Source organism: Notamacropus eugenii, chromosome 5 (genome assembly GCF_028372415.1).
Source record: "Notamacropus eugenii isolate mMacEug1 chromosome 5, mMacEug1.pri_v2, whole genome shotgun sequence".
NCBI classification, from domain to species: Eukaryota; Metazoa; Chordata; class Mammalia; order Diprotodontia; family Macropodidae; genus Notamacropus; species Notamacropus eugenii.
In genome coordinates, this window is record NC_092876.1 from 29,691,794 (window position 1) to 29,763,882 (window position 72,089).

Sequence of the window (72,089 nt, forward strand, 5' to 3'; positions counted from 1 at the left end):
GCCTTCTATCCTCCACTGTCTCTCCAAGTGTGTCCAGGCTCATGTCATTGTTCCCATGATACTCCCATCTCATCCTCTCCTGTCCCCCTTTCCTTTTGCCTTCAATCTTTCCCAATATCAGAGTCTTTTCAATGAGTCTGGTCTTCTCATTACGTAGCCAAAGTATTCCAGCTTCTTTTTCAGTATTTGACCTTCCAGTGAACAATCTGAATGCATTTATTTAAGTATTGACTGCTTTGATCTCCTTGCTGTCCAAGGGACTCTCAAAAGTCTTCTCCAGCCCTATAATTGGAAAGCATTAATTCTGTGGTGTCAGCTTTCCTTATGGTCCAACTTTCACAGCTATACCTTGGTACTGGAAAAACCATAGCTTTGTCTGTACGGACCTTTGATAAACTTAGGAAATACTGTGAGTGACTGTACATGTTAAACAGTAAGTCCAATTTAGAGGAACAGAGGCCAGAGAAGTGCCTAGCAGCTGTGTGGAGGGATTGTGGGGAGGGAGAGAATGAATGGAGGAAGACCACTGAGGAGGTCAGTGCAGTAATCCTAGAAAAACTGGAGACCTGGAGGGAGGAGAATTATTGTGTGAACAGAGAGAAGGGCACAGACACAGTGTTGTGGAGATCGACTGGATAAGCCTTGACAACTGTTGGACTATAGAAAATGAGGAAGGATGATTCAGAGATTTCCAGCCTGAACCTTTGACAAAAATAGAGAAGTCAGTAGCTCTTCCCTGCAATGCAATGGTCTAAGGTAATTCCAAGGGACTCATGATGGAAAATGCTGTCCAAATCCAGAGGAAGAACTGTGGAGTTGGAATGCAGATTGAAGCATACCATTTTCTCTCCTTTTTTGTTTCTTTTGTTTTTATCTCATGGAAATATTGTGGATCACAGGTATCCCAAGGTGTTGGGGTGCAACAGAATGATGAGGAATAGACACCTAGATCCCAGGGTTTGTCCTGAAAAGAATTCACTCAGACCTTCTCCAGGACAAAGGCCTTCATTTGGGTGATGCACCCAGTGAGCCTACTCCACCTGGGAATCAGAACAATTAGCCAGGTTAGGTGTCTGGTCTAAACACAGCTTGAGAGGATAGGGGGAAGGGGAGCAGGAGAAGGGTAGTAGGGGCAAGTATGGTTTCGGAATGCCTGGAATATCAGGTAATTGGAAGATGTCTTTATTATACAGAGAAGCAAGGGGAACAGGGGAGGAGAGGGGAAGAGCTGTTCTGGAATATCACGTTGTGGTGGAGGGGAGTTGCTTTGTGAAAACGCACAGCTAGGTCCATATGGCCAGGCATCAATGGCTATGGCTGATCACATCCTGCACCCTGCCTGCCCCCTCTGCCTCTATCTACCTCATCAGTTCTTCCTTTGGTTATGATTATTCTTTAGAACATGACTAATATGGAAATACGTTTAACATGATTGTACATGTACAGCCCATATCAAGTTGCATGCTGTGTTGGGAAGAGGGTGGGAAGAGGAAGGGAGAAAACAATTTGGAACTCAAAATCTTGTTACTTCTCTGTCCTAACCCCTCTCCCAGCTCTGACATTTCCTGTTCTAATGCCCACCACCCAGGTCTGACATTCCCTCTTCTTTAAATAAAAATTATTATTTAAAATATTTTTCATATAACAATATTTTAAAATTAATCTGTTCATTCTTCTGCACTCCCCCCATAATTAAGCAAATTTTAAAAAACCACAAACCCTTGATATATAGCTGCATAGTCCCACAAAACAAAACTCCCTCATTGTCACCCTAAACTATGTATCTCTCTGCCTTTCCTCTTCATTTTCCCCCAGCCTGCACTTTCATTACCTGGCTCTAAGAACCTCTTCAACTCCAGTCCTGTGATTCCCACCTTATAAGACCCTCCCCTCCTCCATCTCGGCCCCACCCCTCCCCTCCATCCCACTTCTCCCTAGGATTGAAAGATTCCACTTGTGCTGGATACCTAGACCAGCCAGATTTCATTCTTCCCCAGTCTCCCTTCAGGACTTTCTCCATCTCCCCACACTGGTACCTTCAGCTGTTTTACTTTCCCACACCCTTTCAGTTTTTTTTTAAAAACTTGTGTTTCTCCATTGGAATATAAACACCATGAAGGCAGGGGCTGTCTTTCTCTATGCTGGTACTTGCTTAGCACATAGTAAGCACTTAATAAATGCTTGTTGACTGACTGCTTTGGCAGTCTACCTCTCACCTCCCATATGGTAGTGGACCATGCTTTTATAATCATACATTTCTTGAACCTGGAGAGAAAGCTGGCTTTTAGAGACAGGAAGACACTGGTTCCATTCCTCCCTTTGGCACATGTTGGTTCTGTGACCCTGAGCATGTCTCTTAACTCTAGGTAGCTCTGCAAGTGGCAGAGATGTTCTCCATTGCTATACAGGGGCTGTTGAAGTCCCAGATCCAATTCCTATTGATCATTGTTGTCAATTCTCACTCTTCATAACTCCATTTGAGGTTTCCTTGGTGAAGATATTGGTTTGCCATTTCCTCCTGCAGCTCATTTACAGATGAGGAAACTGAGGCAAACAAGGTGAAGTGACTTGCCCAGGGTCACACAGCTAGAAAGTGTCTGAGGCCAGATTTGAACTCTTATTCCACTTCATATGTGAATTCATTGTAACAGTAAGCACCCAAACATACACGGGGGGCTGCTATCACAGGTTTTTAGATCTGCATTCATAAAAGGAAAACAACTTTTAAGGGGTTAACAATCACTTCAATCAAGCACATGTATCATTCCTTTAACCAAGTACATATATCATTCAGTTAGTTCAGGGAGTCAGCACCCTGAATTTCAAAGAAAGTACAGAGAAATCAAAGAATCAACAGATATGGCTTCCTCTGCCTGAAGTCAATAGACAATTGGACCTCAACTGTCTGACCATAGTTACCAGAGAGGGAAGCACAACATCTGGGTTCTCAAAGCGGGGGGCTCTTTAGTGACTTTCCAGAGTCCTCATCTGGCCAAACAAACACTTCCAGTCAGTAAGCCCCAAAGTAATCAACAGATGTGGCTTCCTCTGCCTAAACATAATTTCACAGATAGGTACAGCTGTCTGACCATCACTCCCAGAGAGGGAAGCATGACATCTGGGTTCTCAAAGCCTGGGAGGCTCATTAGTGGCTTCCCAGAGTCCTCATCTGGCCTTCAAACCTTCTTGCAAAAACTAACCCCCAAAGTAAAACCTCAACTCAGAGTATTTATACTTTTATTAGAGCCAGAGGGCATCACAACCCTTTGACCTACTGCCTCAACAGAAAAACAAAAGGTCCTTGGGACCCCCCCCTACAAAACAACTCCCCCTAAACAAGCTTCCTACAGTGGGCAGGCCTATCAAAGGGTAGGAAGGATATTTAATCACATTAAAATGACTAATAATACAAATATATACCTTGTTCCCAGTTAAAGAAGCTTGTGTTTCTGTACTTTACACCTTGGAAAGACTCGTGATTGATAAAGGCAAGATTCAATCACAGGCACTTGATTTTACTGAAACAAAAACAGCAAAAGATTCTATTTTACTTGCCCTTGTAGGCATTCATTTTTTTTAGGGCACATTTTGTAGCCCCTTCCTCACATAGGAGGACATCAGTGCTATCCTTAGCTGCTCAGATACCAGGAGGCTGACAAATCCCACTGCTGCTTCCAGTGAGAAGAGATCCTATGGACTGGGCAACCTGCATGCAGGGTTGTGACCACACTTCCCACTGTACCTGCACCTGCTGCTTCCCCACTTGCCTGTCACCACAGGACTTTGAGATAAGTAAAATGGCAGAATGGTATGGGTAATGTCTTAAGATTCATGGGTAAATTGGATTTAAGTGAGGTGGAGTTGCAAAAAATAGTTGGCCTCATTGTCTCCTCCAAAGTCATCTCAGTCCAGTGGCTGGTCAGAGTCAAGAAGACTGGTGATGGCTCAAAATGCAGTGGATGGTCTTCAGTGTCTAACCAAGCTCTAAGTGCTCCACAGGCACCTGCTTCAGCTGCCTTCAGGGTCGTTGAAACAAACTGTTTTCATCTGCCCTTTCCACCAGAGGAAGTTTTCACATGCTTGCTGTAGACACCCCACTAGCTTGATGGGCTTGAGAACCCTTGGTTTCCCTCAACCTAGTTTAGCCCATCTGGATAAGATACTAGACACTGAGGTACTTTCTTGTACTAAACGGCCAAGCATTGAAACTCTGCTTCAGAGAGCACAGTTCCGATGGGCTGGCCACATTGTTTGAATGCAAAATGTATGCTTACCAAGAAGACTATTTTATGGAGAATTCACACAGGGCAAGCGTTCACATGGTGGTGAAAAGAAGCGATACAAAGATCTCAAGATCTCTCCTAAGAACTTAGGAGTTGACTATGAGATGTGGGAGACACTGGTGCAGGACTGTGCAGCATGACATGCCCACATGAGAGAAGGTATTATGCTCTATGAGCAAAGAAGAATTGAAGTGGATCAGAAGACACATGAGATGCACAAATTTAGAGAATCCATTCCAAATGTTCACAGAGCATTTTGAACTCATATTGATCTGATCATCTACAGTCAGACACATAACACCTTGTCCCCAACATAGTGATGTCACTTTGGTCTCTTCAAGAAAGAAGGTCAACTAACTAACCAACCATTGAATTCTAGTCAATTCATCAAGCACTTATTGAGCTCCTACTACAGGAAAACCAGGAGGCAGAGATGAGGAAGAACAGAATTCCAGACATAGGACACAATCAATAAAAATGCCTGGAGTCAGGAGATGGAGTGTCTCCTACATGAGGCATTTGCTACGACTGGGTCACTGGATTAGAGAGAGATCTTATGGTTCTTTTGGTGAAAACTAATGGCCAACACTCTTTCTTGGGGAGTAGTGACTGTCAGTCAGTAAGCATTTATTAAGCACTTACTGTGTGCCAGACATTGTGCTAAGAGCTGAGGATACAAAAAAGACAAAAGACAGGGTAAATGAAAGGGAGTAAGGTATGTGAAGCCCTCTCCAAACCATTCTGACCTCCCATCACCTGAGAAAGATCCCAAATCTGGATTGGCCAAGCAGAAGAAAGACATTTTTGCCCACTCTGAGCTTAACCTACCATAATGCTTTGCATGCTCTGGCATAACAGACATGCTTTGTTTTGCTCTCTGAGTGAACCCAAAATGCCCCCTTTCAGTGTCAGCAATAATAAGGTCAGATGAAGCTAGTCAAGAGCATTCTTCTGTTTATGACTATCAAGGATAAAGCATCTTGAACTGGATACTATCTTGAATAATGGGACTATTTCTTATCTTGGTATTTTATGGACATATGTTATGAAAAAAATTTATGTGTATGTATGTACACACACATATGTATATATAGTCATGTTAATGATAAAAGAAACAGAGACACCTGTGATCTATAATTTCAATGGACATTTTGACATTCTATCTTATTGTATTCGCAATCTATCCAGTTAAGAAATTCCTTTCTCATATTATGGTTAACACATATAGACACTATAATTTTGGCTGACCTAGGCATCCTGAGGCAGGAAGGGAAGAAGAGGTGAAAGGGAATTACTCTGAAGATGTAAGATCCCCTTTGTCTGTGTGTTCCTAGACTTATTTGCACAATGAGCCCCCATGTGTATTTCTACATGCATGTTCTGCAAGCTTTGAGAGAAATAAACATGCACATACACTCTAACTTTGTTTCTTTTTCTTAGAACAAATTCAGTAATGGTTGACAGTTGTGATGCCATTTACCAGGATAAGCCAGCAGTACAACTGGATCCTTCCAATGGACAGCACGGGGACAGGGCTGGCACAGGACTTATTCTCTTGAAAATTTTCTCGCTGGATAGAAGTAGTAAGTCTCTTCTCCAGTCCTGCTCCAAATGGACTCCACTTGTTCGTTGCAGTCCACGTTTTTCTCTCTAAGCTAATTCTGGGGGCAAAGGCCATGTGTGTAGGTCTTCTTTGCAATTCAGGTATGCTCTGTATTTACATCTAGCTTTCCCTGGACATTGCTGGTTTGCTTAAAGGACAGAGTGAGAATAAGGCAGAAGTTTCTTCCCTGGAGGGTCGATTAGCCACTTCAGCTTCAGCACTCTTTCCCATTCACAGTATAATCCCCTTCCCTCTCCCCTTTCCTTTAAAATCTCCAGTCTTGACCCAGATTCAGATCCTTGGATATACCTTCATTGGGACCTGCCCTTTTAAATCCCAAACCTCAGGGACATGCTGAGGAAAGCCTGTAAGGTCCCATTACACTGTCAGGTCTTTGACCCTTGCAAACTCCCCAACACCCCTTTCTTAGAGTAATAATAGTGTATTTGTGATGAGGATTTCTAATGAACCACTCCCGATCACTCTATAATTAGATTTGGTTTGTATTTGTTGTGTCAGTTTGCCTGTCTCTGTGTTTCTCTGTGTCTGCATCATGTGTGCTATGAGTCTGTTACCTTGTAAAATTAAAAATGTAGCCAGAGGAAACTTCTAAGGGTTGCAACAAGAAAAAACAAACCAACCTGTAAGACTCTTTTCCTTGTGGTTTCTGGTCTGGCCAACCTGGAGCTATGGTGATACGGTAGACACAGCTAAAAACATCTTAGCAGGTTCTGGAGGTTTTGAGATTAACCCTTACAAAGTGTGGAAAGTGATCATTTTAAGATGGCAAAAGAAAACTCCTGAGACTTTTGGAGTAATTCTAGGAGTTTACTGCCTGTTAAAACATCACCTCACAACTCCAATTACTCAGCACTTCCAACTCCTTCCTCAGAGTTAAGAATGTATCTTAGTATGGGAATTGTAAACAGCCCCATGAGTTCTTGTGCATCCCTCTCATGCCAGATCAGATTAAGAAAAGAGAATGCTGGAGAATTGTAAGGAAAACTTAAATCACCCTTCCCCACCTGGTGAAAGGAGGGGTATCAGCCACAGTGAGGACTCCACTGGCAGTGGCCCTAATGGCCCTGTGCCCCTGGGCACCCTGCAGCATGCCCCTGTAGGCAAAGCCTGAAGTATCATGCAGGTTTAGTACATCCTGACCACCCTGCTCAGCCTCAGCAATGTCTGCAGATGTGGAGAGGGGAAAAGGGAGACAGGTCAGGCCCACTGAGAGCATTCTTCGAGCCCTTGCCACCAAGAATTATCACTACTGGGAAGGCCTTGGCATCAGCCACCTCATCCTCTAGTCAGTGTCCTCTGCTACACCCCCAGCACCCAGCAGCTGACTGAGAGAATCCAGGAGCCCCTGGAAGTGCTAGTGTGGCACTGTGAGGTGAGAAGTCAGCCAGCCTCTGCTTTTGGTAAGCCCATACTTCTCTGTTCCTGTTGCAGCAATGTTTCAGTTATGTAATTTATGGAAAGCTATTTTATATCTCTTCACCCTGTTTTCTGATTTCTAAAAGGAAAAATAATGATGGTTGTTGTTATGGGCTCAAAATGACATAATGATTGTGAAGTACTTAACACAATGACTGGCATATGCTAGACAGAACATTATTATGATCTCTCTAATGTAATGTAATTGTTCCATACCTGTTAACTCTGAAGAAGTTTTAAAATACCAAAAAAATGATAACACCAGTAAACTCTATATGTAATAATCTGGAAATGCAATTGATGTCATCTGAAGTTTACAGTTTGTGCTATTACTGTATCTCTAAATTGTATTGTATTTCTAAAATTCTCTTAGATTGTAAAATTGGAGAGACCATTGTGAGGTAGAAATGGCATTAAAGAAATTTTTTATCTGGATTTCATTGCATATGAGTTACGTCTTTTAAAAGGATGTGAATTTTTCTTGATAATTTGAAACTGTTAATATTTAATGGGGTATGTTTGGTTACAAACAGGTAATGATTATAATAGCAAAAATGATATTTACTATGATAGCAGATTTTCATTTGAAAATCTTGACTGTTATGAAATATATAAGGTGGGTTAGAATTGTAGTTTCAACATATTAATAATGAAATCAATGATTTTCTATGAAAAGTGATTCAGAAATGCATTCATCTAAATTGACAGTAGATTGTTTCAAATATTAAATACATAATATTTAGGTTATTGTTACATTTATAAGTTGTGTCATTTGACAAACAATTGTAACAGCTATGTTGTTGAAAAAACAATTTCTCTTATGATCTAGATGTTAGATTAAGAATTGTGCTTGCTGCCTCCCTCCCCACCAAAACAGAGAAGAATAAATTTCCAAGTTTGTCTCTGTCTTACTTTCTTGGTGAAGGGGTATTTTCTTACATCATTGGTTATGAAGAAGATCAAAATATACATCCAGTAGAAGACCAAAGCTTCTGGATCCAAAGCTTCTAAGAAAAATATGAATTGATTTCAGGCCATGGAAAAGCTCAAAAAGGATTCTGAAAATCAAGTAAGAGAAATAGAGAAAAATTGGAAAGAGAAATGAGAATGATGCAAGAAGATCATGAAAAATGAGTCAACAACTTGCTAAAGGAAACCTCTCCAAAATGCTGAAGAAAATAACACCTTTAAAATTAGACTAACCCAAATGGCAAAAGAGCCAACGAAGAGAAGAATGCCCTAAAAAGCAGAATGGGTCAAATGGAAAAAGAAGTCCAAAAGCTCACTGAAGGAAATAATGCTTTAAAAATTAGAATGGAGCAAATGGAAACTAATGACTTTATGAGAAATCAAGAAATTATAAAACAAAATCAAAAGAATGAAAAAGTAGCAGACAATATGAAGTATCTCACTGGCAAAACAACTGACCTGGAAAATGAATCCAGGAGAGATCACTTAAAAATTATTGGACTACCTGAAAGCCATGATTAAAAAAAAAAGACCCTAGATATTATCTTTCAAGGAATTATCAAGGAAAACTGCATTGATATTCTAGAAGCAGAGGGTAAAATAAAAATGGAAAGAATCCACCAATCACCACCTGAAAGAGATCCCAAAAGGAAAACTTCTAGCAATATTGTAGCCAAATTGCAGAGTTCCCAGGTCAAGGAGAAAATATTACAAGCAGCTAGAAAGAAAAATTTAAGTATTGTGGAAATATAACCAGGTTAACACAGGATTTAGCAGTTTCTACACTAAGGATCAGAGGGCTTGAAATATGATAGTGCAGAGGTCAAAGAAGATAGGATTAAAACCAAGAATCACCTACTCAGCAAAGCTGAGTTTAATACTTCAGGGAAAAAAATGGAATTTCAATTAAAAAGTGAACTTCCAAGCATTCTTATTGAAAAGACCAAAGCTGAGTAGAAAATTTGACTTTTAAATACAAGAATCAAGAGAAGCATGAAAAGATAAACAGGAAAGAGAACCCATAAGGGACATGTTAAAGTTTAACTATTTACATTCCTACCTGAAAAGATGATATTTGAAACCCATGAAACTTTTCTCAGTATTAGGATAGTTGGAGGGAATATATATGTATAAATCTATGTGTATGTGTGTGTATATATTTGTGTGTGTGTATATATATATATATATTATGTATATATATATATATATATATATATATATATATATATATATATAGAGAGAGAGAGAGAGAGAGAGAGAGAGAGAGAGAGAGAGAGGACACAGAATGAACTGAATATCAAGGGATGATATCTAAAAAAGAAACTTAAGGGTTGAGAGGAATATACTAGGAGAAAGAGAAAGGGAGAGGTAGAATGTAGTTAATTATCTCACATAAAAGAGGCAAGAAAAAGCTTTTATGATGGAGGGGAAGAAGGGGAAGATGAGTGGAAATAAGTGAGCCTTCCTTTCATTGCATTTGGCTTCAGGAGTGAATAACACATGCACTCAATTGAGTATGGAAGTTCATATTAACCTATCGGGGATAAGAGAGGGTAGATAATAGAAAGGATGGCAGATTGGGGGAAGGGGTAATCAGAAGCAAACACTTTTGCAGAGGGTCAAAGGAAAGAATTGAATAAATGGAGGGCAGGGCAGGACAGAGGGAAATATAGCTAGTGTTTCACAAAATGACTGTTATGGAGGTCTTTTGCATGACCACACATGTATAACCTATATTGAATTGCTTGCCTTCTCAATGAGGTTGGGTAGGGAGGGGGGAAGGGAGAGAATGTGGAACTCAGAGCTTTAAAAATGAATGTTAAAGGTTGTTTTTACATGCAACTAGGAAATAAGATATAGAGGCAATGACGTATAAAAATCTATCTTACTGTACAGGGAAATAGAAGGGAAGGAGATAAGGGGAGGGTAGATTGAAGGAAAGGGCAACAGAATACATCCTGTCCTGGGGTGGAGGTAGGGGGATAGATGGGGAGAAAATTTGAAATTCAAAATTTTGTAGAGGTGAATATTGAAAACTGAAAATAAATAAATTAATAAAAAAGAAAAAAAGAAGTGTTGTATAAAAATCTCTTCTGGGATTTTTAGAAGGTCTACTAAATTTTCATTTGCAAAATAATTTATAGCTAAATTACTATAATGAGTTGATTAGCAGAAGAGATCTTGTTTTGATCTGAATTTGTAGTCATTCTACGGCCGAAGCAAGAGTTAAATTAGTGTTTGAGTTTATCATGTATATAAGATTAAATTCCTGAAGTGTCTCATTTTTCCAAAGTGAGTATGATTAGAGAAAAATAAACCAGCTTGTGAAACAAGGATGTAAATCTATCAAGTTGTGAGGGTAAAGTTAGGAACCTTTCATTCTATTTAAGTAATGGAATTCCAGTACAGATAGTTACGTCAGTGAAGAGCAGTAACTTATAAGCTCTTTTGCTTTGTCTGGATGGGAAATCTAATATTTCTTTTTAATCTGGAATTAGAACATGTGCAGAAATTTATGTGAACTGTTGAAGGCCCACATTAAGATGTTCCTATTATTTAAAGAGATCCTGAGAGCAGTAGGATTTTCTTGTAACAAATCTCTTATTGTTACCAATGTGAGACTATACTCGATACTTATTATCTAGGATATGTGATCCATGAGACCTGAATTCCTCTGAAACTCTAATTATTGGAATTGGCTATACAAGACTTTTGGGGATTGTAATTTGCTATTTTTCTTGAGCTTTGATTACACAGACAATTGTCTGAATTAGATGAAACCAATAGTAGAACGGCACGTGCTGCAGGGTGAGAACTGCTAAAGGTGGATGTCTGTATGCGGGAAGGGTTTTGAGGACAGCCTTGGACACGGCCTAGGTAAGATTTTCCTGACTCTATTTTCCAATTGTGTTATTTCCTTTCTGAAAAGGAAAATGTCCCATCCAATGAACCCTGAGCCCAGCTTTTAACATCTAGTGACTTACATGACTGGCTGTCAGATATGACTCATGCCTGGAATCAAACAGAGCTAAGAAAGCTTTTCCCTTCTGTTATGATATATGGCATTGTGATAACTATGTCCCTCTTTTCCTTTTTATAGCAAATTTCTATAATCAATATGTTTTGTAAGTACTATACTAAATCTATTAAATAATAGAAGGATACTAGTATATCTCTGAATTACCATAATAGATTGTAAGTTTGAATATCATACAATTTTAACACCAATTAATAATATAGGCATAACCTTCTATAACAGTAAGTACTTCCAACATACACAGGGGGGCCTGCTACCACAGGTTCTGAGATCTACATTCATAAAATGAAAGTATACTTTTAAGTGGTTAACAATCACTTTAATCAAGTACATGTATCATTCTTTTAACCAAGCACATATATCATTCACCTAGTTCAGAGGAGTCAGTCAAAGAAAATACAGAGAAATCAAAGATCAACAGACATGGCTTCCTCTGCTTGAATTCAGCAGACAGGTCCAACTGTCTGATCACAGTTACCAGAGAAGGAAGCACCGACATCTGGGTTTTCAAAGTCGGGGGCTCCTTAGAGGATTCCCAGAGTCCTCCTCTGGCACGCAAATCTTCTTACAAAAACTAAGCCCCAAAGTAAAACCTTATCCTGAGTGTATTTATACACTTTTGGCTCTCACTTTTGAGAGCCAAAGGGTGTAACTCTGTGACCCAGTGCTTCAATAGAAAAAGCAAAAGGTACTTGGGACCCTCCTACAAAACAGCTCCCCTAATCAAGCTTCCCACAATGAACAGGCACATCAATGAATGGGAAAGATCTTCTTTAATCACATTATGCAATCAGAGGCACTTTTAGTAAAACAAAAACAGTAAAATATCCTAATTTGATTGCCATCACACCTCCTCCTAAGGAAAAAATGGTTAGACAAAGTAATAAGAAAAAGATGTAATGTGATAGATGTCTACATAGGATAGTAAATATTGAGAAAAGCAGCAGACTTAGACTATTTTCTCTAAGAATTATAAGCAGATATATATGATTACTTTCCAGAAAGTATCATGGAAATTCAAGTTTTAAGCATGCTTTGGTAATAAGATCTCAAAGTTGGATTCTTAAACATACACTGTATGGATAGTGGTAGAGAAAGTCATTTCCCCTTTATCAAAATATCTGATGGGTAATTTTAAATGGCAGACGAGTTCGTTCATTTTATGGTTGGATCCTCAAATTTTTAAAAGATTTTTATAGTAGGAACAGGATTTAGGTAAGGGTAGAAACAGCAAATGATATAAAAACTGAAATTCTCTGTAGTTTCAAAATTGGAGAACCAAATTTAAGAGAGCGTAGTACTTTATAAGAAGTTGAAATTATATAGGAACTTCTAGATATGAACCAGAGAAGCAGAACTCCCTTTTAGAATGGTGCTGAGAATAAACCCTTTTGTCCAGGAAACAATATCTAGGGACCAGATAACTATATGAGATGTCTGGGACTCAAAAGGTGCTACTTAAGGACACTGAGAATGAATTAGTGACACACAAGGAGACTTAATGCGTACTTTCCCCCCAAAGCCCTACTCTTTCAAGGTATCTGCTAAGGAGGAGTTGGTCTCAGGCAGAACATTGAGGAAGCTGATACTGAAGCTGGCCCAGTCTCCCAGAGTCATGCCCAGAGTCTTCTTGATCTCAGAGTTGAGGCTGTAAACCAGGGCCCTTCCACTCAGGTTCTCCTTGCGAATCTTCTCTATGTACTGCTTCATGTTGGTATCAGAGATGCCCAGTGCTCTGGCATTCTGCTCCAGCTATGGGAGAAAGAGAATGTTCAAGAATTAGGGAGTGACCTGTTCTCTGGCCCTAAATAGAAGCTCAATTCTTCTCAATCCTAGTTCTGCAAAGGAGAGAAATGAAGGTGACTGCTATCCTTTGTGCTCAAAGAGGACCAAAATGACATCACTAGGTCAGAGTCTGAGTGACTGATCAGGCCAATCAGAGCTTGGAAGGCTCTACCATAGGTTGGGCACAAATAGTCCACATGAACATTTGCAGTGGAGATGGCTCTAAATCTGTGCAGCACACATTTTTGCAATTCTGCTTTGCTCAGGCACTACAGTGCCTTCTTTGGCAAGGGAAGGAAGAGGGAGGAGAGAAGAGCTGGGAAGGGAAAGGAAGAGTGTGATGAAGGGAGGAGACAGAGCAGACCCCCACCTCCCACCTCCCTGCTCCTTACCACCTGGCACACGTCTTCTGTGGACATCTTCAGCAGGGACAGTGGGAGGAACCGCTGACACCTGGCAGCTTGCTTCAGTGTCCTGCTGCCCCGGATCAGCTCCATGTGTCGCTTCAGGGACCCATCCAGGTTGGTTGTGATGTCCCAATAGTTGAGGGCCTTCTGCACAGTGAATCTGAACTCCTCATCTAGGAAATGGAGCATTTTCAAGAAGATCTCAGGGTCCCCATCCAATTCCATTAATTTTGTTACTTCTTCCTTGATACTGTCCAATTCAGCCACAGCCTTGACAAATGCCTTTCCCAGGCTGTCCTCCAGCTTGATGGACTCATGGGCTTCAGGAACATAAGGTCTGTTGGTATTGTACTTCATAAAATTCCTTTGGATCCCCACTGTGGGCTGCTGCTTGGTGCCACTGGGCTGTGGGTCATTCTGTCCCTTGCTATGCTCATGTATCTCCCTCCACTGCTGGTCATCTTGAGCACACTGGAGCATCCAGCTCACCCGACAAGGCCACTCATTGGCCAAGAGGACCCAGGCAATCACTTCCCTGTGGACCTCTCTGTTCTGGTCCCACTTCTCATCATTTGGCTCCCAATTTGTCTTCTGCAGCTGTTGTTTCTGTCCTTCCTTTATGGGCCATACTTTTTCTTCCATGGACAGTATCTGCTTTTGTGCTAATCTTGGTTTATCATCAAATTTCTGTTCTCTGAGGTTCAGGGTGATCCAGCTTGTGTAAACCACTCGTTTCATGTGAGCTTGGTTATTTGGGAGAAACTTAGCAATCTTCTCTTCTTTAAGATGGGTTATGATGGTCTGGAATTGGTCAGTGACACTGGTCTCCAGATCCCTGTTGCCCTTTCTCCCATCTTCAAAGTCTCCATTGTGGTTTCTAAGTGACCACCTCCTCTTCTTTTTCTGATCATTCTGTTTGTTTGTCTTTGTTGAATGTTCAATCTCATCTAAGAGATTCTTCTTGGCTTCCTTGTTCATGTGGGGCACAGAAAAGGGAAGAGTGATGAATTGATTCAGGTACTGGTAGCCACTCCCAGTAAGGCTGCCCACCCTCCTGGACCTCTCCACACTCTCAGCAACAACCTTGGAGTCAGCAGCCAAGATGGAGATAAATGGGGCTTCAGGGTCTGAGTGGAGGATGCGGAGGGCTTCCAGGGCCCCCATCACCTTCTCAGGGGAGCAGGCATCCAGATGGCTGATCTGAAGCACCACCTTGATCTGCTGTTTGTTGTATGCCCCCAAGACACAGAGGAACTTGGTGAGGACCTCGATCTTCTCCTTCACAGAATGCATGAAGCCAAGCTGGTTAGACACCTTGCTACTGTTCATGAGTTTGTTGATGCTTTCCTTAGAGTTCTGGAAAAATGCATATATCCCACGAACAAAATTCCACAGAGTCATCACACTTATTATAGCCCCAGGAATCAAGAGTCCCTCTATGCTGTCAGAGGTGTCCAAATCAAAAATATAGGAACACAAGCCAATACCAATGAGAATCATCACCAAGAAAGTAAAAAAAATTCGTGTAAGCCAACGTTTCATTAGCTTTCTTCCAGCATCTGAGGAATCCTGGACAGAGATCCCAAAAAGCTTGTAAAAAATCAGTGGCAGCCAATACTTTTCCTCAATGCAGTCACAGAGGGTGGTGACCAGGCCAGCCCAGAGGAAGTCACTGCCAGCAAACTCCCAGGCCTGGAAGGGGACAAAGATGTAGTGGGTGTTGGTCTCATCTGTTGGGATTTCAGGCACATACATGGCAATTTTCCATAGAAGGAGGATCTGATGATAAAACTGAATCGAACACTGGGAGTTGGGATTCTCTTCACTTCTCTCTGCTTCAACAAGCATATGATCTGTTGGGAGAAGAATTTAATTAGTCAGTAGGTATTAAATGCCTACTGTGTATCAGGTGCTATGGTAGAAGCTGGGGATATGGGGGGGGAAAACCAAACTAATACCTATCCTCCAAGAAGCTTACATTCTATTTGGGGAACAACAGGCATATGGTAAATAAATCCCAGTTATATCAAAAGTATATACACAATAAATTGGATATACCAGCAATTAGGGAAAAGAAGAAAGGCCCTGAGTAGAAGGAAGGTGTTGAGCAGAGCTTCGAAGTAGTTGGGATGATGATGAGGAGCCCTACTCCATTTGCTGAGACCCCTCTATTCAATTAATGATCAAATAAGAGTATTCAGATTGGGCAAGATGTTAGAGTAAAGGCAAGGACTCCTCTGACCTCTTCCAAATCCCTGACAAAAAACTTTAAAATAATGCTTTAAAATGAATTCTGGAGCAGTAGAAACAACAAAAGGATGGAATGAAACATTTTCCAGCACAAGGAAACTTAAAAGGTCAGCAGGAAAAGTCTATTTCATTGGGGTTAGGATGAAGTGACATCTAGCATGGGCATTGAGGGTGATCAAATCCACAGCAGCTTTGGGAGCTCTCAGTCCACACATGGTAACGGAGTCGGACAAGTGATGAGAAGGAAATTACAAGGCACCCTTTATTGGCACTGGATACAGGACTTGGTTGCATTGCCCATATGTAGCTCCAAGTTTCAATCCCATGACAAGAAGAAGTATTTACGCACTACAGTGTGCAGACATAGGAGAGTGGGGACCCTGGTCACAGTTCCAGAAACAAGTCAAGTATGGTGGAGACACAATCAACATAACACAATATTTAACAACTTTTAAATGAAGGGATCAGAAGGCTTGGAATATGATATTCCAGATATCAAGGCAACTAGGATTAAAACCAAGAGTCACCTACTCCACAAAATTGAGTGTAATGAATAGAGGGGAAAATTGACATTCAATGACATAGAGGAATTTAATGCATTCTTGAGAAGCCAGAGCTAAATAGAAAATTTGGCTTTCAGATATAAGACTCAAGAGAAGCATGAAAAGGTAAGTATAAAAGAGAAATCATGAGGGACTTATTAAATTTGAACTGTTCACATCCCTACATGGAAAGATGATATTTGTAACTCATGAGATATTTCTCATTATTAGGGTAGTTGGAGGGAATACATATAGACAGAGGGCACAGGGTGAGTTGAATATGGAGGGATGACATCTAAAAAATAAAATTAAGGGAGAGAGGAATGTACTGGAAGAAGAAGAAAGGGAGAGGTGAAATGAGGTACATAATCTCACAGAAAAGAGGCAAGAAAAAGCTTTTACACTGGAGAGGAAGAGGGGGAAGGTGAGAGGGAATGAGTGAACGTTACTCATGGGGATTTGAGTTCCAGATTCTTTCTGTCCCTCTAGCCTCTCCCGAGTCCATTGAGAAAACAAGTAATATGATACTAATTGTACATGTGAAGTTATGCAAAACCTATTTCCCTATTAGCTATGTTTCAAAAGCAAAACAAAACTAGAGCAAGAAGCATAAAGAAAGTGGAAAAAGTCTTCTCCAGTCTGCACTTGGGATATCATTTTTCATCACAATTGTTATTAAGTTGCTTTCAGTCATGTCTGGCTCTTCATGATCTCATTTGAAGTTTTCTTGGCAAAGATACTAGAGTGGTTTGCCATTTTCTTCTCTAGCTTATTTTACAGATGAGGAAATTGAGGCAAACAAGGTGAAGTGACTTCTAAGTGTCACAGAACTAGTAAGTGTCTGAGCCCAGATTTGAACTCAGGTCCTCCTGCTGCCCATTTTCATCATGCATCTTTTGGAATTGTTTCAGATCATCATCTTAATCAGAGTATCTAAGTCTTTCACCACTAACTGGCATTACAACACAGCCATTACTCTATACATTGTCCTCCTGGTTCTGTTCTGTTCTGATTCTGTTCTGTTCTGGTTTCACTTTGCATGAGTTCATGTAAGTCTTCCTAGATTTTTCTGAAACTAACTTCCTCATCATTTGTTATAGCACAATAAAATACCATGAAAATCACATAGCACAACTTGTTCAGTTATTCCCCAATTGTTGGGCATCCTCTCAATTTCCATTTCTTTACCATACAAAAAAGAGATGTCATAAATATTTTTGTACAAATAGGTCCTTTTTTCCTTGTCTTTGATCTCTTTGAGTTATAGACCTAGTAGTGATATTACTAGGTCAAAGGGCATACACAATTTTCCAACCCTTTGGGCACTGTTCCAAATTGTTTCCAGAGTAATTGGACTAGATCTCAGTTCCACCAACAGTACATCAATAGTGCACTGATATTTTTCTACATCCCAGGAGGGATTATTCTTTATGGATATTTAGAATAGGGCCAAATAGAGTAGAGTGAATAAGCTTGCAAGGGGTTGGAACAACTCAGGAACTGGAGACAGAAATGAGTCTGATGTGGGAGGGCTGAAGGGCTGGAGGCATAGTTGAAGAGAAGGACCTGCCTGTGGCAGGGAAGGCAGAGGACATGGTTCATCACCCAAGAGAGGTGCAGGCTCATATACCTACTTTTAATTCTCTCCATGAAGCGACTCAGATGATGCCTACATGGCCCATAAAGGCCCACAGTCACAGGTGTCTTCACATGATGCAGAATCTTCCCCAGTGTCTCACAGTACAGGTCCTCAGGCAATTGTTCTGGGGAAACAGGATTCAGGAAGAAACAGAAGCTTTTGACTCTCATTTCTACCACTGACTTGTGTGATTTTGAGAATGCTAAAGACCCAGGGGATCCCTTAGTTAAATAATTGAGATTCTCCTGTGAGAGGGTAATTTAAAGAAATATATTGGCCCTCTTGTGAATCCAAATTGCTTATCAAACCTTTTAAAATATTTTTATCACCACCAATATTCATCTTACTGTCACACATAATATTACAAGGTGTCACAAGATCATATCTGAGAACTGCAAACTCAATCTGTCTCTCTTCTTGGACTGAACCTTGGTTTTCCTTTAATAATCCCCTGACATGCAACCTCATTGACTCGCTTTGAGGCAGATCCCACTCAGGGGCTTGGCTGCAGCTGCTCCATTGTGTTTTCATTCCAATGCTGGATTCCAAATTCACAAATTCACATTCTACTCATCCAAACCCCACAGGGATCCCTTTACCCAATCCCAATATGCTTCCTGTGTAACATCTTTTCATGTTGTGCAAAGGCTTCCAAATTTTCTGGGGACTTTTCACACCTAGGTTATAACTTGGACTGAATGACTGATTCAAAAGAGGTGTCTAGGAATTTTTCACACCTCATTCCTTCATTTGATTGTCATGTGATAAACATTTATTAACCATCCACTAGTTGTCAAGCATTGTGCTAAGCAAGCACTGGGGCTCAAAAAGAGGTCAAAGATAATCCCTGCCCCCAAGGAATTTATAATCTGATGGGGGAAGCGTGAGACAATGGGCAAACAAATATATACAAAGCAAACTGTACTTAGAATAAATAAAAATAATTAACAGAGAGAAAGCAGTAGAGGGATTAGGGTAGGCTTCCTCTAGAAAGTGGGATTTTAATTGGGAGTTAAAGAAAGCCAGGAAATCCAGTAACTGAAGGTGAAAACGTAGAGCATTCCAGGCATGAAGAATAGGCAGAGAAAATGCTCAGAGCCCAGCAATGGAGTGTCTTGTTTGTGGGACCTTGTATGCCACGGTCACTGGATCAAAGAGTAAGCTGGGAAGTAAAGTGTTAGAGGACTGGAAATGTTGAGGTGAGTGGGTGAGGAGAGGCTAGATTATGAATGGCTTTGAATGTCAAGCAGAAGATGTTGTCTTCGATCCTCTGAGTAATAGGGAACCAAAGGAGTTTATTGTATAGAGAGGGTGACATGATCAGACCTGTGCTTTAGGAAAATCACACTGAAAGAAGAATGGACTGGAGTGGGGAAAGGCTTGAGGCAGACAGCTCCACCAGCAGGTTGTTACAATAGTCCACGTCTGAGGTGGTAAGGTCCTATAACAGAAGATGGCAATGTCAGAGGTGAAAAGAGGGCAAAGGAAAAATTAACAAACTCTGGCAATAGATTGGATATGAAAGGTGAGAGATAGTGAGGAACTGAGGATGACAACTAGGTCTTGAGCCTGAGAGACTGAAAGCATGGGATTAGTGTGGGAGAGGGAAGGTTTAGGGGGAAAGATAATGAGGTCACTTTTGGACATGCTGAGTTTAACATATCTGCTGGATATCCATTTCAAGATGTCTAGAAAGGCAGTTGGAGATGTGAGATTGGAGGTCAGCAAAAATAGGTAGGCTAGGTAAATTTGGGCAGGATATGTAAATTTGAGAATCATTAGCATGGAGGTGGTAATTCAATCATGTGAGCTAAGGAGATCACCAAGCGAAATAATGTGTGTTCATCCTTCTTTACCAAAGAAGACCATGCCATCAGAGAAATAATGACAAGACTTGCATTTGATTTTGTTTTGAGTGAGGAAGGGCTGTGCAGGTCACCAGCCTCACTTCTCCTCCAGAGCCATCTGAATCCAGTGACCAGATATTCATCAGGATGACTGGAGATGACCCAGGATGAGGCAATTGGTGTTAAGTGACTTGCCCAAAGTCACACAGCTAGTGAGTGTCAAGTGTGTGAGGTGAGATTTGAACTCAGGTCCTCCTGACTCCTGCACTGGTGCTCTATCCACTGCACCACCTAGCTGCCCCAACATATATATATATATATATTCCCTCTAACTACCCCAATACTGAAAAAGGTCTCATGAGTTACAAATAACATCTTTCCAAAATTCAACTTTAATGAGTTCCTTAAGGCTTCTATTTCCTGTTTACCTTTTCACATTTCTCTTGATTCTTGTATTTGAAAGTCAAATTCTCTATTTAGTTCTTGTCTTTTCAACAGGAATGCTTGGAAGTCCTGTATTTCATTGAAATTCCATTTGTTTCCCCTGAAGTATTATACTCAGTTTTGCTGAGTAGGTGATTCTTGGTTTTAATCCTATCTCCTTTGACCTCTGGAATATCATATTTCAGCCCTCTGATCCCTTGATGTAGAAGCTGCTAAATCCTGTGTTATCCTGATTGTATTTTCACAATCCTTGAATTGTTCCTTTCTGGCTGTTTGTAATATTTTCTCCTTGACCTGGGAACTCTGCAATTCATCTACAATATTACTAGGAGTTTTCCTTTTGGAATCTAATTCAGGAGGTGGTCACTGAATTATTTGCATTTCTATGTTACCTTCTGTTTTTAGAATATCAGAGCAATTTTCCTTGATAATTTCTTGGAAGATGATGTCTAGGCTTTTTTTTTTGATCATGGTTTTTCAGGTAGACCAATAATTTTAAAATTATCTCTCCTGGATCTATTTTCCAGGTCAGTTGTTTTTCCAATGAGATCTTTCACATTGTCTTCAATTTTTTCATTCTTTTGTTTTTGTTTTATAATTTCTTGGTTTCTCATAAAGTCATTAGCTTCCCTATGCGCCATTCTAATTTTTAAAGAACTATTTTCTTCAGTGACTTTTTGAACCTCCTTTTCTGTTTGGTTAATTCTGCTTTTTAAAGCATTCTTCTTCTCATTGGCTTTTTGGACCTCTTTTGTCATTTGGGTTAACCTATTTTTACAGGTGTTATTTTCTTCAGCATTTTTTGGGTCTCCTTTAGCAAGTTGTTGACTCCTTTTTCATGATTTTTTTGCATTGCTCTCATTTCTCTTCCCAGTTTTTCCTCTACCTCTTTTACTTGATTTCCAAAATCCTTTTTGAGCTGTTCCATGGCTTGAGACCACTGCATATTTTTTGAAGATTTTGTACATAGAAGCCTTGACTTTTATGTCTTCCTCTGAGGAGGTCATCCAAAAGGATGGGAGAAAAATGCCTGTTCACCAAAAAAGTAACCTATAGTCTTATTTTTTTCCTTTTTTTGGGCATTTTCCTAGCCAGTTACTTGACTTTGGAGTCCTTTGTCAGGTGTAGGGTATACTCTTGGGACCTATAAGCTGCCAGTTACTCCAAGATGACACAATCAAGAGAGGGGAGTTTACTCCCCTCTGGTCTGGGAGCAACCACAAGCACTCTTTTCTGCCCAGGATCTATGAGTAGGATTCCTTCTCCAGAGCCTCTACCAGCTCCACCACATCAGTGCTCCTCCTCACTCCAGGACTGCCATTAAGAACTGAGACTCAGATCAGCAGCTAGATTCTCCCAGGGTCTTTAGTCTGAGGGCTCCAAAAGTGCATGCTGCTACTGCAGTGGCTGCTGCTGCCCTGTGACCGGGGCTGGGCCTAGATGACACACCCCTCTCACTCAGATGAAAAAGCTTTCTCACTGACTTTTGAAGCTGCCTTTGGCTTTGGTGGGTTGAGAAATCTGGGAACTGCAGCTACTATGCGTGATTCCATACCCTGAAACCTGCTCCAGTCCTTTTCTTGCCGTGTAGTCCAGGCTGGGCTGGGCTTCACTCTGAGCACAGTGCAATAGACCTTTCCTGTTGGCTTTCCAGGATGTCTTGGGCTGGAAATCTCTCACTCTGTGATTTTGTGGCTTCTACTGCTCTAGAATTTGTTTGAGTCATTTTTACAGGTATTTTATGGGTTTTGGGGGGAGAGCTAGAACAAGTCTGTCTTTCCCCTCCACCATCTTGACTCCATCCAACTTTTGTATCTTTTAGAGTCTGACTAGGTTGTACAGAGTGGCCATTCAAGGTCTGAAATCATTGGTCAGCCCTTATAGTAGGAGTAGCAATTCATTGTCTTACATCTCAAGGCAAGAAAAAGGAGACTTTGTCAAAATATAGAAAGGTGCCCAAAACCCCCCAAATATTTCCAGCAGTATTTTTTTGTGGTATCAAAGTAGATGCCCATGGATTGGTGAATGGCTAAATAAATTGGAATACACACACATAATGGAATTTAACTGTGCTATAAGAAATAATTACTTGCTCCAGAGAGACATAACCAGAAGTGGAAAAATAAAATGCCCAAGAAACAACAACCAAAGAATTGAAATCAAAAGTTATCTTATTATAATGGCCAAACTTAGTCCTGATGAAGACCTATGAGAATGCATCTTCCTTTCTTCTTTGCAGAGTTATGGAACACTACAGATAATGTCAAAATTAGTTCATAGCAGCTAGGATTTAGTTTCTTGGTACAGCGGATAGAACACTGGACCAAGAGTCAAGAAAAACTTATAGTGAAATATGCTGGCCACCTCCTGACATAGAGGTGATGGATTCAAGATGCAGGTACAGACAGATTTTTTTTTTTACAAAGCCATTGGAATGGTCTTTCCCCCCAATTAATTATTTGTATTTGTATCAGGGGTTTTGCTTTTCTCCATTTCTTAAGGAGGGTGGGGGTGTACTTATGGTAAGTAAGAGGAAGAGAAAGCAGACCTTTGTTTCAAAATAAAATGCATTTTAATTTTTAAAAATAAACTCAAGCATAGATCTAGAGATAGAAGGGACCTCAAAGACCCATGTAGTCTCAATTTCTCATTTTATAGATGAAGAAACCAAGACTCAGAGAGGGTAAATAACTTATTCAAAGTCACACAGCTAATAAGTGGGAGAGGTGCCTCTGCAATTAAAGCTCGTGCCTTTTCATGACGAAAAGGTGCCCCCATTCAGGAAGGACTAGGCAGATATGAGCTTTCCCCATCCACCCCCAGCTTACAATTATAATGTCCATGACGATAATAAATATTAGAGCTCACTTTTATCTCTCCTAATAGACCTTCAAAAGCATTTGTCTCACAGTAACACTTGGAACAGGTAATGTGGATATTATCTAGATTCTAGCCCATTTCATAGATGGGAAAATTGAGGCTTACACAGGTAAAATGACTTACCCAATAAGGAAAATTAATGTTATGCTGTTTAATGTAATAACCAATATTACTATATAATCCATCTTATTCCCTATTTTGCCAACCCCTTCCTCCCATTTCTCAGTCAAGCTCAAAAGAGACTCAGAACTTAAGGCTTGGTTGAATAATCAATCCTAGCCCCTTTCTAAACTTTGACCCCCATTTCCCCTTTCTATTAATAGCAAAGAACCAGCTTAGGCTGGGTCCACTGAGTCTCCTTTCCTTCTGTCTCCTTGTCAAAATTAAGGGAGATTCGGTCACCAAAGGGGAAGCCAAATGGGGCAGGGAGGAGGAATCCTAATTGGGACAGTTCTGATTTTTCTAGCCAAAATTACTAGAGACATGGAGTCAGGAACATTCATCTTCCTGAGTGCAACTCTAGCCTCAGACACTTACTAACTGTGTGACACTGGGCAAATCACTTCACCCTACTTGCCTCAGTTTCCTCATCTGTAAAATGAGCTGGAGAAGGAAATGGCAAAGCCAGTCCAGTATCTCTGCCAAGAAAACCCCAGATGGGTTCAGGAAGAGTCAGACATGGCTGAAAATGATTGGTCAACAAATTGCCAGAGAAGGGCATGATCAACCATGTGTTAAGGCCAAACCACTTTTCCAGCTAGAAACTAATCCTATCACCTATTACTCCTGTCTCCCAATGAAGAATTAGTAAAGAGGAGCTGAAGTAACTCTTAAGTCACCTCCTTTTTTTAAAAAGTCTATCAATCAGGATTGTCTTACCTTTGCCAGGGGAGGTCCAAATGATGTACTCTTGGCCAATCAGAAGGAAGACACACCTAGATTTGAAAGACCCTGTCTGCCCTCACTTTGTCTTTGGTCACTGAGAGAGGTCATTGACTCAATTTATTGGTTATTGCTAGCCTAACTCATAAATTGATCGTTCTCGGGTTCCTGGATTTTTGGCTGAAATGGCCAGTGTGACTCATTTTATTAATCCTATCCTCATCACCATTAAGAAAATGTTATCTTGCCCAGGAAAAAACTATATCTCAGCATACTTTTCTTAGAATTTTACTCATCACACAAAGGTTAAACAGGTAATAAACACTGGAATTCAGACTGCTGGTAACCCTCATATTCTATCCACTACATTTTACTGCCTTCATCCTGCCTCTCCCTACCCTGCTCCCCTGCCCCCTCGAACATATGTCAAAGAGATAGCCAGGAGTATGCATTTCTTGAGAGTAATGATATAGGTAGATCTCTTGGGGACTAAGCTCCTCTGACCCAAGCAAGGGTCACAGATATGAGCCCCCAGATGGAAGAACCAGTTGTCTGTCCTCTTTGGGTTGGGTCCAAATATTCCACTTTTTGATTGGATTGAATGAAAAGAGAGATAATGACATGCACAAAAGACCAACCTGACCCTGTGAGAACAACTCACTCTTTTTCTCCATGGTGTTGAAGCCAGCTTCTGAAATGGGGGATGTTGGCTCCGATTCTGAACCTATGAAAGAAAAGGTCTCTGTCAGACAAGATATGCAACATTTATAGACTCATAAAATCTCAGGCCTGGAAGGAACCTCATAAGGCACGTGCTCTAAACTTTATTGATGCAGAAATATCCAGTAACAGGGGTTTGTCACTGCTTCTGTGCTCTGGGCTTCCTGGTAGTCTGATGAAGCCTAGGGACCCCTTCTCATAATAATACCTTTAAATATATAAACTAAAACACATTGGATTACAAAAAAAAAAAAAGCCCCACTGGGTTGTAATACAGTTGATGATTTTTTAAAAACAAAGTCCCTAGATGCCCACTGGAAATCGTCTTCTCTATAACAAACCAGTCAAAGGCCCACCCAATCTTCACCTGAATACTTTCCAAGAGAGCAAAGCTTGTCACTTCCTGAGGAAGCTCCCTCCATTGTTCGGCCTAGAGGCCGATGAGCTACCCGAGCCTTCTTACCTTTCTCAGGTCTTCGGTGGCCATCCAGATAAATGTATTGAGAGAAGAGACTTCCCAGAGTCAAACAAGGGTTAGGCTTTATTCAGGGTCTTAGTTATGTATCCATATGCAGGGCAAATTCTTCCCCAGAGGAGAGGAATCCTCCTCCTCCCAAGGGGCAAGGATCATACAGCAAGAGGATGGGAGTGGAAGAGGGGAGGGACCTTCTTCCCTCTAAGGGCCCTGCAGCAAGAAGAGCGGGGAGGGACCCCAAAGGGGACCCCACAGCTAGAAGAAGGCCTTCAGGCTTTCCTGTCCCTACTTAAGCTCTCCTGCCGCATAGTTTGCACATGAATACCGTGCCTGCTCTCAGCCCCTAGCTAATTAACAACAGGTGTGCTCAGACCATGGACCAATCTCAAGGGTGGGATGCTCTCCCCAGCAAGTTTCCCACTGAGAAGAGGTGGAAATGCACGAGATAGCCCATGTTTCACGCCTCAATCCCCAGCTGTTCCCTGGGGGGCCTCGTGAGAACTCTGAGGTTTAGAGGTCCTCACTTTTACCTGCCCAAGACTGTCCACGTGAAAACTGAGCTTACACCCCCAACACTCCATTATAGAACAACCCTCACTATCAGGAAGCCTTTACTCTACACTGAGTCTAAATCTGCCTCCCTTCAAAGAAAGAGAAAAGGGACTTATATATGCAACAATATTTCTAGCAGTTCTTTTTGTGGTGGCAAAGAATTGAAAACTGAGGCAGTGCCCATCAACTGGGAATGGCTGAATATGTATGTGATGGAACCCAGATCCATCTGAAATGATGAAAGGGATTGTTTCAGAGAAATCTGAGGAGACTTGTAGCACCTGAAGGAAACTCAATGGAACTGAACTGGGAGAGCGATTTATTCAAAGACAATATTGTAAAGACAAACAGCTTTGAAAGACTTAGGGATTCTGATCAACACAATGATGAATCATAATTTCCAAGGACTCAAGATGAAACACAGGACCCACCTCCAAAAAGAGAGCTGATGGATACAAGGGACAGACTGAGACATGACTTTTTTTGGACATGGTCAATGTAATTGATTGACTATACATATTTGTCATAGGGGATTTTGATTTTCTTACTTTCTCAGTGAAGGGGACAAAAAGGGAAGGGAAGGGATAGGAGGTCAGTCTTTAAGAAAATAAAATAAATATGATTTTTTTTTAAATGTGTACCTTTGTAAGTTAATCTTAATCTTGCTTCCTGAGGCAAAAGACAACAATTCTCATCCTTCTTTCCCACCACAGACCTTTGAATATTTGAAGAGAGCCATCAAGTCCCCACCCCAAAATCTTCCCTTCAACAGCCTCAGATCTCCATGTCTTTCCACCCATCCCTCACAGCATGCTTTTCCAGTCCCCATCACCAGGTCCAGTCCTATCCTAAGAGACCCCAAACAAGAATGGAGTGATGGAAGTGATGGAAGGGGAATAGGGGAGGAGGGTAGGATTAGACAAGTAACCTCTCAGAACCAGGGTCTGGAAGGGATGGGATGAAGTTAGAGACAAAAAGTTGCAATGAATTTAAGATTCTTGGCCTTGAAAGACTCTGGAGGGGCCTTGAGGTCAATGTCCAGCGTGGAATTCTGCTGTATGTGCCCTTCTGAAATGGCCATGGTCCTTAAACATAGCCTCTGGTTTGGGTTTCATATGGGAGGTTCAAATATTCTGGGACCATCATCCTCCACCACCAGACTCACTGGGAATCATTTGTTCTGATGCCATCCCAAATTCTGAGGCCTTGTCACTCACACAATGCTGCATCTAGCACCTGGAGAGAGAGACATCATCCTCATTAGCTAACCTTTCTATAACATTTTAAGGTTTGCAAAACACTTTACAAATATCTCATTTTATCCTCATAGCAACCCTGAAAGGTAAGTGCCCATTCATTCTAATGCCCGTTTTACAGATGAAGAAACACATTCCCTTAAGTCCCCAGCTCTTAGCTGCCCAGACAGCTGGGGCGGCTGGATGATCTCCCTGACTAGAGCTGGTAAGATAAGTTTCCTTTCAAGGAAGCCCTCCGAAATCTCTCTGGAAATCCCAGCGCTGTATGGGGCTCCCCTTGAAAGGGTAGAGGAACTCACAGAGAGGAAAGAAGGCAAGGGACCGGGTCTGGCCATGAAGCCTTCCTGGGTGAGGGATGGGTCAACCTGAGTGGAGACCTAAAGAATCAAAAGATCTGCAAAATGTGGAGGAGAGGGAGGAAGGCACTGAAAGGGCTAAGCCTACCTGCTAGAGACCAGACCACTTTATCTCCTCATCTTTGTCCTCATGTCACAAACGCACCTACTACAGCCCCATTCACCACCATCCAACAGGAACTTCAGGTGCTGAGGAGGCAAAGGAAGTACCTTGTGCTTGAAGAGACACCCAAGTCCTGATGTCCTCTCTGACTCTGGATCCCCAGATGAATATTTAAATAACTTCTCAACCAATGACAGAGTAAGATATGAACAAATATAATTTGTTAGAGGCACATATATCAGAAATCAAAAGTAAATGTTGCAGGATTACAAAGGATAAACTTGGCTATAAAAAATAGCCCAACCCTATTCCTCAGAAGTGGGAGTTCCACAGGTGTGGAATATTTAAATAACTTCTCAACCAATGAGAGAGTAAAATATGAACAAATATAATTTATTAGAGGCACACATAACAGAATCAAAAACAAACATTGAAGGCTTAAAAAGGAAAAACATGACTCTAACGAAGAGGTAAAAGAAGATAGCCCAACCCTATTCCTTTGCAGAAGTGGGAGTTCCACAGGTGTGGTACACATTTCCAACCTTTTTCAGTGTATTCATCCATTTTGTTTATTTTTTAACTTCTTTTATTTTAAGACAGCTAGGTGGTACAGCAAAGAAAGTCCCGGACCTGGGGTCAGGAAGACTCATCTGACTGAGTGCAAATCTGATCTTAGACATTTACTAGCTGTGTCACCCTGGGCAAGTCACTTCACCCTGTTTGCTTCAGTTTCCTCATCTGAAAAATGAACCAGAGAAGGAAATGGCAAACTACTCCATTATCTTTGCCAAGAAAACTCCAAATGGGGTCACAAAAAGTTGAACATGACTTAGCAACAAAAAATTTTTCTTTCAAAAATGTTATTTGTGTTGGAGAAGATGTGGGAGACTTGGAACATTAATTCATAGTTGGTGAAGCTGTGAGCTGATCCAACCATTCTGTAGAGCAATTTGGAACTATGCCCAAAGGGCTACAAAAATATGCATACCCTTTGACCCAGCAAAATTACTTCTAGGACTGTATCCCAAAGAGATCATAAAAATGGGAAGAGGTCCCACAAGTACAAAAATATTTTTAGCAGCTCTCTTTCTGGTGGCCAAGAATTGGAAATTGAGGGGATGCACATCAATGGAGGAATGATTGTGATGAAATACTATTGTACTATAAGAAATGATGAACAGTCGAACTTCAGAAAAGTCTGGAAAACCTTATATGAATTGATGGTGAGTGAAAGGAGCAGAATCAGGAGAACATTATACACAGTAACAGCCACAGTGTGTGAGGACTGTTTCTGATAGACTTAGCCCTTCACAGAAATGCCATGTTTTACATTTCCAAAGGACTCTTGAGGTAAAATACCATACACATCCAGAGAAAGAACTATGGAATCAGAGCTCACAGTGAAGCAGACTATTTTCTCTTTGTTGTGTTTTGTTTTGGTTTTTCTCATGATTACTCCCATTCCTTTTAATTCTTCTATGCAACATGACCAATGTGAAAATGTTTAATAAGAATGTATGTGTAGAACCCATATAAGATTGCATGCTGTCTTGGGGAGGAGATGGGAGGGAGGGAGAGAAAATTTAAGGTTTATGGAAGTGATTGTTGAAAACTGAAAACAAATCAATTGTTAAAAAAATGTTATTTGTTATATGGATCCATCTTTGGAAGATGGAGGAGAAATGATACTGGGATAGATTCTGGTAATATAAAAAAAAATGCTAGCAATAAGTTTTTTAACAAAAATGAAGGAATTTTCTGGAATGTCTGGATATTACCTACATAGCAACCCTAAGTGAGCTCTCCTTTCAGGAGAGTCCAAGCATTTGGAAGATCTCTATGGAGATAAAGTGGGGCTCACTAGAATAGTGGAAAGTATTAAAAATGATACCTACCTAGATCTCCAAGGTATCCTAAGAATACGAACTCTCCTAGCAGCAAAATGCTCCTGGCATTACTGGAGAGACACCCCCTAGCCCATTAAAAGCACCCAATCCAAATAACTCACAGCAATAGCAGGGGACAAAGTCCAGGTTGTGTGTTCTCCCATAGGAAATGCCATTGCATCATAGATTTTGATCCTGAAGGGACCTTATAGCCTATTTAATCCATCTCTCTCATTTTAGAGTTAAGGAACTATAAGGTTAAATGATTTTCATAAGGTCACACAGGTAGGAAAGTGGGAGAGGTGGGATACAAATCCAGGACTTCTAACTCCAAATTCAGCAAACATACTGTTCTATGGCTTCTTCTAACATCTGGAGTCACACACGGAGGGAAAATTCTCCTTTTCAAAGAAGTTCAGATTTCAGAACTCTCAAATTTGGAATTACTTTCAAGGCACCCCCTAAAGCTGGTTCTGTCCAAGAATGGCCCCATTTATGGCTAGAAGGCTAGATTATAACTCTCTTCAACTTGGAGTTGCTACAGAGGCTACCATCAGGGACTCCCTAAGACATGTGACTATCAGGAACTCCATTCTCTGAACAACCTGGATAAAATTCTGTCACATGACTTTCCAAAGCTGCCATTAATGGCTCCAGGAACGGGTGAAGAATGTCCTACATCCTTGCCTCATATTTCACTGAAAAATTTAAGATCACAACAGAAGGTGAAGCAGTACCTCAGGACCATCAAGGCAGAAAGCAAGACGGAAAGTCACTCCAAACCAAATAGAGAGATATGGCAGGTTGAGTATTTACTGAATAGACTCATAGGAATGGGAGGCATACAAAGACAATTCATCACAACTACCTTTTCCCTGTAGAGGAATTAGTCTTCCTACTGAGGGTGAAGAAAACAATGAATTCCTTCATCCATCAGTTGGTTGGTTGGTTGTTGTCCTTCGTCTTCAAAGAGGACCAAAATGACATCACTATGATAAAATGAAATTTCAGTGTGTCCAACTGTGGCTGATCAGACCAATAAGAGCTTGGAATGCTCTACCACAGGTTAGGCACAGATAGTTTGTGTGAATATTTCGGGTGGATACTCCAAATTTGCACATCCTACATTTCTTTTGTGCTGTTTCAATTCTGCTTTGCTCATAGAGCACAACACCCTTTCTGATGTGGGCACTCCATGCTGAGAGGTCCTGTGCCAGTGTCTCCCATGTGGCAGAGTCAAATCCAAAGTTCTTGAGAGAGATCTTAAGAGTGTCCTTGTATCATTTCTTCTGATCATGTGATCGCCTGCCCCATGTGAGTTCTCCATAAAATAATCTTTTTGACAAGCGTACATTTTGCATTTGAACAACATGGCCCACCCATTGGAGTTGCGCTCTCTGAAGCACAGTTTGAATCCTTGGTAGTTCAGCTCCAGCAAGGACTTCAGTGTCTGGTACTTTATCCTGCCAAGTGATCCTCAGAATCTTCCTAAGACACTTCAAATGGAAGCAATTCAGTTTCCTGACATGGTGCTGGTAGACTGTCCATGTTTCACAGACACACAACAATGAGGCCAGCACAGTGGCTCTGTAGACCTTCAGTTTGGTAGTCAGTCTAATACCCCTTCTCTCCCAAACTTTTCTTCAGAGCCTCTCAAACACTGAGCTAGCTCTGGCAATGCATGAGTCAACCTCATTGTCAATGTGTACATCCCTGGAAAGTACACTACCAAGGTAAGTGAACTTATCCACAGCATTCAAAACTTCTCCGTTTGTTGTAACCAAGGGTTACATGTAAGGAAGGTGTGGTGGTGGCTGATGGAGCACCTTTGTTTTCTTGGTGTTAATTATTAAGCCAAAATTAGCACAGGCAGCAGAGAACTGCATCTCAGCTTCAGAGGCTGCATTGAGTTCGCAATCATCTGCAAACAGAATATCATGCACCAACACTTCCTCCACTTTGGTCTTGGCTTGTAGCCTTTTCAAATTGAAGAATTTACCATCAATACAGTAGTTGACCTTGATGCCATGTTCATTCTCAATGAAATCATTTGTCAGCATGACTGAAAACATCATGCTAAAAAGCATGGGAGCAAGCACACAGCCCTGTTTTGCTCCATTGGTGACTGAGAAGGCAAGAGAGCATTGTCAATTATCCAGAACCCAGGCAAACATGCCATCATGAAATTGACATACGATATTGATGAACTTCTCTGGACAACCAAATTTTGACATAATTTTCCAGAAGCCCTCATGACTGACAGTGTCAAAGGCCTTGGTCAGATCTACAAACGTTGTGTACAGACCTCAGTTCTGCTCCCGGCATTTCTCCTGGAGTTGTCGGGCAACAAACACCATATCAACTGTTACTCGACCCCTTCTGAAGCCACACTGGCTCTCAGGTATATGACCATCTTTCAGGTAAAGGATCAGCATATTAAGGAGGACTCTAACAAGAATTTTGCCAGCAATGACTAAGAGAGAGACCCCGCTGTGATCGTCTCAGGACAATCTATTCCCTTTACCGTTATAGAGATGGAAAGTGGAGGCATCCTTGAACTCCTGGAGGATAACCTCCTCTTGTCATATAACCTAGAAAATTTCAGTCATCTTTTGTATGAGCAATGGTACCCCTACCTTGTAAATCTCATCTGGAATAGAATCAGCACCAGGTGATTTGCCACATGAAAGGAGCCTAATGGCCCTCAAAACCTCTTCTTCAGTTGGAAGTTCAGCTAAGAAGGGATTGACTTCAACCTGAGGTAAACGGTCAATGACCTCAGCACTGATTGATGATAGTCTGTTGAGAATACTATGGAAGTGTTCAGTCCATCTCTCTAGGATCATGTCCTTATTGCTAATCAATGTGGGTCCATCAGCACTGAGTAGTTATGATGCACCATAGGTTTTTGGTCCATAAATAGCTTTTAGAGAATCATAAAAGCACTTTGGCTTGTTACTATCAGCATAAAACTGAATTTCATCTGCTTTCTTACTGAGCCAGGAATCCTGCATCTCTCTAAACTTTGCTTGTACTTTGCTTTTGATGGGATTAAATGCTGCCTTCTTAGAGGTGGATGAACTATCCTGCTGGTAAATCCTGTGGAGTTCTCATTTTTCATTTAGCAGTTTCTGAATTTCCCCATTATTTTCATCAGACCAGTCTTGTTGTTTGTGAGTGTTCCTACCCAGATGAGCAAATGCAGTGCTATACACCAAATCTCTGAAAGTTGCCCACTCCTTTTCTGCTCCACAGTTGCCAACTGTGTGTTGGCTCAGCTTTTCCTCCAAGTTAGCAACAAACTGTTCACTCTCAGAAAAGAGCTCTAATTCCTTGACATTAATTCTTCTGGTAGTCATTTTGCTTTGGGGGCAGCGCTTTTGACAAATGCAAATATTTAGCTTGGAAAGGATAAGTCTATGATCAGTCCAGTACTCTACACCACACATTGCCTTTGTCACTCTCACATCTTGTCTGTTTCTTCTCCTTACAGTCACATAGTCTATTAGATGCCAATGTTTGCTGCGAGGGTGCATCCATGAAGTGTTATTGTGTTTAGGTAAACCGAAGACAGTGTTGGTGATGAAGGCATGTGATGCACAAGTCTTCAGCAGCAAATGACCATTGCTGTTGCTGTTTCCAATTCCATTCCTCCCTAGGACTCCCTGCCAAGTATGGTAGTCTGAGCCTACTCTAGCATTAAAGTTACCCAGAATTATAAGCTTGTCCTCTTTTGGCACATTGACGATAAAGGTCTCTAGGTCTTCATAAAATTTTTCTTTGACTTCCTCAGGGTTTCTCATGGTGGGAGCATAGGCACTGATGATGGCATGGCATTTTCCTGCGAGTGACAATCGCCTTGTCATGAGCCTGTCATTCACTCTTTTTGGCAGGCATACCAGCTTGCTTATTAGATTAGTTTTGATTGCCAAACTCATGCCAGCTTCAAGGCCTTCCCCTTAAATGCACCCATTCCAGAGAAAGGTGTATCCAGCTCCAACTTCAGTAAGCTGGCCTTCATTTGCCAATCTTGTTTCATTCAGGGCTGCTATTTGGATGCAATACCTGTTGAGTTCTCTTGCAACAAGGGCAGTTCTTCTTTCAGGTCTTCTGGATTTTGTGTTGGCTATTAGTGTACACACATTCCATGTGCCAGTGTTGAGTGGAATCATCTTTGCAAATGTTTTTGTACATTTTGTACATTTTTTTGTGTTTTGACCACATAGTGGGATTCTTCTCCTGCCGCGGTAATCAGGCCAGGGCTGGGTAAACAGACAATGTTTAGGGCACCTCTTCTAGCCCCCTTCCTCACACCAGGAGGTAAGCAGTACAATTCTTAAAAGGCTGCTCAGACACCCAGGGGGCTGCCAAGTTCCACTGCTGCTTCCAGTGAGAAACGACCCTATGACCTGGGCCACCTGTGTGCAGGGTTGTGACTACAGCTCCCAACGTATCTGCATCTGCTGCTTCATCACTTGCCTGTTGGCACAGGACTTTGAGGCATAATAATGAAATGGTATGAGTGAAGTCTTTTGATTTGTGTGTAAAGCAGATTTAAGTGAGGCAGAGTTACATGAAGTCATCAGCCTCACTCTTTCATCCAGAGTCATCATAGTCCAGTGGCAGGACAAAGTCAAGATGGCTGGTGATGGCTCAGGATGCAATGAATGACCTTGGTGTCTTTAGGGTCTAACCAAGCTCTATGCATTCCACATCTCCTACTTCATCTCCCTTCATTGCTGTTGGAACAAATTATTTCCATCTGCCTATTCCATCAGAAGAAGTCTTCACATGCTTGGTGTAGATACCTCCCTAACTCACCAAAGGGTTTCAGAGCCCTTGGTTATCCTCAAACTGGTTTGGCCTGTCTGCTGAAATGGTTTATCGGGGTGTGGCTGCTGCACATGCTGCAGCTTCTTGGAGCTACAGATAACAGTTAGGGGGAACAGGTGGACACCAAAGGTGGAAAGAGCCCCCAAAAGAGCTTGGCAGCCATCACACCAATGGTACTGATCCTCCCTGAACACACCTTACACCCTTACATCCATCAGTAAGCATCTCTAAAGTGATGCTTTTGCTAAGTTTATCTCAAATACTGTTAATATGAATACTATAAAAATGTTACTGTACAATAATTGCTTGTGCTATTAGACTATTTCTCTTATTTGCATTGCAATTTGAGGCTTATGATACTTGTTACGAGTATCTGTATTTGTTAATGGGCATTTCCTGTAATTTTGCAGGTACTGCAAAATCTTTCACTGAGGGGAAGAAGTATAAAAACCATGTTTTGAAACAGCTTGGGTTCTTGACACAGCAACTTCTCAAATTCCTAGTTTACAGAGAACAGAACAGGAATTATAGAGGAGGAGATGAATTGTTCAAATGTATTTTCGTTAAATATGAGTGGGGCTTTTAAAGTAGTCAGTTAACTGATTGATGGTAGGGGTGATGGAGAGAGACCACGTGGAAAGTGGATTTGCAGCGTACAAGGAAAGGGTTACTCTACCTGCTGTACAGAAGTCTCCCTCTTCTCTTTTGGTTATTGTTATTATTTTGCAGGGGGAAGATGTCAGAAACAATAGCTTGAAGGATATTGGAAACACCATAGAGTTCTACCTTAGACTAGCCAGAGAAAGTGTCAGGGTGCTGAGTGGAGGAGATTCTCAAATTCAGGATATCTCTTGAGCTGAAATCCTCAATTGATACCACACCACCAGGAGTTGGAGTAGATATTGGTGAGACTATTTCTCTCCTTTGCCCCCAAAACTAGGGACTCCTAGTACATGTTCAGAGTTCATCAGCATGCTTGGTCGTGTCTGATCAGCAAATTCCCCATGTGGGAGAGGTTAAAGACTTTGTTTCTTGGAATGTAGTGATGATATGAAATGGAAATACCTTGGAGAGATGGTGGAACATAATGACTTCAGTTAGCCTACCACTAGTAGTTAGAAGTCTTTTTTGATTGGCTGTCAGACCAGAACTTGGGTCATCTCCCAAAAGACCTTAGTTGGTCTGCGCCATGCTCTTTGCTTTATTCTCTTCATATGTATCTAATGGTTTCACTCCTTCCATGATTAAATCTAGTGAAAGACAACGCTGTAAGGAAAGAGATCTTGGACTTTTTCCCCACTAAGGGCTTATGGCCCTGAGAATACTGGCCCAGTTTCTTTGCCTGCCTTAATCTTTGTTCCTGATATTCCAGTACCCAGGTTTTGCATCCAGTTCAGTATCAATCCCCAAAGAGAAAGGAATGACCCTTCAGAGGTAACCCTCAGGACCCACCTCAGCAGTAGCTGGGACCAAGAGTCATCCTTCATTAATGCTACCTTTGGACATGAATTTTGTAGGATAATAGAAACTCAGCTAAATCTCTTCCCAGAAACCAAGGTAAGATAGAAGAGAATGTGCCCTTAAAGCACTGCAGAGGTTCTTGTTATATCTTTAAAGTCAACATCCCTTTGTAAAACTCAATTGATGTTAAATTAAATTGACGGAAAGGAAATTGAAGTGATGGGCACTAGTCTGTGGCACCTAACAGTGGGGAGAAATACAGGCAGTGCAGCCCCAGAGACACCCTCAAACCCCTCAGGTTGTTCTCCTAGAATCTTGTGGAAAGAACCTAGCTCTGGAATATTGGCCCATGGCATGCTTATCACCTTATGAAGGGTACTCTAGACAGCTAGGTGAAGTAGTGGATAGAATGCTGGGCCTGGAGTCAGGAAAGCCTGAGTTCAAATCCTGCCTTAGACACTTACTCACTGTGTGATTTTGGGAAAGTAACTTAATTTCTGCCTGCCACAGAGTTTCCTCACCTGTGAAATAGCACCTATCTTCTAGGGCTATTTTGAAGACCAAATGACTTACTTGCAAAGGAGTTAGCACAGTCCCTGGAGCAGAAGAAGCACTGCATAAATGCTAGCTGCTATTTGTTGTTCTTGTTAGTATTGTGTGTGTTCATCCTTCATTGCTAAAGAAGGCCATGCCATCAGAGAAATGATCACATGACTTGCACTTGACTTTATTTTTTGAGTGAGGGAGGGCTGTGCAGGTCACCAGTCTCACTTCTCCTCCAGAACCATCTGAATCCAGTGACCAGACATTCATCAGGATGACTGGAGATGACCAAGGATAAGGTAATTGGGGTTAAGTGACTTGCCCAAGGTGACACAGTTAGTGAGTGTCAAATGTCTGAGGTGAGATTTGAACTCAGGTCCTCCTGACTCCTGCACTGGTGCTCTATCCACTGCACTACCTAGCTGTCCCTATCTTGTTAGTATTATTACGATCACCAAGGCAGCTAAGTGAGTAGTAGAGTCCTGGGCTGAAAATTAGAAAAACCTGAGGTGAAACCCATAGTTAACTAGCTGTGTGCCCCTAGGCAAGTAACTTAACCTCTCTCTGCCTCAGATTCCTTAACTGTAAAATGGAGATCATTTTAATAGCACTTACCTTCCAGGGTTACTATGAGATTGAATAAGATAATATTTGTAAAGCATTCAGCACAGGGTATGACACATTGTAGGGGTTTAAAATATTTGTTGCCTTCCCCTTACGAAAATAGAACTGGGGATGGAGCCAAGATGGTGGAGTAACAGCACAAACTTTCTAGAGTGTTATCCCCAAGCCCAGTCAAACTTCTGTAAATAAATGGCTCTAAACAAATTCTGGAACTACAGAACATACCGAATGACAGAGTGAAGCAAATCTCCAGCCCATGACAGACTGGAAGGTTTCTGGGAAGTGTCTATCATACCACCCTGGGAGCAGAGCATAGTTCAGTGTTGGCCATGAGTACACAGAGGAGGCCTGAGCAGGCCTTGGAGAGAATGAATCTCTAACACCTATGGTGGTTTCCAGATTTCATGACCCCAAAATGCTGAGGATAAATTTGAAGGTCAGTGGAAAAAGCCTGTGGGACTAGTGCAGGAGAGTGGAGTAGTCTGGCCCCAGGCCCAGGGTGGCTGAGGCAGGAGGTTGGGGAGAAACCCACCAGCATCCACAGTAGCAGCAAGGGCAGAGACAGTGACTGTTTCTGGAGTTCTAGGACCACAGATTATGGGGGAATCGAGAGGCTGACAGTACACATCCCACCCCCACTGGAAGCAAAGTTCTACCTTGACAAAGAGCTCAAAAGTCAAGGAAATGGCTAGGGAAATGAGCAAAAACCAGAAAAAGAATCACACTATAGAATCTTACTTTGGTAATAAGGAAGACCAAAGCATGCAAACAGAAGAAAACAAAGTCAAAGCTCCTCCATCCAAAGCCCTGAAGAAAAATATGAATTGGTCTCAGGTCATGGAAGAGATCAAAAAGGATTTCGAAAATCAAGTAAGAGAAGTAGAGCAAAAATTGGGAAGAGAAATGAGAGTGATGCAAGAAAATCATGAAAAACGTCTCAACTGCTTGCTAAAGGAGACCTCAAAAACTGTTGAAGAAAATAACACTGTAAAAAACAGACTAACCCAAATGGCAAAAGAGATCCAAAAAGCTAATGAGGAGAAGAATGCCCTAAAAAGAACAGGCCAGATGGCAAAGGAGTTTCAAAAGTTCACTGAAGAAAATAATTCCTTAAAGACTGGAGTGGAGCAGATGGAAGCTAATGACTTTATGGAAAATCAAGAAATTATAAAACAAAACCAAAGGAATGGAAAAAAATGTCAGACAATGTGAAATATCTCATTGAAAAAACAACTGACCTAGAAAATGGATCCAGGAGAAATAATTTTAAAATTATGGAACTACCTGAAAGTCATGATCAAAAAAAGAACCTAGACATTCTCTTTCATGAAATTTTCAAGGAAAACTTCCCTGATGTTCTACAATCAGAGGGTAAAATAAATATTGAAAGAATCCCCCCATCTCCTCCTGAAAAAGATTCTAAAAGGAAAACTCCTAGGAATATTGTAGTCAAATTCCAGAGTTCACAGGTCAAGGAGAAAATATTGCAAGCAGCCAGAAAGAAACAATTTGAGTATTGTGGAAACACAATCAGGATGACACAAGATCTAGTAGTTTCTACATTAAGGAATTGAACAGTTTGAAATGATATTCTAGAAGTCAAAGAGCTAGGATTAAAACCAAGAGTCACCTACCCAGCAAAACTGAGTATAATACTGCAGGAAAAAAAAATGTTCATTCAATGAAATAGAGGACTTTCAAGCATTCTTGATGAAAAGACCAGAGCTGAGTAGAAAATGTGATTTTCAAACACAAGAATCAAGAAAAACATGAAAAGGTAAGCAGGAAAGGGAAATCATAAGAGACTTCCTAAAGTTTCACTGTTTACATTCCTACATGGAAAGATAATATTTGTAACTCTTGAAACTTCTCAGTATTTGGGTAGTTGGAGGGATTATAAACATATAGACAGAAGGCACAGGGTGAGTTGAATAGGAAGGGATAGTATCTAAAAAAATATAATTAAAGGGTGAGAGAGAAATATATTGGGAGGAGAAAGGGAGAAATAGAATGGGGCAAATTATCTCTCATAAGAGACAAGAAAAGCTTTTCAATGGAGTGGAAAAGGGGGGAGGTGAGAGGGAAAATGTGAAGCTTACTCTCATCACATTTGGTTTAAGGAGGAAATAACATGCACACTCAACTTGGTATGAAAATCTATCTTACACTACAGGAAAGTAGGGGAGAAGGGGGTAAGTGGGGTATGGGGGAATGACAGAAGGGAGGGAAAATGGGAGCAGGGAGTAATTAGAAGTAAACACTTTTGGGGAGGGACAATTTCTAAAGAGAGAACATAATAAATGGGGGGCAGGATAGGATGGAGGGAAATATAGATAGTCTTTCACAATATGACTTTTATGGAAGTCTTTTGCATAACTACACATGTATAACCTATATCGCATTGCTTGCCTTCTCAGTGGGGATGGGTGGGGAGGGAGGAAGGGAGAGAAGTTGGAACTCAAAGTTTTAAAAACGAATGTTAAAAAATGTTTTTACATGCAACTGGAAAATAAGATATACAGGCAATGTGGTATAGAAATCTATCTTGCCCTTCAAGAAAATAGAGGGGATGGGGATAAGAGAAGGGAGAGGTGTGATAGAAGGGAGGGCAAATTGGGGTAAAGGGTAATCAGAATGCATGGTGTCTTCAGATGGGTGGAGGGGAGAGATGGGGAGAAAATTTGGAACTCAAAATCTTGTGGAAATGAATGTTGAAAACTAAGAATGAATAAATAAATTTTTTAAAAAAGTAGAACCCAGGAATTCATGAACCTGAAGGTTATACATTTGTTCTGATCCACTGCAGTGGAAGACAAGAAAGGGAGATGAATATTCTCCAGGTATCTTCCAGATCAATAGAGCAGCCAGGGGTTTATTCTCTGTCTTTTCCAATTTCATTCAAAAACTGTACTTTCAACGATAATATGACTGTTTTCCTTTTGAGTGATGGCAAGCTGGGAAGGAGATAAGAATCTTAGTGGGGGAGGGGCTATAGCGGCACATTTTCCTGGAGCTTAAACTCAGGTGGGGACAAATGAGTCAATTAGTTTTTTGTGGTTGTCATTCAGGCATGTCTAGCACTTTGTGGCCCCATGGACACTAGGCCTTCTATACTATCTCTCCAAGAGTGTCCAGGCTCATGTCATTGTTCCCATGATACCCTCTCTCCATCTCATCCTCTGCTGTCCCCTTTTCCTTTTGCCTTCAGTTTTTCCCAACATCAGGATCTTTTCAATGAGTCTGGTCTTCTCATTATGTGGCCAAAGTACTCCACCTTCTTTTTAACTATTTGACCTTCCAGTGAACAGTTTGAATGCATTTCTTTAAATATTGACTGCTCTGATCTCCTTGCCAAGCAGGTCTTAAACAGGCCTATTCAATGAATGGGCATTGCCTCACCCTAAGTGAGTGCCTGCAAAGACCTTGGCCTAAAGGGTCCATGGTCTCCCAGTGTATCTTGGGTCATCTCCAGTCATCTTGAGCAGTATCAGGTCTCTGGATTTGGGGGGCTCATTAGTGGCTTCCCAGAGTCCTCATCTGGCCCTCAAACCTTCTTGCAAAAACTAAACCCCAAAGTAAAACCTCAACTCAGAGTATTTATACCTTTATTAGAGCCAGAGGGCATCACAACCCTTTGACCTAGTGCTTCAACAGAAAAAAACAAAAGGTGCTTGGGACCCTTCTATGAAACAACTCCACCTAATCAAGCTTCCCACCATGGGCAGGCCCATCAATGGATGGGAAAGAACTTTCATCACATTAAAATAGCTAACAATACAAATACATACACTGTTTCTAGTTAAAGAAACTTGTGTTTCTGTACTTTACTCCTTGGAAAGGCTCTTGATTGAAAAAGTCAAGATTTAATCAGAGCATTTGATTCTACTGAAACAAAAACAGCAAAAGATCCTACTTTGATTGCCATCACAGACATTCTGTTCTTTTTTTTTAGGGCACATTTTCTAACCCCTTCCTCACACCAGGAAGAGATAAGTGCTCTCCATAGCTGCTCAGATACCAGGAGGCTGCCAAATCCCACTGCTGATTTCAGTGAGAAGACGATCCTGTGGTCTGGGCAGCCTATGTGCAGGGTTGTGCCTACACCTCCCACTGTGTCTACATCCGCTGCTTCCCCACTTGCCTGTCACCACAGGACTTTGAGATAGGTAAAATGGTAAAATGGTATGGGTAATGTCTTTTGATTCATGGAAAAACTGGATTTAAGTGAGGCAGAATTGCAAGAAGTAGTTGGCCTCATTGTCTCCTCTAAAATCATCTCAGTCCAGTGGCTGGTCAGAGTCAAGAGACCTGGTGATGGCTCAAAATGCAATGGATGACCTTGGGGTATTCAGTGTCTAGCCAAGCTCTAAGTGCTCCACAGGCATCTGCTTCACCTGCCTTCAGGGTCGTTGAAACAAACTGTTTTCATCTGCCCTTTCCACCAGAGGAAGTCTTTACATGCTTGGGGTAGACACCCCACTAACTTGATGGGCTTGAGAACCCTTGGTTTCCCTCAACCTAGTTTAGCCCATCTGGATAAGATACTAGACACTGAGGTACTTTCTTGTACTAAACGGCCAAGCATTGAAACTCTGCTTCAGAGAGCACAGTTCCGATGGGCTGGCCACATTGTTTGAATGCAAAATGTATGCTTACCAAGAAGACTTATTTTATGGAGAATTCACACAGAGCAAGCGTTCACATGGTGGTGAAAAGAAGCGATACAAAGAGACTCTCAAGGTCTCTCCTAAGAACTTAGGAATTGATTATGAGATGTGGGAGACACTGGTGCAGGACTGTGCAGCATGGCATGCCCACATGAGAGAAGATGCTGTGCTCTATGAGTAAAGCAGAATTGAAGTAGATCAGAAGAAACATGAGATGCACAAATGTAGAGAATCCATCCCAAATGTTCACAGGGACTATCTGTGCCTGACCTGTGGGAGAGCATTGTGAACTCATGTTGGTCTGATCAGCCACAGTCAGATACATAATAACTTGACCCCAACAAGAAAGAAGGTCGACCAACTAACCAACCATTCAATTCTAGTCAATTCATCAAGCACTTATTGAGCTCCTACTACAGGAAAACCAGGAGGCAGAGATGAGGAAGAACAGAATTCCAGACATAGGACACAATCAATAAAAACGCCTGGCGTCAGGAGATGGAGTGTCTCCTACATGAGGCATTTGCTATGACTAGGTCACTGGATTAGAGAGAGAGCCTATCGTTCTTTTGGTGAAACCTCATGGCCAACACCCTTTCTTGGGGGTTAGTGACCGTCAGTCAGTAAGCATTTATTAAGCACTTAGTGTGTGCCAGGTATTGTGCTAAGAGCTGAGGATACAAAAAAAACAAAAGACAGGGTAAATGAAAGGGAGTAAGGTATGTGAAGCCCTCTCTAAACCATTCTGACCTTCCACCACCTGAGCAAGACCTAAAACCTGGATTGATCAAGCAGAAGAAAGACATTTTTGCCCACTCTGAGCTTAACCTACCATAATGCTTTGCATGCTCTGGCATAACAGACAAGCTTTGCTTTGATCTCTGAGTGAACTCAAAATGCCCCCTTTCTGTGTCAGCAATAACAAGGCCAGATGAAGCTGGACAAGAGCATTCTTCTGTTTATGACTAGCAAGGACAAAGCATCTTGAACTGGGTACTGTCTTGAATAATGAGACTTTTCTTATCTTGGTATTTTATGGACATATGTTATGAAAAAATACTTATGTATGTATGTACACACATGTATGTATATATATATATATATATAGTCATGTTAATGATAAAAGAAACAGAGACACCTGTGATCTATAATTTCAATGGACATTTTGACTTTCTCTCATCTTATAGTATTTGCAATCTATCCAATTAAGAAATTCCTTTCTCATATTATGGTTAACACATATAGACACTATAATTTTGGCTGACCTAGGCATCCCGAGGCAGGAAGGGAAGGAGGGGTAAGAGGGAATTACTCTGAAGATGTAAGATCCCCTTTGTCTGCGTGTCCCTGGACTCGTTTGCACAATGAGCCCCCATGTGTATTTCTATATGCATATTCTGCAAGCTTTGAGAGAAATAAAATGTACATGCACTCTAATTTTGTTTCTTTCTCTTAATAAGTTGAAATTATAGAGGACCTTCTAGATATGAACCAGAGAAGCAGAACTCCCTTTTAGAGTTGTGCTGAGAATAAACCCTTTTGTCCAAGAAACAATATCTAGGGACCAAATAACTATATGAGATGTCTGGGACTCAAAAGGTACTGCTTAAGAACATTGAGAATGGATTAGTGGCATACAAGGAGACTTAATGTTAGTTAACGTTGGTGAAAATGATTGTGATGCTTTGCATTGTCCATGATGAAGTTTTCTTGGTTATCTTGGTGCCATGTAAATCTCCCTTCTCAAAACTAGTCTATTGTTATTACCCTAAGTAGTTTAATCTGTACCTGACTTAATGTAATTACGGGAATTGTGAGAAAAACTTTATTATATTGTTCGAACCTAGCCCTGCATGGCTGGGAGACTGAACTATATCTGTATGCCATTAACCAAGAACCTATGTTATGATGTTTTCTCTCAACTGCCAACTCATATGTCTCCTAAGACCCCCATCTGACCTTCCTGACTATTCCCACAGCTGTCAACTTGTGGATGTGGTTGCCTGGGTCATCTGAAGATGCCCCCTCTAAGTGGACATCACTTGACACTCCCTCAGGATGAGTGAAGATTTCCCAAGACGTCTTTGGTCTATGAGTGATGCCTTTTGGTGCACCTATTACCAAAAAGAAAGGAATGTGAACCATTTTGAACCCCCAAGATCTGAGAAAGGCCTAAAACTTGGATCGGCCAATCAGGAGAAAGACATTTGGGCCCATTCTGAGCTTAACCTACCATAATGCTTTGCATGCTCTGGCATAACAGACATGCTTTGTTTTGCTCTCTGAGTGAACCCAAAATGCCCCTTCCTATGTCAGCAACTACAAGGTCAGATGAAGCCAATCAAGAGCATTGTTCTGTTTATGTCTGTCTACAACAGGATGACTTGAACTGGACAGTATCCTGAATAATGGGACTATTTTATCTTGCAATTTCATGGAGATATATATAGATATATAGATATACATACATACATACACACAGAGAGAGATATGTGTATGTATGTATATGCATATGTGTATGTATGTGTATATATATAATAGATATAGATATATAGATATAACATACTTCCATATGTCCTTGACTACATATACATATACATAAACACACACATATATATGTATATTATACATATGAATAGTGGTGCTAATGATAAAAGAAACACAGTCATCCTGGATCTGTACTTTCAATGGACACTTTTTCATTCTCTTATCTTATTGTATTTACAATCTATCCAATTAAGAAATTCCTTTCCCATATTATGGTTAACACATAGGGAGACTGTAAATTTTGTTGACATAGGCATCCTGGGTATAACACCAACACAATATTCACACCGACTATGGTGGATATGAATATTCTGATGCAATTCTGAATCATGAAATACAACAGACTCTCCACATGGAAGATAGAACCAAAACATTTATTCAGACACCAGAAAACCAAATCCATCATAGTAACAAAAATATATACACAATAACAATGCAGAGGACAACAACATCCCCAAGCCTTTCTGCTGTTAGGCTTCCAAAAAACCAGTTCCCTTAAATAAAATCACAAATAATCTCTTTCACACACACTAGCCAGCTCGCTGCTTGCCTGCATCTTTCCTAGCTCTGACTGCTCTCTGACCAATTTCCTCTCAACTCTGCTCTAGCTCTGCCTCTTCCTCTTCCACCTTTCCTGTTCCATCCATTCAATAAATTCCTCCCACTACAGGCTCCATGTGACTCAGACTTCCATGTGACCCAGGCCGGTCACGTGGACCTATTAGTGAATGGGACGATCTTCCCATTTGAATTGCCATAACACTGGGCCAAGAAGAGAAGGAGGGGTAAGAGGGAATTACTCTGAAACTACAAGATAAGATAGAAGATCCCCTTTGTCTATCTGTCCTGGATCTCATTTTCTACGATGAGTCCCCATGCATATCTCTATGTGCATGTTCTGAACTGTGCATCAGTTCATGTAAGCAATTTCAGGTTTTTTTTTTTGAAGTCTGTCTGCTCATCATTTCTTATAACACAATAGTATTCCATGAAAATCATATACCACAACTTGTTCAGCCATTCCCCTATTGATGAACATCCCCTCAATTTACAAATCTTTGTCACCACAAAAAGAGCTGCTGTAAATATTTTTATACTTGTGGGTCCTTTTCCATTTTTCTGAGATACAGATGTAGCAGTGGTATTGCTGGATCAAAGGGTATGCACAGTTTGGTTGCCCTTTGGACCTCTCTGTTCTGGTCCCACCTCTCACCATTTGGACATAGTTCCAAACTACTCTCAAATTGGATCAGTTCACAACTCCTCAAAAAATGCATTAGTGTGAAAATTTTCCCACATCTTCTCTAATATTTGTCATTTGTCTTTTCTGTCATGTTAGCCAATCTCATAGGGGTGAGAGGTAATCAATGGCGAGAATAGAACTTTTTTTTATTTGATTATAGATAGCTTGGATTTCTTTTATCTGAAAACTGCCTGTTCATATGCTTTAACCATTTATCTTTTGGGGAATGACTCAGATTCTTATAACTGTGATGAAATTCTCTACATATTAGAGAAATAAGGCCTTTATCAGTAACAATTGCTATAAGAATTTCCTCCCCGCCTTTCTTTTTTTCTGCTCTTGGCTGCATTGGTTTTGTTTGTGCAAAAGTATTTTATTGTAATATAATCAAAATTATCCATTTTATATCTCATAATGCTTTCTATCTCTCATATGGTCACAGATTCTTCCCTTATCAATAGGTCTGACAGGTTTACCATTCCATGCTCCCCTAATTTGTATACAGTATCACCATTTATGTCTAAATCTTGGACCCATTTTGATCTTATCTTGTTATATGGTGTAAGATGTTGGTCTATACTTGGTTTCCACCAAACTGTTTTTTAATTGTCCCAGAAGTTTTGTCAAATGTGGAGTTTTTGTCCCAAGAGCTTGGATCTTTGGGTTTATCAAATCCTAAATTACTATGGTTATTTACTACTGGTAATAGTAATATTCTAAGAATAATGAACTGTGAAAGATTTGGCTATCTTAGTAATACAATGATCCACCACAATTCCAAAGAACTCATGATGAAAAATGCTATATATATCCACATAGAGAACTGATAGACTCAGGATGATTATTGAGGCATATTTCTCTTTCTTACTACTTTTCTGGGAGCATAGCTAATACAGATATATGTTTTTCATGACTTTATATGTGTAATATGCATATGTAACACCAATTGTGGCAGCACACCTGCTGCTGTGAATAATTTCAAGGGTATAATCACATAATATAATGAACTCTATTCAGCAATAAACTAAACATTGTTGTGTGGTGTGAAGTAGAGTATGGGAGAGGGGACAGCCTGAGCGAAAGTGCCAATAATAATGATGAGTACAGAGGGCAGGGAGGATGCCATGCTAACTTGAGTGGAAGGGACAGATAGAGGAAGGGGACCTTAAACGCCATGATAAGTTGGGACTTCAGTCTAATTGGTCCTACAATTTCAGCTGATCCCCTGCTCCCAAAATGGCACTGCCTACTTTCCCCCTCAAAGCTCTACTTTCTCAGGGTAGCTGCTAAGGTGGAGTTGGTCTCAGGCAGAACATTGAGGAAGCTGATACTGAAGCTGGTCCAGTCCCCCAGAGTCATGCCTAGGGTCTGCCTGATCTCAGAGTTGAGGCTGTAAACCAGGGCTCTTCCACTCAGGTTCTCCTTGCGAATCTTCTCTATGTACTGCTTCATGTTGGTATCAGAGATGCCCAGTGCTCTGGCATTCTGCTCCAGCTATGGGAGAAAGAGAATGGTCAAGGATTAGGGAGTGACTTGTTCTCTGGCCCTAAATAGATTCTTTCCAATCCCAGTTCTCCAAAGGGAAGAAATGAGGGTAGCTTCTGTTCTTTGTGCTCAAAGAGGACCAAAATGATATCACTAGGTCAGGATCTGAGTGATTGATCACCAATATGAGCTCTACCATAGGTTGGGCACAAATAGTCCACATGAACATTTGCAGTGGAGATGGCTCCAAATCTGTGCAGCACACATTTTTGCAATTCTGCTTTGCTCAGGCACTACAGTACCTTCTTTGGCAAGAGAAGGAAGAGGGAGGAGAGAAGAGCTGGGAAGGGAAAGGAAGAGTGTGATGAAGGGAGGAGACAGAGCAGACCCCCACCTCCCACCTCCCTGCTCCTTACCACCTGGCACACGTCTTCTGTGGACATCTTCAGCAGGGACAGTGGGAGGAACCGCTGACACCTGGCAGCTTGCTTCAGTGTCCTGCTGCCCCGGATCAGCTCCATGTGTCGCTTCAGGGACCCATCCAGGTTGGTTGTGATGTCCCAATAGTCGAGGGCCTTCTGCACAGTGAATCTGAACTCCTCATCTAGGAAATGGAGCATTTTCAAGAAGATCTCAGGGTCCCCATCCAGTTCCATTAATTTTGTTACTTCTTCCTTGATACTGTCCAACTCAGCCACAGCCTTGATAAATGCCTTTCCCAGGCTATCCTCCAGCTTGATGGAGTCATGGGCTTCAGGAACATAGGGTATGTTGGCATTTGTAAGATTCCTTTGGGTCCCCACTGTGGGCTGCTGCTTGATGCCACTGGGCTGTGGGTCATTCTGTCCCTTGCTATGCTCACGTATCTCCCTCCACTGCTGGTCATCTTGAGCACACTGGAGCATCCAGCTCACCCGACAAGGCCACTCATTGGCCAAGAGGACCCAGGCAATCACTTCTCTGTGGACCACTCTGTTCTGGTCCCACCTCTCACAATTTGGCTTCCAATTTGTCTTCTGCAGCTGTTGTTTCTGTCCTTCCTTTATGGGCCATACCTCTTCTTCCATGGACAGTATCTGCTTTTGTGCTAATCTTGGCTTATCATCGAATTTCTGTTCTCTGAGGTTCAGGGTGATCCAGCTGGTGTAGACCATTCGTTCCATGTGAGCTTGGTTATTTGGGAGAAACTTAGCAATCTTCTTTTTAAGATGGGTTATGATGGCCTGGAATTGGTCAGTGACACTGGTCTCCAGATCCCTGTTGCCCTTTCTCCCATCTTCAAAGTCTCCATTGTGGTTTCCAAGCTGCCACCTCTTCTTCTTTATCTGGTAGTTCTGTTTGTCTGTCCTTTCTGAATGTTTAATCTCATCTAAGAGATTCTTCTTGGCTTCCTTGTTCATGTGGAGCACAGAAAAGGGAAGAGTGATGAATTGATTCAGGTACTGGTAGCCACTCCCAGTAAGGCTGCCTACCCTCCTGGACCTCTCCACACTCTCAGCAACAACCTTGGAGTCAGCAGCCAAGATGGAGATAAATGGGGCTTCAGAGTCTGAGTGGAGGATGCGGAGGGCTTCCAGGGCCCCCATCACCTTCTCAGGGGAGCAGGCATCCAGATGGCTGATCTGAAGCACCACCTTGATCTGCTGTTTGTTGTATGCCCCCAAGACACAGAGGAACTTGGTGAGGACCTCGATCTTCTCCTTCACAGAATGCATGAAGCCAAGCTGGTTAGACACCTTGCTACTGTTCATGAGTTTATTGATGCTTTCCTTAGAGTTCTGGAAAAATGCATATATCCCACGAACAAAATTCCACAGAGTCATCACACTTATTATAGCCCCAGGAATCAAGAGTCCCTCCATGGTGTTAGAGGTGTCCAAATCAAAAATATAGGAACACAAGCCAATAAGAATGAGAATCATCACCAAGAAAGTAAGAAAAATTTGTATAAGCCAACGCTTCATTTGCTTTTTGGGGGCTTCTGAGGGATCCTGGACAGGAATCCCAAAAAGCTTGTAAAAAATCAGTGGCAGCCAATACTTCTCCTCGATGTAGCCACAGAGGGTGGTGACCAGGCCAGCCCAGAGGAAGTCACTGCCAGCAAACTCCCAGGCCTGGAAGGGGACAAAAATGTAGTGGGTCTTGGTCTCATCTGTTGGGATTTCAGGCACATACATGGCAATTTTCCATAGAAGGAGGATCTGATGATAAAACTGAATCAAACACTGAATAACACACTGGGAACTGGGATTCCCTTCACTTTTCTCTGCTTCAACCAAGATATAATCTGTAGAGGGAAGAATTTAATTACTCAGGAGGTGTTAAATGCCTACTATGTACCAGGTACTATGGTAGAAGCTGGGGATATGGGGGGGGAAACCAAATTAATACCTATCCTCAAGGAAGCTTACATTCTATTTGGGAAATAACAGACATATGGATCAGAAAATTCCAGCTCTATAAAAGGTATATACACAATAAATTGGAGATGCCAGGAGTTAGGGAGAACAAGAAAGACTCTGGGTAGAAGGAAGGTCTTGAGCAGAGCTTTGAAGTATAGCAGGGATGATGAGGAAGACCCTTCCTTCATTTTTGGAGTCCCCTTTACTCAACTGATAAAATGACAGGATTTGTACTTTTGTCAGTAGGAAGGCCCTCCCAGTCATCTGGATGTGCCCACTGGATCCTTATGTTCATGGGATTTGTCAGGGAGTTTGGGGATACAGATGCCGTATACAAGAGCTTCCTTCTTATGACTGGTTTTCTGTGGCCCAAAGGGACAGACTTGTCAGGAGAATCTGACTGCTCTTTGATCTCTAAGTGTGGCTTTATCCATTCTGATCTATTGCCCTTTTCTCAAGATTTCTCTCCCTTAGAGAATCTGGAACTCAAAGTTTTAAAAGTTAATGTTAAAATTGTTTTTTCATGCAGCTGGGAAATAAGATACACAGGAAATGGGATATAGAAATCTATCTTACCTTAAAGGAAAATAAAAGGGGAAGGAGAGAAGAGAAGTGAGTGGGGGTAGAGAGACAGAAGAGAGGACAGATTGGGGGAAAGGGTAATCAGTTGGTGTGTGTGTTTGTCTTTCATTGAGGAAGAAGAAGACCATGCCATCAGAGAAAAAATGACATGACTTGCACTTGACTTTGTTTTGAGTGAGGGAAGGCTGTGCAGGTCACCAGCCTCACTTCTCCTCCAGAGCCATCTGAATCCAGTGACCAGATATTCATCAGGATGACTGGAGATGACCCAGGATGAGGCAGTTGGGGTTAAGTGACTTGCCCAAGGTCACACAGCTAGTGAGTGTCAAGTGTCTGAAGTGAGATTGGAGCTCAGGTCCTCCTGACTCCTGCACTGGTGCTCTATCCACTGCACCACCTAGTTGCCCCTAATCAGAATGTATGACATCTTGAGGTAGGGGAGTGGAAAGATGGGGATAAAATTTGAAACTCAAAATCTTGTGGAAGTGAATGTTAAAAACTAAAATAAATAAATTTTTTTAAAAAGAATTGTCTCCCTTGGACCTCCAGTAATATTGGGGAGGGCATTTCTTCCCTTGTTGATAAACATTCAAAAGATATGAACAGGTAATTTCCAGAGGAAGTAATCAAAGCTCTCTTAAGAAAAAAATGCTCTAAATCACTACTGATTAGAGAAATGTAAATTAAAACAACTCTGAGTTACCACCTCACATCTATCAGATTGGCTAATACAACAGAAAAGGAAAATGACAAATATTGGAGGGGATGTGGGAAAACTGGGACACTAAAGCACTATTGGTAGAGCTATGAACTAATCCAATCATAGTCCAAAGGGGCATAAAACACTTTGATCCAGCAGTACCACTACTAGGGTTGTATCCCCAAGAGATTTAAAAAAACTTGTTAAAAAGGAAAAGGATCTGTATGTATAAAAATATTTATAGCTACTCTTTTTGTAGTGGCAAAGAATTGGAAATTGAGGGCATGCCTATCAATTGGCAAATGGCTGAACAAGTTGTGATATATGATTGTCATGGAATACTATTGTGCTATAAGAAATGATGAGCAGGATGGTTTCAGAAAAACCTGGAAAGACTTGCATGAACTGATACAAAGCGAAGTGAGCAGAAACAGGAGAACACTGTACACAGTAACAGCCACATTGTATAATGATCAATTGTGAGGGATTTAGCTATTCTCAGCAACACAATGATCCAGAACAGTTCTGAAGGACTTATGATGAAAAATGCCATCTCCAAAGAAAGAACTGATGGAATGTGAATGCTGATTGAAGTATACTTTGTGGTTCTTTACTTTACTGTTCTTAGGGGATGTGGGTATGTTTTCTTTCACAACATAACTAATATGTAGACATGTGTTACATGGCTGCACATGCAAGCATATCACATTGTTTGCCTTCTCAATGAGGTTGGAGGGGATAGAAGGAGAGAGAAAATTTGGAACTCAAAATTTTAAAAAATGAATGTTTAAAATGTTTTTGCCTGTAATTGGAAAAAAGAAAATATTAAAAAAAACCAAATGAGTACTCACGTGAACAGTTTTTAACGTATTCTCAAAGGCAACAAGCAAGAAACATGACTCCATGAGACCTTTGGTCATTTCTCAACTTAGTGCCTGTGATGAAGTATTTTAAAAAGCACAACTATGAAAATAATTTGTACATCAATAAGTATTGCAGACCATGAAGAGGGAGAGAAACTCTACAAAGAATTTAATCCATACCTCAAAATTAAATCAGCATATATTGTATGCACATTGAAGTAACTTCAATGAGAAAATGGGGAGAGTTGATCTGGGTGAGCAAAGCGTTGGAAAATTTGGACCAGAAGTGAGAGGATCCAAAGACCTGGAGACCCCCACAGAAGTCTCATGACTACATAGCGTGGTTATTTCCCCTAAGGAAAGGATTTCAAAGACTTGATGAAATATTATTGTACTGTAAGAAATGATGAATGGGATAGTTTTGGAGAAACCATCGGTATGAACCGATACAAAGTAAAGTAAACAGAACTCCAACAGTTTATACAAGGACAACAGCATTGTAAAGAACAACTTTGAAAGACTGAAGAACTCTGATCTATGCAAAGATCAGCCAAAATTCCAGAAAACTAATGGTGAACAAGCTCCCCACTTCATGGTCTAGAGGGGATGGATTCAAAGTGCAGACTGAGACATATGTTGTGTGGTGGGGAAGGAGTGGGGCACAGATTGACCAATATGGGAATTTCTTTTGCTTGATCATGCTTTATAGAGCAGCTAGGTGACATAGTAAATAGAGTATTGTGCCTGAAGCCAGGAAGACCTGAGTTCAAATATGACCTCAGACACTAGTTATATGACCCTAGAAAAGCACTTAACTATTGTTTGCCTCAGTTTTCTATAAAATGGGGATGATAATAATAACACCTACCTCCAAGGTTGGTGTTAAGTTCAATTTGGATAATAATTGTAACACACTTAGCATAGTACCTGGCACATAGATTTGTTACAAGAATTTTGTTTTTCTTTTTCAATAGATGAGGAGGGAGAGGGAGAGAAGATGGATTGTATTCATTGAAACAAAAATTAACTTTAAAAAATAATTGGAAGGTAATGGATATGGCAAATATTGACATGACCAGCCCAAACCCCTTTCTTTACAACATCCCTGAACACTGGGTACTGAGTACTGTTTTATAGATGAAAGACTAAAGAAATTGTTTAAGGTCACTCAGCTAGAAATAGTCAGAACTGGGAAATTAACTTGTTATTCAGTCATTTTAGTTGTGTCTGACTCTTTGTGATTCCATCTGGGTTGTTTTGGCAAAGATCCTGGAATTTTTTGCCATTTCCTTCTCTGCTTCATTTTACAGGTGAGGAAATTGAGGCAAAGAGGGTAAAGTGACTTGCCCAGCCTCCCAATTACAACATTAGATAGAAATATATTTCTATCTGGGTCACAGGTGTTGGCTTATTTCAGAGGTCCCTTTACCTCAAGAAGGCAGTTTTGGTGTAGAGTGTCTGGTGTCAGAAGATGTGAGTTAAAATCCTGGATCGCCTGCTTGTATGATCTCAAGGCAGCCAGGTAGACTGGAGGATAGAAAACTGAACTTGGAATCAGAAAGATGTGAACTTGAATCTTATTCCAGACACTAACTGTATAACCTTGGTCAAGATACTTAATCTCTCCCCCATACTGATAGCATCTACCTCCTCAGGATTGTTGAGAGGATCAAGAGAGAACTCCCTCTAAAAGAGAATTTGCAGTACTGCCTCCATTTCCCTACCTCTCACTCTCCCCTTAACTCTTTGCAGTCTGACTTCTGACCTCATAGTTCTACTGAAACTACTCTTGCCAAAGTTACCGATGATGATCTCTCAACTGCTAATTCTAATTTCTCAATTCTTATCCTTCTTGACCTCTCTGGAGTCTTTGACACTGTCAATAGTCCTCTTCTCCCTGATACTCTTTTTTTCTCTAGGTTTTTGTGGCAATGATCTCTACTGGTCTTCTACTTGTCTGACCATTTCTGTCTTCTTTGGTGGATCTTCAACCATATCATGCCTCCTAGCTGTGGGCATCCTGCAGGGTTATGTCCTAGGCTCACTTCTCTTTTCCCTCCATATGGTCATTTCATCGTGTTTTCAACGATCATTTCTATGTACATGCCTCCAAGATCTACTTGTCTAGCTCTAACCCCTCTCCTGACCTAATGGACATTCAAACTGAATGTCCCATGGACATATTCAACTCAACATGTCTAAAACTAAACTCATTACCTTTTCTCCAAAATTCTTTCTTCTTCTAAACATAACTACTACTATAAAAAAATAAACTTAACTACTTCTATCAACAACACCACCATCTTCCCCATCTCTCAGGGTCATAAACTAGGTATGCCATCCCCAAAGTCTATCATGACTTTGGGGGAGGGAAGAGTCTTTTTTAAATTTACTTTTAACATTCTTTTAAAAATTTTGAGTTTCAAATTCTCTCCTTTCCTCCAACCTCTCCCCCACCCATTGAGAAGACGAGTAGTATAATGCCAATTACACACGTGAGGTTATGGAAAACATTATTTCCATATTAGCCATGTTGCAATAAAAGGAAACAATGAAAAGCAGAGATATAAGGAAAGTGAAAAAATCTACACTATAATTTTTCATCATGTTTGTTGTTAAGTTGTTTTCAGTCGTGTCTGACTCTTCATGACCTTATTTGGAGTTTTCTTGACAAAAATACCAGAGTGGTTTGCCACTTTCTTCTCTAACTCAGTTTACAGATGAGCAAGTGAGGCAAACAGGGTCAAGTGACTTGCCCAGTGTCACAGAGCTAGTAAGTGTGTGAGGCCAGATTTGAACTCAGGTCCTCCTAACTCTAAGTCAGCACTCTATCCACTACATTACCTAGCTGCCCATTTTCATCATGTGTCCTTTGGAATTGTCTTGGATCATTGTCTTTCACAGTTGGCTGTTGTTACAATATTGCCATTACTGTATACATTGTTCTCCTGGTTCTGCTCACTTCACTTTGCATCCATTGATGAAAGTCTTCCCAAGTTTCTCTGAACCTATTCTGAAACTATCCTCCTCCTCATTTCTTATAGTACAATAATATTCCATGACAATCATATGCTACAACTTGTTCAGCCATTCCCCAGCTGATGGATATCTTCTCAATTTCCACTTCATTACCATCACAAAAAAAGAGATGCTATAAATATTTTTGTATGAATAGGTCCTTTTTTCCATTTCTTTGAACTCTTTGAGTTATAGACCTATTAGTGCTATTGTTGGGTGAAAGCACATGCACAATTTTCCAGCTCTTTGGCCACCATTCCAAACTGTTTCCAGAATAATTGGACTAGTTCACAGTTCCACCAACAGGTACATCAATAGTGCACTAACATTTTTCCACATCCCAGGAGGGAGGATTCTTTATGGATATTCAAAATAGGACCAAATAGAGTAGAGTGAATATGACTTGGAAGGGGTTGGAACAACTCAGGAACTGGAGACAGAAATAAGTCTGATGTGGGAGGGCTGAGGGGCTGGGGGCATAGTTGAAGAGAAGGACCTGCCTGTGGCAGGGAAGGCAGAGGACATGGTTCATCACCTAAGAGGGGCTCATATACCTACTTTTAATTCTCTTCATGAAGTGACTCAGATGATGCCCACATGGCCCATAAAGGCCCACAGTCACAGGTATCTTCACATGATGCAGAGTCTTCCCCAGTGTCTCACAGTACAGGTCCTCAGGCAATCGTTCTGGGGAAACAGGATTCAGGAAGAAACAGAAGGTTTTGACTCTCCTTTCTACCACTGACTTGTGTGATTTTTGAGAATGCTAAAGACTCAGGGGACCCCTTAGTTAAATAATGGAGATTTCACTATTAGGGGGTAATTTAAAGAAATATGTATTGGCCCCCTTGTGAATCCAAACTGCTTATCAAGCCTTTTTTAGTGTTTTTATCACCATCAACATTCACCTCACTGTCACACATAATGTTGTGTCACATTACCTAGGTAATAGGTATCACAATATCATATCTGAGAACTGCAAATTCTATCCATCTCTCCCTTTGTATAGATCTCTGGTTTTTCTGTAGTAAATTAGCAATCCCCTGAGATGCAACCTAACTGCCTTCCTTTGAGGCAAGCCCCTCTCAAGGGCTTGGCTGGAGCTGCCCCATTGCTGTGTCTCTCCAATGCTGGATTCCAAATTCACATTCTACTCATCCAAACCCCACAGGGCATTACTGAATCCCTTTGCCCAACCCTAATATACTTCCTGTGTAACATCTTTTCATTTTGTCCAAAGGCTTCCAAATTATCTGAGGACTTTTCACACCTGCATTGTAACTTTGATTGAGCAACTGATTCAATAGAGGTATCTAGGAATTTTTCACACCTTATGCCTTCATTTGATAGTCATGTAATAAACATTTATTAAGCACCTACTAAGTGTCAAGTATTGTGCTAAGTAAGCACTGGGGATACAAAAAGAGGTAAATGATAGTCCCTGCCCCCGAGGAGCTTACAGTCTGATGGCAGAGGGAGGAGACAACATGCAAACAAATATATACAAAGTATACATAGAATAAATAAGAATAATTAACGGAGAGAAGGCAATAGAGGGGTTAGGGTAGGCTTCCTGTAGAAGATGGGATTTTAGTTGGGACTTAAAGAAAGCCAGGAAATCCAGGAGCTGAAGGTGAAGATGTAGAGCATTCCAGGCATGAGGGATAGCCAGAGAAAATGCTCAGAGTCCGGAGATGGAGTATCTTGTTTGTGGGACAGCCAGGAGGCCAGGGTCACTGAATCAAAGGGTGGGTTGAGAAGTAAGGTGTTACAGGACTGGAAATGTTGCAGTGAGGTGTGAAGGGAGGCTAGATTATGAATGGCTTTGAACGCCAAGAAGAAGGTGTTATATTTGATCCTCTGAGTAATAGGGAACCATGGGAGTTATTGAGTAGAGAGGGTGACATGATCAGACCTGTGCTTTAGGAAAATCACACTGAAAGAAGAATGGACTGGAGTAGGGAGAGACTTGAGGTAGGCAGCTCCACCAGCAGGTTGTTACAATAGTCCAGGTGTGACATGATAAAGTCCTATAACAGGGTGGCAATGTCAGAGGAGAAAAGAGGACAACGGAAACAAGCCCTGGCAATAGATTGAATATGAAAGGTGAGAGATAATGAAGAACTGAGGATGACAACTAGGTTTTGAGCCTGAGAGACTGAAAGCATGGGATTAGGAGAGGAGAGGGAAGATCTGGGGAGTTGGGGGGAGGAGAGATAATGAGGTTAATTTTGGAAGTGCTGAGTTTAAGATGTCTGCTGGATATCCATTTCAAGATGTCTAGAAAGGCAGTTGGAGATGTAAGATTGGAGGCCAGCAAAAATAGGTAGGCTAGGTAAATTTGGGCAGGATATGGAAATTTGAGAATCATTAGCATGGAGGTGGTAATTCAATCCATGTGAGCTAATGAGATCACCAAGTGAAGTAGTATACTGAAAGAAGAGAAGAGAACCCAGAATAGAATCCTGTGGATCACCTAGGACTAGAGGGCATGATTAGAGGAAGATCCAGCATAGTGGTCAGATGGGTAGGAGGAGAACCAGGATACAGTGATTCCCTGAAAACCTAGAGAAAAGAAAGTATTAGGGATGAGAGAAGGATTGAAAGTGTCATAGGCTACAGAGAGGTCAGGGAAAATGAGGGTTGAGGAATGACCATTAGATTTGGCAAGTAGGAGATCATTGGTAACTTTGGAAAGAGCAGTTTTGGTGGAATGATAAGGTTGAAAACTGGATTGTTAAGGGTTAAGAAGAAATTGAGAAAAGAGGAAGAGGAGGCACCTACACACTTTTCTATGCATCCTCTTCTTTCTCTCTAGTATGCCTTCTCTCATATCCCACTGACACCACAATCTTTTCCTACACTTGGTGACTTTTTCTAGGAGTTTCGTCATGAAAAGCAAAGAAACATAGGAAGATAGTTAATAGGGATGAAAGAATCAGATTAAGGCTTTTTTGAGTATGGAGGAATTATGTGCATGTTTCTAGGTAGTATAGAAGGAGCCAGCAGATGGAGATTGAAGATAAGTAATAAAATTTCTACTTTAGAGGTAGCAGGAGATAGCCTGGAAGGGTATCACTTGTGTAGGTAAAAGGGTTAGTCTTGGTGAGAAGGAAGGCTAACTCTTCATGTGAGATTGATGAAATCTAGCCACTGCCCCCAGCCCTAACACTCTAACTTCCTCATGTGCTTCACTGCCTCACTAGAATGGCAGCTATGCCCATGAACTTATGCCTCACTAGAACAGTAGGCATGTCCATGTGATGGAATCCTAGCCACTGCCTCTAGCTAGCCAGTGTCCCCACTGGGCACAGGTGACTCAGGAGAAGAAAGTGAGGTTGGTAACTTTGCACACAGCTCTCCCTCACTCAAAATCAAAGTCAACTGCAAGTCATGTCATCATCTTGATGTCATGCTCCTCTTCGAGAATGAAGAACAAACACAACCTGTGAGTGAGTAGCAGCTCTTCTTCTCTCCTCTCCTTTCTTGTCCTGACTGTCCTGTTCTCTGGTGTTCTACCCAGGGGAAGGTACGCTCCATGACCAAAAGCTACCTTTTTCCTTTGGGTCTACTGGATACATTTCTTGTTCAAAGATCAAGCCTTAAACCCAATTCACTCTGGAGCTCATAGGCTGGAAAAAAGTCCCCAAGCACAGAGTGAATTTAATTACCAAATAGTAATTGTTTCTCTTTTACCCAGGAACCCTGAGGGTTTTCCCCTCCCAGTTTGATTTTTTTTTTTTAATTAAAGGGGCTAGCCTTTGAGTAACTACTTAAAGAAGCCTATTCATTGAATGGGTGTATCTCACTTAAAGTGAGAATGTGATAAGAGCTTAGCCTGAAAGGGCCAGGGTCTCATATTGCATCCTGGGCCATCCTGGCCATCTCCAGCCATCCTCATGAATATCAGGTCACCATATCCAGATGGCTCAGGAGGAGAAAGTAAGGTTGGTGACCTTGTGCAGCCCTCCCTCACTCAAATCAAAGTCACCTGCAAGTCATGTCATCATCTTGATATCATGGTCCTCTTCGAGAACGAAGGACAAACACAACAACATGTCCCCAGACCCAAGGCCCCAAATATGCCTCACAGAAACAACAGGGGTGTCTGTGCACTCAATCACAATCACACCCATCTAGTCTCAGACAGAACCACAATAGTCAGCCAATCAGAAAGGAGCACCATCAGGATGCCTGAGTAGGATGTGGACACCAAAACAACAGAAGGGACTTTTGCTATGTGGGTTCCTGAGCAGTAAAAGCAAAAGCTGTCCTTTAGGTGAACTTACGATGTAGAGTATTATATTATATTATAGTATCATCATCTTATATAATTGCCCCCTCCTGTTCTTCTGTACGTATTATAGGAAATCACATGTGCAGTTCCATCAAAGCTAGGAACCTTTGCCTATTGCCTAATTGAAGGATGGGGAACCTGCAGCCTCAAGGTCACATGTGGCCCTCTAAGTCCTCAAGTGCAGCCCTGTGATTGAATCCAAATATCACAGAACAAATCTCTTTAATAAAAGGATTTGTTCTGTAAAATTTAGACTCAGTCAAAAGATCCCACCCAAGAACCTAGAAGGCCAGATGTGGCCTCAAGACCATAGGTTCCCCACTGCTGGTAATCTCTTGACAAACCCCTACTACATCGATACTCTATAACATTACCTGTTGTATCTTACTGAAATTGCCATTTCCTTTTGGAACTTAGTTCTTAATAAATGCCTTTGCTTGGCTTGGAGATGGTCTAAGTTTGTGAATTCTTTCACAAAATACCATCAAATTGCAACAGTAAGAAATGGGGGTTGGGGGAATGACCTCTTATCTAGTCAAAAAATAAATCAATCTGGAAAGGGAAGACCCTCAGGGTTTCTGGTCAAAACAGAAACAATTGCCATTTACATTCACTCTGAGTCATCAATGACCAAGTGAGTCCTGACCTGACCTGGAGTCAGGAAGACCTTAATTCAAAGCCTGCCCCACACGCTTTCCAGCTATCTGACTTGAGGAGATCATTTAATCTGCCTGTCTCATTTTCCTCACCGGCAAAATGGGCAAGTTAATAGCTCCCACCTCTCAGAGTTGTTATGAGAATCAAATGATATTTATAAAGGACTTTGCAAATCTTAAAGGGCTATATCAATGCTGGCTATTATTACAAGTTTGAGGATAAATGGAATTTATCTGTATTTGGGATGATCCAGTTAAGCAGCTTCCTCAGAAGGGAGTCATTGCTATAGATTAAACCATGTGTGCTCTTCTAGGTCTCCCTTGAACTTACGGGGCTACAATAGAATAGAGGCAATAGGAAGCTTTCTTTGATTAGAAAACATGAGGAGTCTCAACTTATTAGTCTTTTTCTTTTGTTTATGTTATTTCATTACAGATTTTATTTGAATTCCTACAAGCGCAAAGGTTGTGAAAAGGAAAATAAGGTTGACTCTTAGGCCCATTTTATGGACCAAACCTGTACCCCTCTTTCCCTCTACCACTTCCTGGTATTCCAACACTTGTCTAAAATGATAATCTAAAAAAAAATAGAAGAAAAAATGACAGAAAAGAAAAAAGATCTATAAAAATCTCTGAAAACAAGTTTTTTCAAGCAATGACAAGCCGCCAGAATATTCAGAATCTAACATTACAATCCCCAATGTACTTCTTTTTTTTAAATTATTTTTTAATGTTTAACAATCACTGCCATACAATTGAGATTTTATCCCCCCCACACCTACCCCCTCACTACCCCCCTCCCTCCCCACCACCGCATACAATTCTGTATGGGTTCTACATATACTTTCCTATTGAGTACATTTTCACTATAGTCATGCTATGTAGTCGGACTAAAATAAATGGAAGAAATCATATAACAAATCAAAACATGATACACAAACACACACACACACACAAACATGATCTGCTACATTCTGCGAATGACTTCCATATTTCTTTCTCTGAGTGTGGAAGGCATTTTGCCTTGAGATCCACCATTGGGATTTTATTATTTTTTTTTAAGAAGTTCTTGCGTTATTACAAAATTCCAAGTCTACCAGTAAAAACTCTCGCACACTGTGGTCGTTGCTGTGCACAAAGTTCTCCTGGTTCTGCTCCTTTCACTCAGCATCAGTTCATATAAGTCCTTCCAGGCCTCTCTGAAGTCTTCCTGTTCATCATTTCTTATGGCACAATAGTACTCCATTACATTCATATACCATAATTTATTCAGCCATTCCCCAATTGATGGACATCCCCTTGACTTCCAGTTTTTGGCAACTACAAAGAGTGCTGCTATAAATATTTTTGTACATGTGGGACCCTTTCCCATTTTTATGATCTCTTGGGGATACAGTCCTAGTAGCGATGTTGCTGGGTCAAAGGGTATGCACATTTTTGTAGCCCTTTGGGCATATCAACTTATTAGTCTTAAGGACTTTAAAGAAGAAATGAAAACTGGACTTCAAGCTCTGAAACAAAGATCTGTTCTGGCCAGTCTTGTTTTCCTTTGACTTCTACTGAGTTCAACCCCATTGCTTTCCTTAACACTCAATTAACACTGTCTAAGATGGTGGTGGAGGCACTGGAGCTTCTACATGGTACTTCCTTCATCTCCTGTTAATCCTCTGATGCTTTTCTATGCATCCCCTTCTCTCCCTCTCTCCTTCTTTTCTTCCACACCCAACCTACTATTACAATTCTTTTCTTTAGTTGGAGGTCATACAGGAATATAGACTTTGCTCCTTGAAAAAGATCTAATGATTGCAATCCCTCTCCACCTTATTCCTGGGGTCAGATGAAGACTTGGTCACAGATCATGCCCCTTGGGTGACAATTGACCTTTGAAATTGAATTGAGATGCTCCCCTATATTATAGAGGAGCCCCAGAAGATTAGGCAAGAGTTGATTCCTATTATTGATTATGCCCACTTGGGCAAATATGAATCAGCAATTGCAGCTATGTTGGTCTCCAAAGTCTTGAGATGTCTTAGAGAGGAGGTATTGATAATAAAATGGTGGTCTAGGACAAGGTCAGATTGTTGCTGCAATTTTTTATTGTCTGATGCTACTAAGTTAGGAAACTAGGAAAATGTACTGGGAAGGAAATCAATAATCCTAGGCATAGTAAGGGTGGTATAATAAGGTGGCGCAGTGGATAGAACTCTGGACCTGTAGTCAGAATGACCTGAATTCAAATCCTGCCCCCGACACTAGCTGCATGAATCTAGCAAGTCATTTAACCTTTATCTGACTCAGTTTTCTTATCTTTAAAATGGAAATAATAATAGTGTCTACTTCTCAGGATTGCTGTGAGGATCAAGTGAGATAATATTTGTAAGATGATTTGGAAATCTTTAAGCACTATCTAAATAAATGCTAGTTATTCTGTTTGGCTTTTAAAGACCCTCCTAGGAGAGCAAGGAATAGGTTACCTGTCAGATCTATGGAAAGGAGAAGAATTTATGACCAAACAAGGGATAGAGAACATAATAAAATGCAAAATAGAAAACTCTGATTACACTGAATTAAAAAACAAACAAACAAAGTCAATGCAACCAAGATTAGAAGGGAAGCAGAAAACTGGGAAAATATTTACAACAGTAATTTTTGTGGTAGCAAAGTAAATGCCCAGAGATTGGTGAATGGCTAAATAAATCAGGGTATACAAACATAATAGAATTTAACTGTGCTATAAGAAATGATGAATTCAAAGGATGTATATGATTTGGTGCAAAGAGAAATAACCAGAAGTGGGAAAACAAAATGCCCACGAAGCAACAGCCAAAGAATTAAAACCAAATGCTGTTTCATTATAATGGCCAAGCTTAGTCCTGATGAAGATCTATAAGAATCCATCAGTCTTTCTGTGGAGAAGTGTAGAATACTACATATACAGTTAAAATTAGTTAATGGCACTTAGGTGGTACAGTGGATGGGCTACTGGGCCTGGAATCCAGAAAAACTGAATTCAAATCCAGCCTCAAACACTTACTGGCTTTGTGATGCTGGGAAAGTCATTTAACTTCTGCTTGCCTCAGTTTCCTCAACTGTAAAATGAGGACTGTTTTCAGCACCTACCTCCCAGGGTTGTTGTAAGGATCAAATGGGATAGTAACTAGCTATAGTTATCTTGAGGAATGAATGAAATAATATTTATAAGGCGCTTTGCAACCCTGTAAATGTTTGTTATGATGATGGTGCTTTCCTTCTTTTTTCATTATTTGCTGAAAGGAATGGCTCTCTGGGTAGAAGGATTTACTTGGAAATAAAGGTGATACAAAAATGAAAGCTGTCAATATTCTTTTTCTAGGAAAAAGAAAGGCAAGTTAGGTGGCTCAGTGAGTAGAGCACTGGTCCTGGATTCAGAAGGACTTGAATTCAAATCTAGCCTCAGACACTGGTGAGAAAGCATGTGGTTAGAAGAAATGATATTTTGAATGAATGAATCAAAAGGCATTTCTGCCTAGTCCTGGGAGAAGCACTGAGGATACAAAAACAATGGAAGAGATAGTCCCTTCCCTCAGGGAATTTCACTTTACTTCCTCTATCCCACCTTGACGCCACTACCCCGTCTAGTTTCTGAACCAGAATTCATTCTGCCATCGTCCCTGGAAGGAGTGAGTTTTAAACCCCATCATTATCATCTTCTTCTTCATCATCATCACTATGATGATTGCTGGGGTTGTTGTCATACTCTACACTTGGCAGCTAGGTGGCACCATAGTGCACAACATGCAGGATGTGAAGTCAGGAAGACTCATCTTACTGAGTTCAAATCCACCCTCTGTCACTTACTAGCTGTGAGACCCTGGTCAAAATCACTTAATCCTGGGGCCAAGGTGGAAGAGTAACAGCATGGACTTTCTAGAGCACTTTTGCTAAGCCTAGCCAAATATTTGTAAAAAAATGGTTCTAAACAAATTCTGGAGCTGCAGAACACACGGAACGATGGAGTGAAGCAAATCTCCAGCCCAAGACAGCCTGGAAGGTTGCTGAGAAGTGTCTTATCGCACACTCAGGGGGCAGGTTGCAGTCCAATGTGGGCCACGCCACAGAGGGGACCTGAGCAGGCCTTGTGGGGAGTGAATCTTTTGCACCTGGGGTGGTTTATGGACTTCATGACCCCAAAATGCTGAGGACAAATTGGAAGGTTAGTGGAAAAAGCCTGTGGGACCAGTGTGGAAGAGTGGAGTGGTCTGGCTCCAGCCCCAGGGTGGCTGAGGGGGGAGGGCATGGAGGAACCCACTGGAAACCTTAGCAGCAGCAGGGACAGAGACAGTGACTGTTTCTGGAGCTCTAGGACCACAGATTGTGAGGGAATGAGAGGCTGACAGTACACCTCCCACCCCCACTGGAAGCAGAGATCTACCCTGACAAAGAGCTCAAAAGTCAAGTGAATGGCTGGGGAAATGAGCAAAAACCAGAAAAAGAATCACACTATAGAATCTTACTTTGGTAACAAGGACAACCAAAACATGCAAACAGAAGAAAACAAAGTCAGAGCTCCTCTATTCAAAGCCTCCAAGAAAAATATGAATGGGTCTCAGGCCATGGAAGAGCTCAAAAAGGATTTTGAAAATCAAGTAAGAGAAAAAATTAGGAAGAGAAATGAGAGTCATGCAAGCAAAGTATGAACAGCAGATCAGCACCCTGCTAAAGGAGACCCAAAAAGATGCTGAAGAAAATAACACTTTAAAAAATAGACTAACCCAATGACAAAAAAGATCCAAAAAGCCAATGAGGAGAAGAATGTCCTAAAAAGCAGAATTAGCCAAATGGAAAAGGAGGTTCAAAAGCTCACTGAAGAAAATAATTCCTTAAAGATCAGAATGGAGCAGAAGGTAGTTAATGACTTTATGAAAAATCAAGAAATTATAAAACATAACCAAAGGAATGAAAAATTAGCAATGTGAAATATCTCATTGGAAAAACAACTGACCTGGGAAATAGATCCAGGAGAAATAATTTTAAAATTGTGGGACTACCTGAAAGCCATGATCAAAAAAAGAGCCTAGATATCATCTTTCTTGAAATTATCAAGGAAAACTGCCCTGATATTCTAGAACCATAGGGTAAAATAAATATTGAAAGAATCTACCAATCTCCTCCTGAAAAAGATCCCAAAAGGAAAACTCCTAGGAATATTGTAGCCAAATTCCAGAGTTCACAGGTCAAGCAGAAAATATTGCAAGCAGTCAGAAAGAAACAATTTGAGTGCTGTGGGAATATAATCAGGATAACACAGGATCTAGCAGCTTCTACATTAAAGGACTGAAGGGCTTGGAATATGATATTCCAGAAGTCAAAGGAGCTAGGACTAAAACCAAGAATCACCTACGCATCAAAATTGCATATAATACTTCAGGGGAAAAAAATGTTCATTCAACGAAATAGAAGACTTTTAAGCATTCTTGATGAAAAGACCAGAGCTGAATAGAAAATTTGACTTTCAAACACAAGAATCAAGAGAAGCATGAAAAGGTAAACAGGAAAAAAAAATCATAAGAGACTTACTAAAGTTGAACTGTTAACATGACTACATGGAAAGATAATATTTGTAACTCTTGAGACTTTTCTCAGTATTTGGGTAGTTGGAGGAGTTATATACATATAGAGAGAGGGCACAAGGTGAGTTGAATAGGAAGGGATAGTATCTAAAAAAATAAAATTAAAGGTTGAGAGAGGAATATATTGGGAAGAGAAAAGGAGAAATGGAATGGGGCAAATTATCTCTCATAAAAGAGACAAGAAAAGCTTTTCAATGGAGTGGAAAAGGGGAAGGTGAGAGGGAAAAAGTGAGGCTTACTCTCATCACATTTGGCTTAAGGAGGGAATAACATGCACACTCAATTTGGTATGAAAATCTATCTTACACTACAGGAAAGTAGGGGAGAAGGGAATAAGTGGGGTGTGTGAGGGGATGATAGCAGGGAGAGCAAATGAGAGGAGGAGTAATTAGAAGTAAACACTTTTGGGGAGGGACAAGTTCTAAAGAGAGAACATAATAAATGGGGGGCAGGATAGGATGGAGGGAAATATAGTTTAATCTTTCACAAAATGACTTTTGTGGAAATCTTTTGCATAACTACACATGTATAACCTCTAATGAATCACTTGCCTTCTCAGGGGGGATGAATGAGGAGGTACGAAAGGAGAGAAGTTAAAACTCAAGGTTTTAAAAATGCAACTGAGAAAACATGCAACTGGGAAATAAGATATACAGGTAATATGGTATAGAAATCTATCTTGCCCTACAAGAAAACAGACAAGATGGGAATAAGGGAAGGGAGGGGTGTGATAGAAGGCAGGGCAGATTGGAGAAAGGGATAATCAGAGTGCATGGTGTCTTGGGGTGGGGAAAGGGGAGAGGTGGGGAGAAAATTTGGAACACAAAATCTTGTGGAAATGAATGGTGAAAACTAAAAATAAATAATAAAGAAGGAAAAAAGAAAAACAGAAAATGCTGAAAAAAAAATCACTTAATCCTGTTTGCCTCCATTTCTTCATCTGTAAAATGAGCTGGAGAAGGAAATGGCAAACCACTCCAATATCTTTGCCCAAAAAATCCTCAAATGCAGTCACAGAGAGTCAGACATGACTGAAACAACTCAACAACAACAAAGGAAAAAAATAAGGGAGACCTTTGAAATCAAACCAAAAGAGCCTTCAGTCAAACTGATGTGAAGGTTGAGAAATACATAGACAGAACCGTAGACCCAGAGGCTGGAAGAGAGAGAGGGTCATTATAAATCCCCAGGTTTCAGAGCAACTAACAGGTAATATTTACTATAGTTAACCTGGATCTACCTTGGAAAAAAGAGTGTCCTCATCTGCCCAAACAGCAGGTACCTGTCTCTACCCCTCCATGGCAAGTTCTCCCACTAAGACAAGCTGAGGCAGAATGATTTCATCAGAGCCCCAGTCTTGCTAAGCTGGTCCACATACTGAATGCTTTGTGAATGACTCTGAGACTTCAGTCTTCAACGATTTCAGGGCATGTGTCTCCAATCTCCCCTATGCAGAATTGTATTTATCTATCACTTTCAGATGGGAGTAGGCAATTCTACCAGGGATTTTGTTGTTGTTCAATCATTTTCAGTCCTGTCCAACTCTCTGTGACCCCATTTGGGGTTTTCTTGGGCAAAGATACTGGAAAGGTTTGCCATTTCCTTCTCCAGCTCACTTGACAGATGAGGAAACTGAGGCAGACAGGGTTAAGTGACTTGCCCAGGATCACACAGAATTTGTTGTTCAGTTGGTTCAGTCATGCCCAACTCTGATCTCATTTGGAGTTTCCTTGGGCAAGATTACAGAGCGGTTTTGTCATTTCTCTTTCCAACTCATTTTACAGATGAAAAAATTGAGGCAAATAGAGTGAAGTGACTTACCCAGGATCTTACTCAGAAAGTGACTGAGGCTGATCTGAATTCAGCAAAATGAGTCTTCCTGACTCCATATCCATTATAGTGCCATCTAGTTGCCAGTGATGCCAACAGCAGCAACGACGACGACGATGATGATGATGATGATTTAAAACCCACTCCTTCTAGGAGCAATGGCAGAGTGGATTCTGGCTCAGGAACTGGAGGAGGTGGTAGTGTCAAGGGTGTTTCCAACATGGGAGAGGAAGTAAAGTGAAAGTCCCTAAGGGAAGGGACTGTCTTTCTGATGTTTTTGTATCCTCCATCATTCTCACAGGGCAAGGCACAAATACTTTTTGACTGATTCATTCAAAAATTGTTCATTTCTTCTAACCACATGGTTTTCACCAATTAATGAACTTCTTCCTATTACTATTGAAATTTTATCTGACCAGCATGCTCATTTTCTCACCTCCTTTCGTGACCCTTTGTTTTATGGGAAGGAATCTCCTTTGCAAGTTAGAATATGCCACTTATTCTACTATGGAAAGAAAATAAACGGGCCCTCTTGGTTATTCTTTCAGAACTGCTATGTCCTTCTTTAGCTCCCTCTGCAATGGTGGAATTAAGTTTTGAACAAGTTGTGCTCTGTCTGTGGCCCCAACATGTGAATGAGATGATAGTGATGATGATAACACTACCACTAATGATAAAAACTCACATTTGTCTAGGACAGCCTTCTTCAAACCCCCGTTCACACTGGCATGTTGGGTCTCCCCAAGGCCACTGACTCTTTCTACCATCAGGGTTCTAATGGTAACTGAATGGTTAGGAGTGTTTTTCTACTGTTATTTCTCAAGAGCCCCCACTGGTGTGCTCTCTTATTGGTTATTCACTTGATATCAACTAATGAAAGCAGCTAGGTGGCATAGTGGATAGAAGGCTCAGTCTAAAGTCAGGAAGACTCATCTTTGTGAGTTCAAATCTGATCTTAGACACTTACCAGCTGTGTCATTTAATCTTATTTACCTTAGTTCCTCATCTGTAAAATGAGTTAGAGAAGGGAATGGCAAAGCATTCCAGTATCTTTGCCAAAGAAACCCCAAATGGGATTTGGGGTTCCCACTGTTTGAAGGGGGATTGATGAGGATTGTATGACCCTCAACCTTTCTCCCAAATCAATTTGGGTACCTATTTCTAGAGGGGGAAATTATGAAAAAAAACAGGGGCTCCTCCCCCTCTGGGCAAATAGACTGGTCAATGAGAAGCCATTATCTCAAATGAGGTTAATTACTGAATCACTTAAAGTCACTTTAGGAGGTAATGAGATTCAGATTGCTCAAGAAAATACTGGAACTAACAGGTGCTCCTCCATCTTGAGCAAATAAGCCGAATAATGGAATAGAATGTGCCTAAGTATTCTCAAAACTCTGAGCTAGCCCCTGCCCCCCTCACATAGGTGTCCCTGGTTACCTCACCTTTATATCCCCGAATCTCATCTCCCTGCCCATAGCAGGTTTTCCTCTATAAGAATCCCTACCTTCTGCTGGCTGGGGACTGGGGACTGTCTCTCTTGAGGAGCTGCCTCCATTAAGGAGCCCCTCCTTTAGCTGTGGTTTCCCTTAAGCTCCTGTCTTCCTTAAAGAGGAGCCTGTTTGGTGTGTCGTGTTACCTGCATTTGCTTGATTCGGAGACAGCCTGGGTGAATTCTTTGGATACAACACCATGGCCAACACACACTTTGCATCTCAGCATTTTGGCCCTCACACCTCATCAGGGTCACAAAGACTGAAATGACTCAAAAACAATAGTCAATTAATGAGCTAAAGTTAATTTGCTTTTAGAAATAAGTATTTACTAAGGTAGAATAACAAGAAAAGTTGGTACTAAATATCCTCCAAACTGAGGACACACTCTCTCTCAAGTACATTTAAAATCCGGGGGAAAAAATAGGCTCAAAGCTTAGAGAACATTCATGGTAAAGGAGTAGTTCACAGTACCCAATTACTGGAATTTATTTTCTCCCCCTTTTGAGGATGTCATGAAATTTCCTTTAAGCAAGGTAAAGTTTTCTGCTGAGGTCTTTGTACAACTTTCTTTACTCAGTTTGTCTCCTTTTGCCTCAGATCTCAATGTAAACATTATTGTCAGCCACTACTGTTCCAGAGACACTGCTAGGACAGCTGTTACAAATCTAAAATCTTGTAACCTTTCCATATTCATCTCCTAGTCAAGAGACTGTGCTCTCCACTCCTGAGGTCCCCTCCCCCTCCTTCTCTGGGACTTGGCTGAAATTGCTTCCACCGTGACAGTGGAATGTTGGGTTCCAAAATAGCTTACTATTTTATCAACAACCAGCAGGGTATGACTAAGCCTCTTGAGCCAAATACAATTCCCACTCTTTGCTTTATAAAGTGTTTTAAGGTTTGCAAAGAGATATGTGTGTATACACATGTACATGTATATAACATCCACATCTTTTCTACACATAAGTTATATATGGATATGTGTGTGTATATGCATGCGTATGTAATATTATCTTATTTAGTCCTCACAACAACTCTGTGAAGTAGGTGCTATTATTATCTCCATATTTTAGAGGAAGAAACTGAGTCTGAGAGAAGTTAAGTAACAGAGGGCTAATAAGTGCCTGATGAATCAGCACTTCTTTACACCAAGTGCACTCAATCTACTGCATTTGCCTTCCAGGGGATTATGCAAAGTTCTCCAACTCAGCAGCATTTTCCTGTCCCTCACCACCCTTAATTAGCTGAAACAGTAAATCTGAAATGTCCAAGACATAGGCTGAAACCATAGAGAGGTCCTGAGCTCTTCTGAAAGTGAAAAGTACCCCAAATGTGTAAAACTGAACACAGCCCACAGGAATTACTCATGAGAAGATGTGTAAGAGTACCAACATTCCCACATTCAATCCTTTGTGTGCAATTCTTCATGGGACTGATGATGACATATTGAATCATTGCTGGACATTGATGAAATATCCCGCAGACATTGCCAAGAGCCCTCAATGGACTGTGTCACTCCCTACAGCCCAAAGATTGGGTCCATATAAAATTACATCAGTGGGAGATACCTTTAGAACCCTACTAGATGGGACCTTATCAATACTGTTAACTATGAACACTGCCATAAAGGACTCCATCATTCTGTTTTTACTGAGTCCAGACTTCTCCCTGTCATCTCACTTTTTCTGGTCTTTAGTCCTAATTGGACCTCAAATAAGAGCACCAAACATAGTTAAAATGATGATGGGAAGAAGAAGATCATAGCATTAGGTAAGGAAGGTGAGTTTAAGAAGAGCTGGTGGTGTGAGGTTCATTATTGTCTGGATTTCTGTACCTCCAGAGTGATCCCATTGAGGGTTACCAAAAGACCTTAGGATGCCACAAATGTGCCCTTGCAGGCAACCCTGCTACCTCTCCTTCCTCCTAGAGAATGACTCCTATCCATTGACCTTTTGTTGTTGTGTTGAGTTTTAAGTCTATCTGACCTTTTGTTACCCCACTTGGGGTTTCCTTGGCAAAGATACCAGAGTAGTTTATCATTTCCTTCTCAAACTCATTTTACAGATGAGGAAACTGAGGCAACTTAACTGAGGTTAAGTGACTTGACCAGAGTCACACAGCTAGTAAGTGTCTAAGGCTGGATTTGAACTCAGGTCTTCCTGTCTTCAGGCCTGGTGCACCACCCAGCTGCTCCTGTGTTATGGCATCTATAGTTCTTGGCATGTTTTCCATTGATGATAATGACAACATACTTTATGAAACTGTTACTTCCCTCTGGAAGGGAATGGATATGGCTGTATATCCTGGAACTTGAAATTTGATTGGAATAGGGCCACACTATCCCCTCATTATTGAATCTAAAGAAAGAAAATACTCCATCTGTACAAAGTGTCTACATCAAGTGTAGTATACTAGATGATCAAGCATGACCCTCCATGCCATATGCACCCCATTCCAGGAGGCAAATCTGACTAGCCTTAAGAAAAGTGGGAGTGTTTCTCCATTAGCCACTGAAGATGCTTAAGTAGGATTGAGACTTGTTGACCTTTCCATCTGCCCACAGCTGACCTTCTTTCAAGTCTTATCTCCCCCAATTAGAGTGTAGACACTGTGAGAACAGGGACTATCACAATTTTTGTATTCTTATCCCCAGGGCTTGGCAAATAGCAAGCACTTGATCATTTCTTTTTCAATCCCTCATCCATGGTCAAATCTATCTCTTAAGAGTATTGATTTGACAACTATACAAGGGATGGATTAGAGAGGAAGGGAAAATTGGAAGGCAAGAGACCAATTAGGAGGCTGGTACATTAATCCAAGTGAGAGAGTAGGAGGGCCCGAATGAGGGGAATGGTGCTATTGGTGAGGAGAAGGGCTGGGTGTGAGAAATATTGCAGAGGAATGGGCAAGACTTGGCAACTGAAGGACAAATCAACTGGGATCATGAATAGAGGTTATAGTTTTCTGTGAAGCATTGGTTTTTCATCTCCGTGCAGAGAGATACAGAAGAAGAGTGGGAGTCATCAGTAGCAGTAGCAGTAGTGGCATCAGATGAAAGATGCTTTACAGAAACTTATTCTAAGCCTTGTGGCAACTTTTCCTTTCTTCGGCTTGCCTCTTAGTTTATTAAGAGAATCCATCAGAAAGTGACTGGATTAGAGCAGCTAGGTGGATGAGCACCAGTACTAGAGTCAGGAGAACCTGAATTCATATCAGGTCTCAGACAATTACTAGCTGTGTGACTTTGGGAAGTCACTTAACCCTGATTGTCAAAAGAAGGTGACTGGGATTATGCCAACTCAAAGAAACTGCTGGAGCAGTGATGAATTTACTTTTCCATTTCTCCCTTCTGATTTACCATCCCATACAATGGGACATAGTTCATTACGAAGTATTTCTCTATTATCTTAAATGTTGCTTATTGTTATTTTTAACAATTTTTTATCCTGATAATTTTTTTATGGCCTGAATTGGTATTTTTGCTATGGAGAATGTAATAATTAAATAGACCTGTGGTTATGTGATGAGACCAAACTCAACTGACTGGGAAATCTCCTTTCTGGCCTGGTGATCAAAAGAATTGTTTATGGGTTTAGAGTTTTATGAATTTTGCTAATAATCTGTATTATTAAACTTTCTAACTTTGCACAGAAGATAATATGAAGCCAATATCTTTGTATTGCATTAAAATTTTTATGAGCTAGTTATGTTTTCTCCAAGCAGATAGGCCTCAATGCCAGGGGTCTTTGAGTTTGCTCCCAAAGCAGAGAAAGGATGGAAGAACACAGTCAGAGGCTTAAGAGAAGGTCCCACCATGACCAGCCCCAGAGGGTAGAAACAGATGTGATCAGAGAGAATCAGTGCTACTCAATGGCGTGGTAGTGGG

The 72,089-nt window shown here is 41.1% G+C and overlaps 2 protein-coding genes across 2 annotated transcripts; both read right to left on the reverse strand.

Annotated features, from left to right (window-relative positions):
* Positions 1-12,132: 12,132 nt before the first annotated feature.
* On the reverse strand, positions 12,133-15,360 carry LOC140508547 (NTPase KAP family P-loop domain-containing protein 1-like). The gene is made up of 2 exons (XM_072616490.1): positions 13,507-15,360; positions 12,133-13,081 (listed from the first exon to the last, which is right to left on the reverse strand). The coding sequence occupies exons 1-2, from the start codon at positions 15,274-15,276 to the stop codon at positions 12,854-12,856; spliced, it is 1,998 nt and encodes a 665-aa protein (XP_072472591.1). The 5' UTR covers positions 15,277-15,360; the 3' UTR covers positions 12,133-12,853.
* Positions 15,361-44,389: 29,029 nt separating this feature from the next.
* LOC140503832 (NTPase KAP family P-loop domain-containing protein 1-like) lies at positions 44,390-49,027 on the reverse strand. Its single transcript, XM_072608171.1, has 2 exons — positions 47,173-49,027; positions 44,390-46,765 (listed from the first exon to the last, which is right to left on the reverse strand). The coding sequence occupies exons 1-2, from the start codon at positions 48,931-48,933 to the stop codon at positions 46,538-46,540; spliced, it is 1,989 nt and encodes a 662-aa protein (XP_072464272.1). The 5' UTR covers positions 48,934-49,027; the 3' UTR covers positions 44,390-46,537.
* Between the last annotated feature and the right edge of the window lie 23,062 nt (positions 49,028-72,089).

Coding starts and splice junctions, on each gene's coding strand:
- LOC140503832 (XM_072608171.1), bottom strand. CDS start 48,933: ATGTATGTGCCTGAAATCCCAACAGATGAGACCAAGACCCACTACATT. Junction 46,766..47,172: donor CAGAAGACGTGTGCCAGGTG/GTAAGGAGCAGG, acceptor TTTCTCCCATAG/CTGGAGCAGAATGCCAGAGC.
- LOC140508547 (XM_072616490.1), bottom strand. CDS start 15,276: ATGTATGTGCCTGAAATCCCAACAGATGAGACCAACACCCACTACATC. Junction 13,082..13,506: donor CAGAAGACGTGTGCCAGGTG/GTAAGGAGCAGG, acceptor TTTCTCCCATAG/CTGGAGCAGAATGCCAGAGC.